The sequence below is a fragment of the Helianthus annuus genome, chromosome 4 (genome assembly GCF_002127325.2).
Source record: "Helianthus annuus cultivar XRQ/B chromosome 4, HanXRQr2.0-SUNRISE, whole genome shotgun sequence".
NCBI lineage: Eukaryota > Viridiplantae > Streptophyta > Magnoliopsida > Asterales > Asteraceae > Helianthus > Helianthus annuus.
The window spans coordinates 7,299,861-7,371,949 of record NC_035436.2 but is presented as its reverse complement, the minus strand read 5'-3'; the positions used below and the strand labels follow the sequence as shown (position 1 = coordinate 7,371,949).

The 72,089-nt window shown below is 39.6% G+C and overlaps 3 protein-coding genes across 3 annotated transcripts; 1 reads left to right on the top strand and 2 right to left on the bottom strand.

Annotated features, from left to right (window-relative positions):
- Positions 1-25,174: 25,174 nt before the first annotated feature.
- LOC110932833 (probable serine/threonine-protein kinase PBL15) lies at positions 25,175-28,295 on the bottom strand. The gene is made up of 6 exons (XM_035989188.1): positions 28,095-28,295; positions 26,863-26,998; positions 26,620-26,750; positions 26,407-26,516; positions 25,727-25,796; positions 25,175-25,195 (listed from the first exon to the last, which is right to left on the bottom strand). Exons 1-6 carry the CDS (start codon positions 28,293-28,295, stop codon positions 25,175-25,177), a joined length of 669 nt encoding a protein of 222 aa, XP_035845081.1.
- Positions 28,296-40,915: 12,620 nt separating this feature from the next.
- Positions 40,916-41,557, top strand: LOC110932834. The gene has a single exon (XM_022176090.1). It carries the CDS (start codon positions 40,916-40,918, stop codon positions 41,555-41,557), a length of 642 nt encoding a protein of 213 aa, XP_022031782.1.
- Positions 41,558-44,735: 3,178 nt separating this feature from the next.
- On the bottom strand, positions 44,736-46,030 carry LOC110935655 (receptor-like protein kinase FERONIA). The gene has a single exon (XM_022178032.2). It carries the CDS (start codon positions 45,883-45,885, stop codon positions 44,818-44,820), a length of 1,068 nt encoding a protein of 355 aa, XP_022033724.1. The 5' UTR covers positions 45,886-46,030; the 3' UTR covers positions 44,736-44,817.
- Between the last annotated feature and the right edge of the window lie 26,059 nt (positions 46,031-72,089).

The following is a 72,089-nucleotide window of genomic DNA, read 5'->3' as shown; positions in this document are numbered from 1 at the left end:
ATTCCCCGGCCCATTTCTTGTCACCTTTTCGAAAAAGTTTATGCTTTCTGATCTGCGATTCAGTCAAGGTTGCAGATAGCTCAATGGCCTGACGGAGTGTGGTAGGGTTGCTACCAGTGACAATGTCTTGTACCGAGTCAGGCAGGCCGTCGATGTACCTTTCGATAGCCTTGTCGAGTGGGGCGACCATAGTCGGGCAAAGTAGACTCAACTCCTCAAACCTATCAGTATATGCCCTGTGTTCGCCACTATCTTGTTTCAAATCATCAAACTCCTTCTCCAACGCTCGTTGTTCATGACGAGGACAAAACTCTCTCATCACAAGTGCTCTCAGTTCAGCCCATGTTTGTGCTAGAGCAACATCTGCACCACGGTCTCTCATTACCCCGTTCCACCATGTAAGAGCCCTCTTCTGAAACACACTCGAAGAAAACTCGACCTTGCGATTTTCCGGACACTGCACGTGGCGAAAGGTATTCTCGATGCTCTCGAACCATTGGAGAAGCCCAGTTGCTCCCTCAGAACCACTAAACTTGAGTGGTTTAGCTGAGTTAAAGTTCTTGAAATTGCATGTACCATTGTTGTTGTTGTTGGCTTGGTTCCATTGAGCAAAGAGATTTGGGAATTGAGCAGCCATCTGCTGCGCAATAATTTCTGCCAGCTCGGCAGTTGCTATCTGGTGTTCGCGTCGAGGAGGCATTCTAAAAGAGGAAAACATGAAAGGAAACAAATAAAATGGTATTGGGTAAGAATAGGATGTTACAATCACTGACCATAATCACGGTTGATGGTCACTTGTTTGAATCATGAAGCAAACAAACAACACCAGGGCTGAATCAAAGCAAATAGATCCTCATAGTGTATCGCGAAGACATGCTCGCCTATAAGTGGACACTCACCCCAAGAGTTCCCAGGTAAGAGTGACTGGTCTGATTATGCGGATTTGTACGAACACTCTAACCTTAGACAGAAAACCCAGGGTACAGGCATTCACCCTTCCAGTTCGCACGTGTTCACACTATTTAGGACCCAAAACTTTGACGGGAGTTTTGAAAATTCAAAGGGGTTCAAAACCTTATAACAAAGGGTTCAAAACCTTACAATAGAGGGTTCAAAACCTAGTAATCAATCATCCTAGAACAGATGATTAGCTTTCAAGGCGGTTTTGAAATTTATGTTCTTGTTGTGGTCGTCGCCTAAGGGTAGGTGACGGTATTGTTTTGTGACTAAACGCAAGTAAACTCGCGTTAGGTTCCTAGGAAGGTTATAGACTAGGTCAAAGCATTACTAATAACCTAATTCCCTATAACCATTGGCTCTGATACCATCTTTTCTGTCACACCCCGACCACGTAGAACATACAAAACGTGGCGGAAACGTCGGGGAGTGTTGTAACAGAATCAATTGTTTCAAATCCATGGCAAATGAAGTTTCGTTTTATAAATCAAACATGAAAGTTTACATTGTCTAAACAAGAATCAAAGTGTACATAACATAAATTAACTAGTTCTTGTCTCGTTTTAAGTCACTAAGGCACAGGTCCGCCTAAGTATGTCTTGATAAGTCCTATGCATCATCTCCTGAAAACACATGTGAAAATAGGTACGTCAGCATAAAAATGCCTGTGAGATACATTGGTTTTGTGAAAACGGAATTCATGACTTGAGTTTGAGAAAATGTTTAGTCATGAACCTCGTATTTTGCTTTGTCTTGTAAATCATTTGAAAAACGGTAAGATCAAATGATATGTATAAACAAGAGAACAATGCATGGTTAACTGAATAACCATGTAAAAAAAAGAGTTTGTATAAGATTTGTTGTTTGTAAATCAATGTCTTGTGAAAAGCGTGTTATTTGTATAAAATGTTCTATGTTTCAAATTGAAATGATTCAAATAACGCTACGATATGTAATACCATACAAACACTTATATATAGGAAGTACCAGTGGCGTATCCACCATGCTTGTATCATATTACACATGCCTCGTTACTTAAATCACTTACTCAAACCAAACCATCAAGATGAAATGTTTAACAACGGTAGAAATGTTCATGTATAGTCAAATGTCTATTGTCAAATGTAATCCATGTCAACGGATACAACTGGTTTACACGGTTCAATGGTTACAGACGGTTCATGAAATCAAAGGGGTAAGACGGTTCACATAGTCAAATGGTTACAACGGTTCAAAATGTAGTGTAATGTGTTCATATGCTGGATGAGCATATGCAACAGACATGCAATGTGAAACAATGTACTACGTATGCACACAATGGGCGTACGTAGCATGAAATGTATTGTAGAGTACAACGGTTCAAAATGTAGTATACTGTGTTCATATGCTGGATGAGTATATGCAACAGATATGCAATGTGAAACAATGTACTACGTATGCACACAATGGGCGTACGTAGCATGAAATGTATTGTAGAGTACAACGGTTCAAAATGTAGTATACTGTGTTCATATGCTGGATGAGCATATGCAACAGATATGCAATGTGAAACAATGTACTACGTATGCACACAATGGGCGTACGTAGCATGAAATGTATTGTAGAGTACAACGGTTCAAAATGTAGTGTAATGTGTTCATATGCTGGATGAGCATATGCAACAGTAATGCAATGTGAAACAATGTACTACGTATGCACACAATGGGCGTACGTAGCATGAAATGTAAAGCAAAGTACTAAGTACGCACACAATGGGCATGCATAGCATAAACACAATGAAATCATGTACTATATATGTACTATCGAACATAGTAGTATATGATGTGAAAACCGGAAAGCATAAAAGTAGCAAGTAGGCACATGTGTTTCACCCCAAAACAGTTTGGAAAACAGTAAAAGAGGGGTTCAATGTACTCACCTGAGATTGCTTTGAATTCCTTGTATAATAACCAGATAATGCTAGAGGTCACGGGATATCAAACGACACCTAATAGGTAGCTATATTAATATACCGGACCAAAATCGGAGGGTCGGATAGTATGCAGGTTCGTAAACCAAACGAGTATGGAGACTCGTGTAATATGGTTTAACAAAGCCTATATACTAAAATGAAACCTAACCTAAGTGCTTACGCCCCATCATGACCCGTTTAGGTAGCTTAGGCTACCCTAACGCGTCGTTCGCGTAGAACGCGTCTGGAACGCCTAACATCGTGACCACAAGGTATAACCTCGGAAGGTTATAGCTATGGTCACCTAATGTGTTTGGTCGGATCCTAAAGATCGACCAAATGGGTCGGGTTCGAAAGTATAAGCGATGGTTTAGATCGCTTACCTTACGACCCTGTATAAGCACTAAACTAAAAGTGACGAGCTAAGCATGTTAGAACATGCTTAACTAAGTTTAGAAAATAGGTTTGACATCAAAACAAATGGCTCTGATGCTCACGAGTAGTTTGGTTACAAAATATGCAAGAATGCACATTTTGGCCGAAACTACGACCCGTCACTGAGCCTAGTTAACGTGGTGATCAGTAGGTATAGTCACTACAGACTATAACCATCGTGATCACGCTCACGTTATGAATTTCCATGAACTTCGCATCGACCATAAGCTGGTCAATGCAGAAAGTCAACAAAATGTTGACTTTTGGACTCGAAAAGCGATAAAAGAGCGAAAGAAGACTTACGGAAGGTCCCCGAGTGCTAATCTAGATCAAATAGCTCAGGTATGGAACAATGGTTCCAACATAGAGCCTTAAGATCAGATTTTGTGGGTTTTTGGAACAAAAGGGGGGGGGTATTTATAGGAAAAGTGGAACCGTTAGGATCGTTTATCGAATATCGTGCCGCGATCTCGAGCGTACACTTGTCAAATTCTTGTGGTAAGTCAGAACTTGGCCCTTGGCTCCTGATTGGGTGAAAGGGCATTGCCCCTTGATCGAACGAAAGGCCAAACTGCATTAAATGCAAAGATTTTTCTGTCTGACAGTCTCACGCGCCCCGCGTAAGGATTTGGTAAATCCTTACGCGCCCCGCCTAAGGTTCCCAGATCAGAATTTACAATTTTGGTCCCTGCACTTCAGAAACACGTATTTTGGCCCATTTTTGGCACGTTTAAGCCCCGTTAACCTCATTTCAAGGCTCTAAGATGAAGTTAAAGTGTAGGGGACATGAAATATGCTCAAAAATAGTCCGGATGTCGGTTCGTTTGGCCGTACGATTGCGATGTTCGCTTAATTACGACGGAATGCGCATAAGCACGAAAGACGATCCAAATGAGGCGACGAATGGATTCTTCTCATGCCCAACACTAAGGCATAATATAAGGATGCTTACATAAATTTTTGGATGTTCGGATGTATTCAGAACGTAAGTTATGCGCGAAAGTGCAAACTTGTGCACTTTTTGACACTTTTAGTCCCTGAATGATCCAAAAGTTTGTTTTAGCATACCAAACACCTCAAAGCCTCTTTCTAAGCTATGTAGAGGATATTTAGGGTATGTTTAACTTATGAACATGTTCCGGAATGTTCGTTACAGTTCTAATTGGCATACTTTCGCAGTTTGTCAAGTTTAGTCCCTGTAAGCGAATTAACTTATTTTTGCTATACCCAAGCCTTCAAAACTTATTTCTAAGTTATGTAAAGGTTATTTAAGGTATGTTGAGTATATGTTGATGTTCCAGAGTATTTGTCGCATTAAACTGAGTACGTTTACGCACCAGTTTGCGTATAATGCTCTAGAAAGCAATGTAGAGTTTGAAATTGAACAATAATTGATATGTGCAAAACATACACATATTTATACAAGATCCCAAGTATGAAATACAATATTTCATCGGCTTGGTATTTGTTTGATGGTCGCGGTGACACAGGTGTCACAGATATCTTGAAGTTCCTTACTTTTAGTGTTAATGATTACAGAAATCATATACACCATTTCTTGTTTCCTTGAATAACTAGCCAATTTCATTACTGAAATGAATTTCAGTGGCTTTCGAGGTCTATCTCCTGTAATTAGAATTACTTCTCCTGTGGAGGTACGAATTTCTACGGAATTTTTATCACACAGGATTCGAGCATGGTTGGCTATTAACCAATCCATCCCTAACACTACATCGAATCCGGTTAAATTCATAGGTAACAGGTTTGCAGAAAACTTATGACCTAACAATTCTATCTTTACTTCTTGCAAAACCTTGTCTATGTTGACAGAATTTCCATCTGCCGTCTCAACAGTAAAGATCTGCCTAAGGGTATTTAAAGGTAAGTTAAGAGCTTGACAGAATGCAGTATTAATGAAACTTTGGTTTGCACCAGAATCAAATAATACTTTTGCATAGACGTTATGCACTAAGAACGTACCCGCTATCACGTCTGGAATAAGTTCGGCTTCTTGAGTGGTCAGCTGGAATGCTCGTGCATTTTTCTTAGTAGTTCCTTCAGTTGTTTTAGCTCTATTGTCTGCTGGTTTAGCTAACTTAGGACATTCAGATTGGAAATGTCCCGTTTCTCTGCAGTTATAACAGACTCTTGTTTTCCTTCTGCAGTCTTCTTCCCTATGTCCTTTCGCCTTGCAGAAGTTGCAAAATATATTGCACTGTCCATAGTGTTTCTTTTTGCAATTTCTGCAGAAAGGAGGTGATGAGTATTGCCCTGTTCCCCTCTTTTTGAACTTATTGCTATTATTACCCACGCGAAATCCTTGGGTAATCTTCTGAGCCATTTCCTTCTTGCGATCTTCTTCTCTGGTGCGGACTAGTTCATCAGTTAAAGTATTAGCTAGTTCCACAGCATCGTCAATCGTGCGTGGTCTCGCAGCTTTAACGATGTTACGGATTTCTCCAATTAATCCCCAAATATAACGGGAAATAAGTACCGGTTCTGGCGAAGCCAGGGAAGGTACCACTCTCGCATATTCGAAGAATATCGAAGTATATCCTCGACAGTCTACACCTAGCATACGATGACTTAGGAACTTGTTTGCCATTTGTTCCTTCTCGTATTCGGGACATAATTTTCTTTCGACCAGACTCTTAAATTCTTCCCAATTCATCGCATAGGCCACCCTTCTTCCTTTTGCTTGTAGCACCGTGTTCCACCATTCTAGCGCCCCTTCTTTGAACAAGTTTGATGCATACATCACTTGATCTTCTTCAGCACATTTACTTATTGCAATTACTGCCTCGGTTTTCTCTAACCAACGTAGTGTTGCAGTTGCCCCTTCTTTACCTGCAAATTCTGCGGGTTTACAGGCAAGAAATTCTTTGTAAGTGCAATCAGGCGTTGCAGCTTTCATTCTCTTAGGGAGTGGGGCCTGTTGCGGATCATGATCGTCATGATTGCCGCCTCCATTTATGATGTTACTGCCGTTATCTTCCGGAATACGTTTACTAGGAATTAATTGTGGTTTGGCAGGTTTCTGAACAGCAGCCACGATTTCTGGAATATCATTGGCTATCCCTTGAGCAATAAAGTTCTCAATATCTTGTCTAGTTATATATTGATCTTCCTGATTTTGCTCAGACTGATTTACTTCATTAACTGGTTCACTATTAGCGTTTTCCATCTGCTAATTTAGTATTAATAGAAATTATTAGTGTCTAATTATTAATACCAAAATCACAGATAAACACATAGATCAGTATAACATGCAAGCATAGCCAAAATTGTCGATGCCTCGACTTCTATTTTGTTTTATATTATACCTGCTTCAATACACACTTTTTATCTTACAGTGTTTTATTGCCCATTTTACAAAGTCAGTTTTACTATATTAGTTATAATACAAACAAACTTCTCCAAACTCCTCCTATCTTTTGGTTCACTGGCAGTTTTAGTAACGACGCTCCCTCTCGTCGTACTTCCAAGAAATTTGCTCCCCCATTTCCCAGATCCTATTCCCGGTGCCTATCAGTTCTTCACCAAACTGACGCAGTTCAGCTAAATTTTCATAGCTCATTGGCGGATTAGGGATAGGTTCTGGATCAAACTGTGGGAGAAAACTATAGGGACTATTAACTATATTTTGGAATTGCCAGTCATTGGTCCACCATTCCTCCATTTGGCCTAATGGTCGGGTGTGAACTAGTGGGTCTGGAATAGCTGGTCCTAGGTTTATTGGGAATTGGGCTGTTGCAGGATAAGAGAAGAGATTATCGTTGATAGGCTCTAAAACATCACAATTAGCCAGTAGGCGGTCTATTTCGTCCTGGAATGTGATTTCCTCAGATTGTTTAGAGCTTTCTCCGATCTCTATTCCCTTATCCTTTTGGGTCTATCCCTATTTCTGCTGGCTTGGAGCTTTCTCCGGTTTCTATTTCTTTTCCCTTGCTCACACTCACAGGGTTTTCTATTTTAGGGATTTTCCTAGGTTTCCTTCGGCGCACCTTTCGCCACCCTACATATCTTCTCTTCTTTTTAGGTTTTGCTTTTTCCAGCGGTGGAGCTTGGAATTCTAGCGGTTCCTCTATGTCAGCAATGTAACCAGTGAAGTTGTGGGAGACTTCAATTGGCACAGGATAGAGGTTGAGGTTCTGAAATGCTTCCGACATCTCATTCATGCTGTACGGCATATATGCAAAATACACAAAAATGTTAAGTTAAAACTTTGGAACAAAGCTTAACAAATAAACATTTTTATTGCACACCAGTTTGTACAACATGACAGCAAACAGAACACACTCAGATCTATTTATTTATTTACTAGGAAGTAAATATTTCTAGATTTAAAGCTTAAAGATTTGCATTTTCTGCTACAGTAGCGAGCAGATACAGATTTGCCCATTTTTCATCTAGGTTATTTTCCCTTGGTGGATTACTGTTAATTTCCTGAATTTCTGGGTTAAACCTCACTCTCTTGGTTCGGGGTTTCTTTTTCTCTTGACCTTTTATAAGGATTGAATTCCTTTTCTCCGGTGTAAGTGGGTTTTCATAATTTGCCTTACGGACAAAGATTCCTTCTTCTAAATTGGTGGGAGATTTGGAGGAAGAGGTTCCCTGTTCTTTAGGTGTACTATCTAATTTGCGGTAGATAGCAGAAATCTTTTGTTTACCCATACTGTAATTTTAACAATTAATCAGTTAATACACATATATTCACAGAATGACAAATAAACATTTTCCTATTTGTAATAGGCTTAAATCAATTATAACAGTGAGCTTAATCAGTAAGCTTAAAACAGTGGCTCTGATACCACCTTTTCCTGTCACGGCCCCCGACCCGGTTTGACCCGTTTCAGGAGCCGCGGGACAGGAATCCCGTGGTATTAATTTAGGCGACAGCGGAAGTCTTTTTAAAACAGGATCTCGTAATAATTTAAACTGCCCGTTTCATAACTTAGGGATAAATTCCCGAAATTTACAATAATGTGATTTCCCAAGGAAACCTTTATTTTCAAAACATGTTCATTTATTTATTTACATTGAGCCACTTTTCTAAGCTGGGAGTGATCCATGGCACTTTTCTTTGCTCATACCATATCACCTGAAACATGTTTGAAAAAGGTTTTGTCAGCGGGGAAATACTGAGTGAATCATTCAGTTTACTGAAAACGACACATTTGTTATAATCTACAGTATTAAGGGGAATTACAATGTTTCTGATATCAAACCAACTACCCACAGTATTTGTCACTCGGCCATCCATTGGCTAGCCCATTTGTCCAATGGTGTCTGTGACTGTGGTCAGATCACCCCTTGGCCACCCGTTTGTCCAAGTGTGACGGGAAATAAGTAATGTATACAAAACCCCACATACCGGCTGTAACTTGGTGATTACATAGACTTAATCCCTGTAATTATAACTTTGAAAATAACTTGGAGTTTTGTAAAACAGTTGACTCACAAACTGTGAGAAAAGAGTTTATAAAAGAGGAATGACTCACATTGCAAATTTACGAGCAGAGTATAAGCTTTACTGATTAGCCTTTTAACCTAATTTAAATAACAATGCACACACAAACGGGATTAGTAACTAATTCAGCAGTTACGTCAATTCACGAGATTAAATCCTCACAACTATTATCAAGCGCGATACTTAATAATTCAATGGATTCACAACGAATGACAGAGCATAGTCCGAATTCGAACAGCACTCAAACATTCAAGTTGAAATCACAATGAATAATAAAGTACAAGCTCAATTTGAGCAGCACTCGGACAATCGTTGGATAGTTATAATCGATCGGACGTTGAATCGTAATAGCGATCGAGTTATTACCCTGATTGCGGCAGCACCTCGTGATCGTGTGTGTTTAATTGTGATATAATGGCCTGAACTCGACGTACAGACGGAATTTCTACGTCGTTTTAACTTCAACAGTTAAGTGCCAAGGTCGGCTATTTATAGCAAGTTTTGGGACTCCCTTACGGACTGTAAGCCTAACCCTTTACGGTCCGTAAGCTAAGCAGTCTATTTATAGGCTGCCTAGGCTCGGGACTAGCTTGGGTGAATCAAAACAATTGACCAATCAGAAGTTTGCAACGTTTGAATTTAGATAATTATCAACTAGGGTTTGCCCCCCTCGAGTTTTAGGGGCCCTGATCCTGATTCTGATTGTTCTGAAAATTTTAGGGCTAGTGCAGAATCACTTGGTTGTCTCAATTAGGGTTTTCTTATTGACTAATTATTGTCCTAACTATTGATTTTAGTGGCAGTTGTTACAACAGCACCCTGCTGTGCTATAGAGGTTACAATGGCTCAATTTTCTAAAATTCCTCGATGAATCTGTGTTAATATCTAGCGAAACTGATAAATTATTATACCCCGAAGGAATCTTTGGTGTCGATCAGTTTCAACCAAAATGGGTCTTAGCGAGATCCACTTGTATTCCCACTTTGTTGATTATATGACCAAAAGGTACCTCTCGAACCCAATAATTACATCTAACAAGACTTTGCGCGGAGTGGCTCCTCCCTCAGGAGCCCTAAAATAAGATACAGATGCCGCCCATGATGTTCCTTTCTCCTGGAAATGATCCAAAACGTCATCAATGAACACGGTCGTTTTATGTGGTCCATAAAGCTGCTGGTGTGTTGATTAACTCAATGGTCATGGTGTACAAAGTCGTACTGGCCGTATTGCGTTCACTATGCCGCTCCAAGAACATTCTCCCCTTGGACTTCCATCTGATAATAACTCGTTTCGTTAATCAATTCTCGAATGGAAGCTTATCCCTCGCATTTGGTCAACATGGTGTTACTACATGGTCGAGGCGAACGGTTCTTGACTGTCACCTTGCTGAGTTCTCGATAATTAGTACACATACGAAAAGGCTTATCTTCACGGATATAACCGGGGCTCCCCAAAGCGAAAAGCTAGGTCAGACAAAACTCCTGTTCGACAGTTCCTGTAGTTGATTAGACAATTCTTGCAACCCTCCTGGTGCAAGACGGTAAGAGTACAAGTATTCAGAGCTGCCTCTGGCATGAGATCATCTGAGACTCCGACTAACAGTTGTGGAAGTAAACCTGGAAGTTCCTCGAATAGCACACTGAGAAGAGTCATGAACAATCGGTGGATCCCCGATCCTATTTTCCTTATCCTGACCATCAGAAACGGTTGCTAAGATAGCGGGGAAATCCCTCCGTAGACACTTCTGGACCTTCATAGCTAGAATGGCGCTAACCCTTGCACCACTTTGATGCTTTAGGACAGACAACGATCCTCCACTAGGGAGAAGGGTACGCAAAATCTTCTCCTCACAGGGTATATCTACGCGCTCTTTAGATAACCAATCCACACTAACTACTGCATCAAGACCATCAAGGATAGTAGAAGGAAGGTCGATGTCGAACACTAATCCCACAAGGTCGAGTTTGCATCCCTACGAACATACGAGGCTTCAATTGACTTGCCATCAGCCGATTCCAAAACAAGTTGGGTTTCGAGATGCATCAAGGCTAAACAGAACCGAGACGAAGTGATTTGCTACTCATACAAGCTACCATGCTGCTACTACCCTAGCGTCGCCCACGCCAATCCTAAATGCCCTTCCACGAGCATTATTTCCAGTGTTGTTATTATCGTCGTTCCCTTTGGCTGTTGTCATCTTGATTCTAACAACGGCCAATCCATGTCGTAGGCACCTTCATTTCCGTACTGTAGGTCATGGTTACAAATACCTTGATGTCACTGTGACTGTTGTCCCTAACGTTGTTGCTTGAAACGGAGCCCTTTTATCTTTCACCAACCAAGTCCTTCTTTTCACATTCTGTGCCATGTCCTATCGCGCTACTCACAATGCTGGTAGTCTCACATTCTACACTATAATCTGTTGTCATCGCTTATGTCCCGATTGATCCGTAAGAGTTGACTCCCATAAGTCGCTGACTAGGGTTAGAGATTCAGTTGAAGTCGATTTGCTGGAGTTCGTTGCCGGAAATTAGGGTCGTTATAATACTGAGGTTGGTAAGGTACTACGCTCATCCTCTTGTCCACCATCCTTGCAAGTTGGTTGAGTAATACACGGTATATTTCCAAGGTGTTGTAGAAGTGATCACACTTCGGGGTCTAAGTCGTCAGTACATTGAGTTCCAGCAAATGAAGAGAAGTGAGAAAGGTATCGACCATTCATTCGACGCTGCGACATCCAACTCAGGGACGTTCGCACTAGCACCTAACATTCTATACAGTTCGCTAGGCGTTCGGATGGGTGTTCAAGTAATACTCGGTAGTTTCAAGATTAGAAAGGTTTCAGAGGGAAATGAAAAGACCACATTCAAGTAGGAGACAATCACTGCTATGACTCCTATAGACTGTTGTGTTTCACATCACCCAAATAACGGAACGGAACCCCTTTTTCACTTGTTAAGCCTCATTGGGACTCACATGCACCCCACATTATTATTATGTGTGCACCCACAATAATATTGCGATTTGCATGCTCATCTCAGTTCCCCCTAACTCATGTCAAATAGTTCCCCAAGCTCGAGTGCCAAACAGAGGTTATCAAAACGATAAGATCACAGAAATCCCAAGACTATGACATACTACCAAAGCATCATAATGTAAGCAAGCAATTCATGTATCATACTATAGTGACGTGTGTGTCCGTATGCTATATCATAAACAAATGTGTACTAGCCATGTAATGTATACCACAAGTGAGAAAGACGAACCTTGCAATCTGGAGCTGAGTGTCATGGTCATATTCACGTATTCAGAACTGTTCGGTTATAGTCTGGTTTTATGAAAACATTTTAAAACCAAGTTCACTATAACCAGTGGCTCTGATACCAAACTGTCACACCCCCAAATACCACCTAGGGAAAGTCCCTGTTAGGCGTGTGACGTACCAACAACGAGCCACTAATTACATTGAACCCATCCATGTTCCAAAATAAAGTTCTCGATTATTAATAAAAATACCATCAACAAGTTTAAATGAAAACCAAAGTGTTCAGCGGAAGCAAAGTTAAACAAAGTTAAACAGTTTCAAACCAACAAATAGTATCAAGAAATCAATAACATGAATCCCTCCAGTCGACCCATGACCACTCCAGCTACTCCAGACAGCAAGTTCCAATGCAAGACATCTAACGACCTACAAGCATGCAAACAAGTGTGTCAGACTACGCTGGTGAGTTCAAAGTTTTGTTACCGAGTTTAGTTATCAGTTATATATATAAATCAGCTTAACAAATTGATTTGATGTTGTTATTAACTCGATTACCGAAATGGCTACAAGATGTATTTGCCCAACCCCAATGTCTCTATCAAAATATTGGTCATGCTTTAAGGAAATTAGTTCACGCCCGACCTCCCTGGGACGGTGTGAGGGTGCCAAACCTAATAGTGCTATCAACTAATAACCTCGTTGCCTTCCCGGCAACTGTCGGTAGATGTAAGGGGTCTTATATGATAGAAACTGAGTAATAACCAACATCCCAATAACCTGCATTCCTCCCTGGAACGTTACCCAATATCCCTTCCCGGGATGCATGCTTGGAAAAGAGCAGTGAACTCACCTTTAGTTTGCTCGGTAAGATTAAAGTATGTGTTCACAGTTTGATCAATTACGTCCTAAAAGGTGTTACCGACAACAATCAGTTTCACACAGACTTGAGTCACATAATTCTTACTTATAATACACAAGTTGCGCACACGTAGTTCACGTATTATCATACAAGTTACATTAGCTATTCATGTTACAAGACCGTCCTCTTACATCGTTTATTCACATGGTCAAGGATTCGGGTTTCATATTACATTTACGGCACAAGTCCATGTTACATCAAAGCACATGTTAAAATGGTTCAATTCACATTTAAGTACCCATGTAAGTCGTGACTAGAAAACATGCAACATAACAAGCCGTCTGACATTATGAAATCATCTAATAGGCACACAAGTTCACTTTACAATTTCAGGGCCCAAATAAACAGTTAATGGTCTAGTACGATATTCCCGTAGGTGTGCGGCCCATGTGGAATCAGATGAGTATGTCCCACTAGTGCATCCTAGTTACATATGAGGCCCAAGCCTTGTGCATGTTACCAGCTCACAAAATACATTAAGTGGGTGTGTGTGTGTGCGGTTGACCGAGGGGGTGTGGCCTATTGTTCTAAAACAGCCCAACCAATGATGTTGACCATTGCTGTTATGCAGTCCAAGAGTGTACTCTATTTTCATCTAAATATATAAATAATCACAACGTTTTCCTTACCCTTATGACTCCTAATTATCAACACCTCAACAATGTGATTCAACTACCCCCTTATCTTTAATTCAGGTTAAATAACATACACACACATGAAAGGGTTTCATCTTATCGTATACATTTAAGCAATAATTTGGACATTCAGGGTGATTTTAAACCATGCTCATACACAATCTCTTTCTTGTAATTACCTACTGTGAATCTATAATTACCGTACCAGCCCCACATTATATTTACGGCAGCCCCTAACCACTTATCACTCGATATGCATAACAATAATAATTTACCTCTTTTCACGCACATCGCTACGTTAGGCCCCTACTATCGTATCCGAGTTGTGTTGCCACGAGGCCTCGGTCCCTAGTTTGTCACTAAATATCCACCTAGTTTGGTCATACAGTTTGATATATATTCACAAAGATCAACTCAATTCATAAAGAATTCACAGTTTGCAAGACTCTTGATCGTGCATAACTAATCACACACACATATATCAACAAACATAATTCATGTAACCGGTTCAAGAATGAGGAGTATACATACCAATTTCTAAGGCAACTAGGATGATCTATCAAGACAAGGAAAACTTCAACAGGGTGGGGTCGCCATTGACCAGAGAGAGAAAAAATTAGAGCTAGGGTTTGTGTTAACGTATCATAAGGAACCGCATGCAACTTTGTATTTAATTCGTTTGGGCTAGCTTGTGCTTCGGATACTTGGGCAGCCCAACTCCATTACGAGACACAAGAGAGCTGTGGCCCAACTAAACAACCATTAATTAGAAATAGCTAATACTCCCCAACATGTGACTTAAACAAGTACAACAAGTAACGTATAAGCAAATGGTTTTTTTAATCATTTGTATTAATTGTTAAACTCATTAAACCATCAAGTAACCAATATCATTCACAATTAATATATATAACACAACGTACAACGAATTATAAAACACATTTGTAAAACGGGTGACGCGTACAGGAAAGGTCTTAAAATCTCGGTTAAAATCTTGGGTTGTCACAATGTCTACAAATAGTTACTTGTGAAGAGCATATATTCGTTCCAAACTCTGCAAAACTTCTTCACTTGAAGGCCTATCCTTGGGTTTGTTTGAAACGCATCTTAATGCAAGTGCAAAGCATTCGGAAGCACCTTTTATGGGGTAATTGTGTTCAAGACGTGGATCCATTATTTTATCTAGCTTTCTTGTAGATTTTATTCGAGAAGCCCACTCCACCAAGTTTTCTTGCCCTGTAGGCATATTGCGATCCATTGCCCTTCGCCCTGTTATACTTTCCACCAACACCACTCCCAGACTGTAGATGTCACACTTCATAGTCAAATGACCTGTAAACATTATATCTTTAACCAACAGGATTAATAATGGAGGCATATATAATGGACCTTTGCATTAGTGAAATTGGCTTTTCTATGAAAAACAAAAATTTGTTATTTCAAAATATAATTTTCAGAAAAAAGCGGCCACTACAAGAACAGGGCACCTTTAGCGGCGACAGGCGTCGCCGGTATTGACCTCTTTTGTCGCCGCTATTGACTTTTAGCGGCGACATGTCGCCGGTAAAACGTCGCTGGTATTGCTCGGACGCTATTGACCGGTTGTCGCCGGTAAAGACAACTGTCGCCGCTAAAAGTCTGTTTTTTTTTAAATACAGCAGCTGTATATACAGCTGCCCAGCCAGTTTTACGGCCGAAAAAACAAAACATGCCTATTTTCAAACAACGCAAGCATACGCCATGAACATAATCAACATATACTAAAGGTAATATACTTAAAAACTAAGTTTAAGTCGTACATTATATCCTACAACGTTTAATTAAATCCAAAGCATACATTAAAAACAAGTCACTCATCGTCATCATTATCGTTGGGTTCATCGTCGGATTCATTATCGAATAAGTTGTTAGAATCGTAGTCTTTTGACTTTCCTTTTCCTTTTCCTTGTGAAGCAAGATAGTTGTTAAGTTGGTTCAAAAATGACGGGGTTTGGAACAAGCTGTTAACAAAATCCTACAATAATGTAACACCCCGAAAACGGGTTTGGTAATCAAATCGCGTTAATACTAAAAGACGGATAAAGCACCGTTGGTAGTAAAATTTACCCGACGAATATTAGGATTTAAATAAATAAACTTGATGTTAATTAAATGAAGGGTAAATACTTTGAGGAAAACAAAGTATATAAAAGGCCCGAGTTGACGGGACTCGAAATATAAAGGATAGGGAAACACCCCAAATATATATAGGTTTCGTACATATATATTAAATATCGGTTATGAACAAGATAAAATAATTAGGAAGTAAATAACCTAGTTAAATTACAAGTCTTGTAGTAATAAAGAAATTGGTTAAAATACACTCAATGTAACTTGGGTGAATTAGAGGGGCCATAAGGGACAAACTAGAAACAAGTTTTAATTAAATAAAACTCTCTACACCAAAACACACACCTTGAGTGTGTGTTCTGGTCGATGTCTTCCACAGGGGCAAAGGAAGTTCCTTTGTTCAACCCTAACTTGCCTAAATCCAAGAAATTGAGAGGCCAAATCAGTCCCAAATCGAAATCCAAGCTCGTATTCATGAACACCAAGTTGAAAGGATCACAAGGTATGTAAAATTGTGACGTTTTGATCCATCTCAAAATTCTAGGTTATTTGCAAGAAACTGAAATTGAGCTTGATTATGTCATGCATGAGTGAATCTTGAAGTAATATGATGTCTAGGAGTAAACCCTAGTCAATAACATGTTAGATTGTTGGAAAAACTATGAGATTCATGATGATCCATTGATAAGCTAAGTGGGTTTTATGTTAATATGATGAACACTAGGAAATAGATTGTTGATCTAGTGTAAATTGACGATTTTGAAGTGAATTCAGAAATTATAGAAGTTAACCACTTTGTAAGATGGTTAAATTATGTGAAATTTGGGGTAAGAGATAAGCTAGAGACATGATAAATAAACATGTAAAATTCTGCCCTTAAGGTGTTCGTTGAAATGCCTCAAAGAAGGCTCGAAACTAGAATTTTGTAGTTAAAACACCTAGTTGTGATGTTTCGACTATTATGCAAAAAGTGATTAAAGAGAGTTCTAAATGTGTTAAACGCGATTAGAACTTTGGTTAAAACGGAGGTCTAAAGATAACGCCTACCGAGTAGTTAAAGAGTGCTAAAACTAGTTGATAACTCGAAAATGCAAATTAGTATACTAATGGGCATTTGACTATTAAAAAGGTCAAACTGACCTATAATACGATAAATAGCAATTTTGATATGAAATGCATAAGGTGGAATAATCGTATTAGAGTATGATTAAACTAACCACCTTGAAAACGATGATGATAGTTTGACGCGTAACAAGCTAGGTGGAAGCTTGGAGTGAAAGCGGGTCAAACAAGTCAAGCATGGAAGAAAAGCGTAGCACGGATGCAAGGTAAGTGAAACTTACATAATTTTGTAGATTACTTGTTCATTCTATACGTTATAGATGCAATAATGCTAATATTGAAAATATGGATTTCCGACGTGATTGATACGAGTCGGAACATATAAAGATGATAAAAACCATGGTTTATGGCAAAAAGGGGATTCGGTAATGAAATCCGGGACGGGATGGACGCATGAATTAGAAGTCAAAAACCATGTTTTTGATTTAATAGGCAACGTTGGGCATATAGGCCGAACGGGTCAAATGGTGGTGATAACACTATTTGACAATATCGACTAATGCGATTGTGAAGTCTTGTGTTAACAGGAGCGATTAGCGATTCAGTTAATTTCGCCCACACTAAGTGTGATGATAAAAGCAAGGTATAAATTGGGTCTATATGTTGACCCTAGCCAGGTACGTATGCATACGATTATAGTTAACATACAAACTTGGTCAAATATGTAGTGAAAGCCCCTCGTAGTAAATGAGGGGCTAATGTCGACTAAAATGCCCTTGAAGGGTAAATTGAGCAAACAACTTATAAAGGTTGTTTAGGAACTTATCTTACGATCTTGTAACCTTTAGACGCGCATGAAAGTTGTAGACATAAACTTTCAAGAGTTAAATGCTTAAATTGTGTGTTGCCGCAAAAATAACACATCCGTAGGATTAAACTCGAAATAAATAGTCCATTTCGTTAAATCCACCACATTCATAGTTGTGGTGGAAGACTAGTTAATAACAAATTGGTGGAACTATGAGGTACATGAGAAATGAGCACCGTTCGTGCTAAAATGGTCGTAGATACCCTTAACGGGTCAAAATATGATTTTAAACAAAAACGGGTAAATAATTGTGTAGAAACCCGTGTTCAGTACTTAATATGATTGAAAATATTAGAATTTAAGGGTTCATGATGAATGGTGGTCAAACAAACATGTTTGTTTGATAATCACATAGTCGGGTCGAAAATTGTTGAAAAGATAATAAGCCGAAGGCTTAAAAGTCTCAATTTTATTTAATCCGGATGTCAGATCTTAACTCCATATAATGGAGAATTAAATTACAAACATGTAGGAAGAAACGGTAGGTCAAACGGATAAGCGGTTTGAAAGATACGAAAGATTTCGTGTCAAATTACGGCAAAATGGAAAGGTGGGATGCAGGTGCCACCGTAAATTACGGTGCCACCGTAATTTACGGTGGACCTGAAATGGTTTACGGTGAAACACTCCTGATTTACGATGGAAACAAATCAAAACAAGGACTACCGTAAATTACGGTGTCCACCGTAATTTACGGTGGACCTTGTGCAAAAATGTATTTTTGATCAGTTTTGTTTTCCGGACTCGTTTAGATGCGTTTTAAATACCGTATGACTAAAGCATTTCATGTTTATGAAATGTAGGTGCTTTCTGGGATGCCGGAATACGATCAAGCTCAGCGAAGAACCGAACACGATAAAGATACACGCTTCCGCGCATTGCAACGTTGTAGATTTTAATCAACGAATTCGATCACGTTTTGTAGAATAACGGATGATTTGTAAAAGTTTCTAATAAACCCGTATTTATATAGCATGTGTAGTCTTAACTACACATCTAATTGTTGGTATTTACATATAAAATAACTAGGGTGTTACAAGTTGGTATCAGAGCCTTGGTTTAAGAGATTCGAGTATGGTGGGGAGGAACCATGCTTGGACTTAAACCTTATGCTCTTGACAAAGAATAGTGTTCGGTTCGAGGCTTGATCGCAAATCCGGTAAGTACAAGTACGTGAATAGTTAGTATGCTAAAGTGTTGTAAACAACACATAGGGCTATCGTGTGATACGCGTTACCCCAATTAAAATGATTGAAATAGTTGACGAAAATACGCGCGTTGACGCGTATAGTAGAAAAAGCCTTGTATTATAATACGGGCGATTATTGAGGTTGACGTTACTAACTTTTGTGAATGTTTTAATTGAAGGACACTCGCGTTTAAAGACGACGAGAGTCAAACGAATTGTGGATATGATGATGGAACGGTCCGAAGTATGACAAGAGGAGCATATTCACCGAGGACTAAATCGCGTAATGACCGCGAACAAGGTTAATGGCAAAGAACGCCCGTCGGGGAAAACATTACCAGGTGCACATTTTAAATAATAGCATAAATAGTAATATGCAACAATAAGTAGGAACTTAAAAGTTGCATATGTAAATTAAAAACTTGGAAAGACCTGAATAGAAAACCTATCCGGGATATTGTTTCCAAGAAAAACAGATAGAGGTATTACTTACATAGGGCGTGATGTGAAAACTGTAAAAAGGTCATGCGTGTCATGTGTTAATCGCTTACTCTGGCCAAGTAAGTAGCGGCATATGTTACCATGAACTTCTTATGGCGGACACGTTTACATCCGATGTAGTAAGGGCAGGGTGAATGGGACTAATTAAAAAGTGCCCAAATGAATCAGATAAGCAAAATATTTGATAATAATGTAAACGCACAACCAAGTGACGGGAGCGTATTACATTAGGATAATGAGCCCGAGTGAAGGGACAAACAAGCATGTAAAATGATTTAGACAAGTATTGGGAGGGAGTGTACTTACACTCGAACCCAGAAAACAACAAGCATGTAAAATGATTTAGACAAGTATTGGGAGGGAGTGTACTTACACTCGAACCCAGAAAACATCAAGCATGTAAAATGATTTAGACAAGTATTGGGAGGGAGTGTACTTACACTCGAACCCAGAAAACATCAAGCATGTAAAATGATTTAGACAAGTATTGGGAGGGAGTGTACTTACACTCGAACCTAGAAAACATCAAGCATGTAAAAACGATTTAGACAAATATTGGGAGGGAGTGATACTTACACTCGAACCCGGAGAATATAAACATGTAAGATGAGTTAGATATGCAATGGGAGGGGGTGTACTTGCACTCGAACCCGGAAAATGCAAATATGTCCCTTAACGGGTCATTTTTGTAAAACGTCGAACTTAAAGACAAGGTCAGAATATGAAAATGAAGCAAGGTCTTAATGCATACCGGGAGGATTGCAATAATAACGACTTTGGTAAAACACCCGGTTGATGGGTAAGAATTAAACACATACGTAAACCGAGAAACGAGAACATGAATTTAAAGTCAAAAGACTCGGATTATGAGTTATGACAAAAAAAAAACCATAAAAATTTCGTAAATAGAAATTCTGATAATTATATTCAGCCATTTTGAGATTGAATGGGTTGAATAAAGTATAATACTTGAAGGCGTAAGTAAGCGCAAGCCGGATAACGGTAAGCTTGAGACAAATGAAATTCAAACGTAAAAAGAGTGCTTTGACACCAAATATATATATTTTAATAAGACACTAGTAAAAAGAGTGATCTACGGGATCAACATAACCTTTAGGGTTATAAACAAATGAGAGATATACGGACTAAAACGACCCACGGGTCATGATTAGAAAGAAGTTATAAGGACTTCGCCTTAGAAAGGTGAATGTCTAATCAAAAATAGCCCGTAAGGCTAAGTGATAAACCTACGGGTTAGAAGGAATAAAGCGAGGAAATCAGTTAAGAATCCCCGCATAAAACTAATACTGTAAGGGATTAAATTACGGACTGTCAGTATCCCAGTATGGATGATTGACAAAAGTTAAAGAGAAGATCCTAAAACTAAAACTTTGGTTTTAGTAAGAAATAATGTTTTTACAAACATAAATTCTGATAGGAATTTAAATAGTAAGCATGAAAGATACAAGTCTTGACACTGATAGGCGCAAGACGATATACTCGAAAAGTGATATTTTCGAAAATGAAAGGTTGATATAAATTAAACATGATGTAACACAATCACGGTCAAGAAATGTAATGTGAAGTAGAATCACATTATAACCAAGCAAGCGGTAAAAAAGGAACTGGACAAATAAGTCTAGTTAGTGAAACCGGTTAAGGTCAGCAATTCAAGTTAAGAAATTTGGTTCGCTTGTAAACGGTAAATTCGGTATAACTAAACCGAATAAATAAATTTGAAAATAAAAGGAATTGTTGCTAGAGTGAAAGATTTCACTAGAGACCTTTAAACGGGTCAAAGTAATGGATTCATAAAGAATTCAATAATATATAAAAGCGATGGAAATCGCTAAGTTAACTAAACTAGTAGAAATAACGGAATTACGTTATTTCGAAGCTACACTATGTCGTATGAGATATGAAGACAATTAGTAACTAAAAGATGTTACCGTACTTTTCGGGTAATACTAACGATTGGTTAAGAAGTATAGGTAATGTTTAAAAGACCTCTCGGCTCAAATACATTGAGTTTAAACTCAATGAATTATGTAAGAACAGGTTTCGAGGACGAAACCTCTCTAAGGGGGGTAGACTTGTAACACCCCGAAAACGGGTTTGGTAATCAAATCGCGTTAATACTAAAAGACGGATAAAGCACCGTTGGTAGTAAAATTTACCCGACGAATATTAGGATTTAAATAAATAAACTTGATGTTAATTAAATGAAGGGTAAATACTTTGAGGAAAACAAAGTATATAAAAGGCCCGAGTTGACGGGACTCGAAATATAAAGGATAGGGAAACACCCCAAATATATATAGGTTTCGTACATATATATTAAATATCGGTTATGAACAAGATAAAATAATTAGGAAGTAAATAACCTAGTTAAATTACAAGTCTTGTAGTAATAAAGAAATTGGTTAAAATACACTCAATGTAACTTGGGTGAATTAGAGGGGCCATAAGGGACAAACTAGAAACAAGTTTTAATTAAATAAAACTCTCTACACCAAAACATACACCTTGAGTGTGTGTTCTGGTCGATGTCTTCCACAGGGGCAAAGGAAGTTCCTTTGTTCAACCCTAACTTGCCTAAATCCAAGAAATTGAGAGGCCAAATCAGTCCCAAATCGAAATCCAAGCTCGTATTCATGAACACCTAGTTGAAAGGATCACAAGGTATGTAAAATTGTAACGTTTTGATCCATCTCAAAATTCTAGGTTATTTGTAAGAAACTGAAATTGAGCTTGATTATGTCATGCATGAGTGAATCTTGAAGTAATATGATGTCTAGGAGTAAACCCTAGTCAATAACATGTTAGATTGTTGGAAAAACTATGAGATTCATGATGATCCATTGATAAGCTAAGTGGGTTTTATGTTAATATGATGAACACTAGGAAATAGATTGTTGATCTAGTGTAAATTGACGATTTTGAAGTGAATTCAGAAATTATAGAAGTTAACCACTTTGTAAGATGGTTAAATTATGTGAAATTTGGGGTAAGAGATAAGCTAGAGACATGATAAATAAACATGTAAAATTCTGCCCTTAAGGTGTTCGTTGAAATGCCTCAAAGAAGGCTCGAAACTAGAATTTTGTAGTTAAAACACCTAGTTGTGATGTTTCGATTATTATGCAAAAAGTGATTAAAGAGAGTTCTAAATGTGTTAAACGCGATTAGAACTTTGGTTAAAACGGAGGTCTAAAGATAACGCCTACCGAGTAGTTAAAGAGTGCTAAAACTAGTTGATAACTCGAAAATGCAAATTAGTATACTAATGGGCATTTGACTATTAAAAAGGTCAAACTGACCTATAATAGGATAAATAGCAATTTTGATATGAAATGCATAAGGTGGAATAATCGTATTAGAGTATGATTAAACTAACCACCTTGAAAACGATGATGATAGTTTGACGTGTAACAAGCTAGGTGGAAGCTTGGAGTGAAAGCGGGTCAAACCAGTCAAGCATGGAAGAAAAGCGTAGCTCGGATGCAAGGTAAGTGAAACTTACATAATTGTGTAGATTACTTGTTCATTCTATACGTTATAGATGCAATAATGCTAATATTGAAAATATGGATTTCTGACGTGATTGATACGAGTCGGAACATATAAAGATGATAAAAACCATGGTTTATGGCAAAAAGGGGATTCGGTAATGAAATCCGGGACGGGATGGACGCATGAATTAGAAGTCAAAAACCATGTTTTTGATTTAATAGGCAACGTTGGGCATATAGGCCGAACGGGTCAAATGGTGGTGATAACACTATTTGACAATATCGACTAATGCGATTGTCAAGTCTTGTGTTAACAGGAGCGATTAGCGATTCAGTTAATTTCGCCCACACTAAGTGTGATGATAAAAGCAAGGTATAAATTGGGTCTATATGTTGACCCTAGCCAGGTACGTATGCATACGATTATAGTTAACATACAAACTTGGTCAAATATGTAGTGAAAGCCCCTCGTAGTAAATGAGGGGCTAATGTCGACTAAAATGCCCTTGAAGGGTAAATTGAGCAAACAACTTATAAAGGTTGTTTAGGAACTTATCTTACGATCTTGTAACCTTTAGACGCGCATGAAAGTTGTAGACATAAACTTTCAAGAGTTAAATGCTTAAATTGTGTGTTGCCGCAAAAATAACACATCCGTAGGATTAAACTCGGAATAAATAGTCCATTTCGTTAAATCCACCACATTCATAGTTGTGGTGGAAGACTAGCTAATAACAAATTGGTGGAACTATGAGGTACATGAGAAATGAGCACCGTTCGTGCTAAAATGGTCGTAAATACCCTTAACGGGTCAAAATATGATTTTAAACAAAAACGGGTAAATAATTGTGTAGAAACCCGTGTTCAGTACTTAATATGATTGACAATATTAGAATTTAAGGGTTCATGATGAATGGTGGTCAAACAAACATGTTTGTTTGATAATCACATAGTCGGGTCGAAAATTGTTGAAAAGATAATAAGCCGAAGGCTTAAAAGTCTCAATTTTATTTAATCCGGATGTCAGATCTTAACTCCATATAATGGAGAATTAAATTACAAACATGTAGGAAGAAACGGTAGGTCAAACGGATAAGCGGTTTGAAAGATACGAAAGATTTCGTGTCAAATTACGGCAAAATGGAAAGGTGGGATGCAGGTGCCACCGTAAATTACGGTGCCACCGTAATTTACGGTGGACCTGAAATGGTTTACGGTGAAACACTCCTGATTTACGATGGAAACAAATCAAAACAAGGACTACTGTAAATTACGGTGTCCACCGTAATTTACGGTGGACCTTGTGCAAAAATGTATTTTTGATCAGTTTTGTTTTCCGGACTCGTTTAGATGCGTTTTAAATACCGTATGACTAAAGCATTTCATGTTTATGAAATGTAGGTGCTTTCTGGGATGCCGGAAGACGATCAAGCTCAGCGAAGAACCGAACACGATAAAGATACACGCTTCCGCGCATTGCAACGTTGTAGATTCTAATCAACGAATTCGATCACGTTTTGTAGAATAACGGATGATTTGTAAAAGTTTTTAATAAACCCGTATTTATATAGCATGTGTAGTCTTAACTACACATCTAATTGTTGATATTTACATATAAAATAACTAGGGTGTTACAAATAATAGATAGCAAAACGTATATTGGTATATTAATTAACGCTACCAACATGTATTTAACAAGGAAACATGCGTTCGTTTGTCATTTTATAAATTGCGTAGTTTACCTCGGAAAAGGGTTCTTGCGTCCGAGCTTGCGAAGACGACATGTTAGATGACGAGTGCGAGGACGTGTTGGAAGAAGGTTTAGGCCCCATCCCGCGGTACCGTCCTCGCCGCTCTCCCAACGCTTCTTGATACGGGGCAATTGGAGGACCATCGCCGCTCCATTCTTCTGTGGCCCGTTGTATGTTCCGCTGTATTTTACGAAGATGATTAAATATATATGTGTCAAATTTAAATATAAATGTTTTAAAACCTAAACACAAATATACAAATTATCAAACTTTAACATTTTTTTCAAACCTACACATTTGCATCCTTACACACACATTTGCATACTTTATATAAACATACATACTAACATACACATTTTTCACCAACATACTAACATACAACAATTATACAATTTACATACTAACATTATACAATTTACATACTAACAATTTACATACCAACAATTATACAATTTACATACTAACATTATACAATTTACATACTAACAATTATACAATTTACATACTAACATTTTTACAATTTACATACTAACATTATACAATTTACATACTAACATTTTTCACCAACATACTAACATACAACAATTATACAAACATACTAACAATTTACAATTTGCATACTAACATTATACAATTTACATACTAACAATTTACACACTAACAATTTACATACTAACAATTATACAAACATACATACATTCATTCATACACTTACATACCCACATACAACTTAAACTAAAAATTATACAATTTACATACTAACAATTATACAAATATACATACTAACATACACAATTTACATACCTAAACTAAAAATTATACAATTTCTAAACTTTTAAAAAAAAAAACTAACCATTATACAATTTACATACACATTTTTCAAATACACCTACATTATACAATTTACATACTAACAATTATACAAACATACATACATTCATTCATTCATACACTTACATACCCACATACAACTTAAACTAAAAATTATACAATTTACATACTAACAATTATACAAACATACATAATAACATACACAATTTACATACCTAAACTAAAAATTATACAATTTCTAAACTCAAAAAAAAAAAAAAAAAAAACTAACCGGTTTTTCAGGTGGTGACCGGAGAAGTGAAGGTGGTGACCGGAGAAAAGATGGTGGTGATCCGAATTTTCTTCCACAAACACAAAAATACACAAAAAAAGAGCAAAAATTAAAGCCTATAACATGTATGTAACAAATGTAGAGGAGAAATGTAACATAAAACAAGTTAAACTAACCGATTGGGCAAAATTCGGGTGTCTCCGGCGGTGGAAGCAAGAGTTTTGGGGGGAAAAGTGAAGAGGAGAGAGGGAAAGGCGCTGATAAAGGGGTTTTACGTTTTGACTTTTACTGGCGACAGCCTGTCGCCGGTATTGATTACCTGTCGCCGCTATTAGGTTAACCAGGATAAGATTTGTGTGGCTAGGATTTAATGTGGGACACAGACTTTTAGCGGAGACAGCTGTCGCCGCTAATGCCCTACTTTTCGTCGCCGGTATTGCCTTTTAAGTCCCCAACCGTTAGATCAGGATTTTGATCAACGGCTTGGGTTTGGTCTCAGGGTGTGTGACACGGATCGACCAATAGCGGCGACATTAGGCCTGTCGCCGGTATTGGTGTCACCGCTAATGGCCTCCCATTCTTGTAGTGGGCAAGCAACATGTTTACATTTATATTTGAAAATGCATATTCTTATTGATTAAATCACTTCATTATATAGTAACACACCAGTCGTGACATACTCTGGAGCTGCATAACCATATGTTCTCATAACCATTGTAGTAACATGTGTTTCCCCAGGTTCAGGGCCATATTTCACCAACCCAAAATCCCTTAGTTTTGCATTAAAATCCTGGAATGAGAAAATATAGAAATAAATGGTTAGCTGATTGCTTAAAGAAAAATAACAAAGTGGTTTCATCAAAAACCAATAGTCATAAAGAGCTTAAGAGTACTTCATCCAGTAATATGTCACCGGTTTTCAGACCACGGCACACGAGTTTCATTGAATGCAAATACGTCAGTCCACGGACAACTCCTATCATTATCAAAAGTCGCGTTTCCCATGAAAGTCCTTTACTAGTATCTGGTGCATATACAAAATTATTGATCTTACATTTCTACTATATTACAATAATTCAGCCATCGAGAATAGAAATAAACAAATATGGTTTCACAGAGATCTTGATATAGTTTACCTGTGAATAAACAGTGTTCAAAACTTTTGTTCGGCATGTATTCGTAAACAAGCAAGTGCTCATGTTCTTCGTTGCAGTATCCAAGGAGTCTAATGATATTCGGATGATCCATATGCCCTAAGAAGTTCACCTCTGTCTGAAGTCACAAATTTTTTAGTTACATTAGGAAATATTCAGAAAAACAAAAAGAATTAGAGTGGCATTCACAAAATAAAACAAAAATCCTGATAAAGGACATAAACATTCTCCTAAGTAAAATACGAGATGAAGTATAACTCTTTTTACATATGTTTGTCTCTCATTAATCTATTTATAGGTCTCCCTATCACACCACTAATTAGCTTTTCCATTTAGTATGAATCATGACATATATTAAGGAGAAAGTTTTCCAAGAAGTTTTATTAATACTTGTTTGATAGTAAATTTTAGCTTTAATTGGAAAATGTAGCCAAACAGGGCCGGCTCTGGGCCCGGCAAACCTGTTCCGACGCCCGAGGCCCAAAATTTCAAAGGGCCCGAAAAGTTTTTATAAGCTTGTATATATATTTATTAAATTATATATTTAGTATATTTATCCGTTTATTATGCAAAAAAGTATTGGTGGTGTAGTGGCAAAAACTTTCTCAAAATAATAATGCAAAGGTCTCAAGTTCGAGTCTTTGCTCCATTACTATGTTTTTATTTTTTGTAATTCATTTACCCTTAACCATAATTTTGGGCCCAATTCTTTTCGTCGCCCGAGACCTAAATTTTTTCAAGAGTTTTCGGGGACGGCTCTGTAGCCAAATAATTAATGAAACTTGTAATTGGGTGATTATGTAGGAAATGCATCACTTCAACACCAAATAACATTGGGCTTAAAACCAAAATAACAGAAAAAAGATTGGTTTTGTAGATCAAGTGCTTATGCGGTGGAAAACACACACGAATTTCCTAGTATAAGCCTGTCATATTATAATCTAAGGGAAGTAAGGTACTTACACGAGTCATATACATTCTTGAGGCACTCACTAGAATTTGAGTATTAATTAGAATATTATGTTTTTCTGCCAAACTTCAAATTTATAGCTTTCCTTACAGATATTATAAGTTGAGGTACATTTGGTGATGCTTACTAGCCATTGACGAAGCCCTTGTAAGCCTTCTTGGTAGAACCTTTTAACAACAACAGCAATTCCAACACCTTGTTTTGAAGGAGCTAATGTGTTCTGCTAAACCCAACCTAAGAACACCTTTCCAAATCCTCCCTCGCCCAAGAGCAAATCTAGACTAAACATTCTTGTAGCCTTTTCTAAATCAGCAAACTTAAACACATTCAGACTTGGGCTTGGACGTTCTAGACTAAACAGTCTTGTAGCCTTTTCTAAATCAGCAAACTTAAACACATTCAAACTTGGGCGTGGACTTTGGAAATCTGCTGGAACTGCTTTCATCTCTGAAAAACAATTATTGCCCTTGCTATTGCTTGATAATTTTGAATCACCTTGAGCTAAAATAGATGAATACACATAGATAATATAAATGTAAGTTGATCTTTTCAAAGCAAAGGTAACATCATAATGTTATAACAACTAATAATGCTTGTGAAGATTCATATGCTTCAATATGCAATTTGATGTTAAGAACTAATATCACACCCCCAAAATCCACCCGCGGAGTACTACCGCTTGGAGGCGTGACTGACCAGGATCCAGCCACCAATCATACTGAACAAGCATATAAACAGTTATAAAAGTTTAACCAATACGATTGGTGTTTCAAAACAACAAGTTTAAGTTGCAAGCGGAAGCATAAGTGTAAAGTTATAACATAAGTTTAAATGTTTTCAAATAGAACATGGCACGCAGCAATCCGTGTCCCACAACGACTCTCCTCCATGCAAGCTCCAGCTGAGTACCTATGGTCCTGCAAAGCATGTAGTAACGAGTCAACAACTAGTTGAGTGAGTTCACGGTTGGGTGTTCGTTTTAGTTGTTTCGAAAACAGTTTCCTTTATCTGGCATCCTGCCGTGGGGGTTACCCCATAGTTTAAAAACGTGACTTGTTCATTCCCGATTACTCCGGCACTCCAGCCGTGGGGGCTACCCCATGTTAGTTATCAGGCATTTCGGCCGTGGGGGCTACCCCATGCGTACACTAGACTCGTTACCGTATCGACTACTGACTGTAGTCATGTTTATGTGCCCTGAAAATCATCAATGTCTATCATCATTGACGTGCCCCAGATCCATTAGTTCACGCCCGCCCTCTGCGGCACGGTGTGAGGTTTGTCAGACCTAAATAGCGCTATCTAACTAATGACCCGCTCGCCATTGGCCCGGCGATTAAGTCGATACAAAAAGGAGGGACTTCGTGATAGAGTTTTAGTCTAGTACGTGTTAACCGTCCACCAGGACGAGGAATTACATTCCTGAACCATCACCGTCCTACCCAAGGAGGACGAGGAACCCACGTTCCTTAACCCCGTTCCCAACCCAGGGAATCCCATGCTTTGTAGAGGGTGTGAACTCACCTCGGTTTGCTCGGTAGTAACACAGAAGGGTCAATCAATTTGCAAGTAGTCAATCACGTCCTAACATGGATACCGCTTATAATCAGATTCAAATCAAGCAGTGCACATACAAGTAGCAATCACGGTGTAAAAGTTTAACATATTCAGTTAACAGTAACACATATACAGTCCATAAGTTCAACCCAACTACTCAAGCCCAAATCATGCATCAACGGTTAACACAGAAAGCCCATAAGCCCGGCCCATTAATCGTAGGCCCATAAATACGTAAGCCCATTAAGTGTGGTTGCGAGTCGCAACAAGACTCGCAACTGCGCGGTCTCGGGTTGTGCTGCTTTTGGTTGCGAGTCGTAACCGGACTCGCAATCACGGTTGCGGGTTATGCTGTTTGTGTTGATCAGGGATGGTTGCGAGTCGCAACCTGTGTCGCAACCACGGTTTCGGCTTGGCATGCCATGGTTGCGAGTCGTAACCTGATGTTCTCGACTCGCAACTGATGTCGCAACATGGAGATTTCTAGTCGCAATCAGGGTTTCGACTCCCCAACATCTGCTGATTTCTGCACAGTTTGTACTATCCAATAGCATTTGAATATCATGCAACACAAATATTGTACTATCCACTAAAACATATTTTGTTGTCTAACACTAACCAAAATCGGATCAAATAGGCAGAATTCAAACATTCAAAGCACATTCATATCATATTCAACAAGTTCTTCATGTATTCAAACTCATTCATCAAGTTTTTCATATATTCAAAGCACAATAACACTTATTCAACCAAGTTATGAACAAGCATCAAAACACTTAGCATAATACCACAAGCCCGGTTTTATACTAATCCGATTGTATGACAATTGCAAGCCGATTTCATAAACATCAACAACTAGTGGTTTAAACAAGATATCATAGTCCATCATGCAATATATCCGAAAACATGTTAATCGATTCATCATCATTTGGTAACTACTTTCTATCAATCAACATCTTTATCATAGATAAACTATCATTTCTCATGTTCAAACTTAGCAAGCAACATAATGTCATAATAATCAATCCAAGCACAAAACATAACAAGGATTACTAACCGGCTAAGAGATAGGAAAGGTGAACTCCAAGGTCGATTTCCAAGCTTGATCCGAATCCTAGTGTTGGCCGGCTACCAAGGTGTGTTTGTGTTTCTTAGGGTTTTTAGAGAGGGAAGGAGTGAGAGTATGAGTGTGTGTTGTTCAAGAGTAACAAGTGTGGTTAGGAGGGTAATGCACATATATATATATTAGCTTCAAGTGGTGCACCCTTAATGGGTTTCGGTTGATGGTTTGCGGCCCAAAGGCCCACCGGCCACTATTCACTCGAGACCTCATGGTCTCGAGTCGGGTTCTTTGTTTTCGGGTTGGGTTCTCGGCTTGCTTATAATACATACGTATATACATACAAACACACAAACAAGGCACATTTCACATAAAACTTCACATTTATTAACAAGTTAACCAGTCCCATAGCGTACAAGTATGTTACATCGAGACACAAGAAAGGTTCTAAATTTCGAGTTGTCACATCATCCCCAAGTTGAAAGAAATTTCGTCCCGAAATTTGATGGCACTCACTGAGGAAGCTAGTTAAGTTGCAAGGTTTTCCCGGTTATCCTGGGGTGTCACATCCACCCCCCGTTGATCTGGAATTTCGTCCCGAAATTCCGTAGCTTCAGCCTCAGTAGCGGTTGTACTGTTCTCAAACAGTTGGGGATACTTTTGTTTCATCCGATCTTCGCGCTCCCAGGTGAACTCTGGGCCGCGACGTGAGTTCCAACGAACTCGAACGAGAGGTATTCTAGTGCTTTTGAGGACCTTAACATCCCGGTCCGTGATTTCGACTGGTTCTTCGACGAATTTCAACTGTTCGTCGATCGTGAGTTCCTTCAGAGGAACTACGTGGGTCTCATCTGACAGACACTTCTTCAGATTCGACACATGGAAAACGTTGTGAACTGCACCGAGTTCTGCTGGTAAGTTCAGTCTGTAGGCCACCTTGCCTATTTTCTCAATGATCTCGAAAGGTCCAACGTATCGTGGGTTGAGTTTGCCTCGTTTACCAAAACGAACCACACCCTTCCAGGGTGAAACTTTGAGTAATACCCGCTCCCCAACCTGGAGCTCAAGTGGTTTCCTGCCCTTATCGGCGTAGGCCTTCTGACGGTCACGAGCGGCCGCCATGCGTTGTCGTATTTGAGCGATCCGCTCAGTAGTGTCTACCACATGTTCTGGACCAGTGATTTGACTATCCCCCACCTCTGCCCAACAAAGAGGTGACCGGCATTTACGTCCGTACAATGCCTCAAACGGAGCAGCTTTAATGCTGGTGTGGTAGCTGTTATTGTACGAGAATTCCACGAGTGGCAGATGCTTCTCCCAGCTGTTGCCAAAGTCGATTACACATGCGCGAAGCATGTCTTCTAGGGTCTGAATAGTGCGCTCGGACTGCCCGTCCGTCTGTGGGTGATACGCTGTGCTCATATCTAAACGTGAGCCAAAAGATTTGTGCATTGCTTGCCACAGTTCCGAAGTAAAACGTGCATCTCGATCGGAGATGATAGAGGTGGGCACCCCGTGCCTCGAAACAACTTCCTTGAGGTATATTTCCGCTGGGGTGGAGAATTTATCTGTCTCCTTAATTGCCAAGAAGTGTGCGGACTTTGTAAGTCGATCCACGATCACCCAGATAGTATCGTTTCCGCGCTGTGATCTAGGTAAGCCTGTAACGAAATCCATGGAAATTTGCTCCCATTTCCATTGTGGTATCTCTGGTTGTTGGAGTAGACCCGAGGGTTTCTGATATTCCGTCTTGACTCGCGCACAAGTCAAACACTTGCTGACGTAGGTTGCTATGTGGGCCTTCATGCTAGGCCACCAATACGTAGTTTTAATATCGTGGTACATCTTGTCCGAACCAGGGTGTACCGAGTAGCGAGATTTGTGCGCTTCATCCATCACAAGTTCTCGTAAGTCGCCATAGAGTGGGACCCAAATACGTCCCGTCACGTAGTAAGCACCGTCTTCCTTCTGTTCTAAGCGTTGTCTTGACCCGCGTAGGGCTTCGGCCCTTCGTTTTCTGGTTTCAGTGCTTCTATCTGAGCAGATCGTATTTGCGAAGGTAGACTAGAATGGATCGTGAGTTGTAGAGCTCTTACGCGCTTAGGCGCAGTGTCCTTCCGACTGAGGGCGTCAGCCACAACATTGGCCTTGCCCGGGTGATACCTGATAGAGCACTCGTAGTCATTCAGTAATTCGACCCATCGTCGTTGCCGCATATTCAGTTCCTTCTGCTTGAATATGTGCTCTAGGCTCCTGTGGTCAGTGTAGATTGCGCACTTGGTTCCGTACAGGTAATGCCGCCATAACTTAAGTGCGAAAACAACAGCTCCCAGCTCCAAATCATGTGTAGTGTAGTTCTTTTCATGAACCTTGAGTTGGCGTGAGGCGTAGGCTATGACTTTATCTCGTTGCATCAATACACAACCAAGACCTTGAATTGATGCATCACAGTAAACCACAAAATCGTCTGTTCCCTCTGGCAGTGAAAGGATAGGTGCACTACAAAGTCTATCCTTTAGATGCTGAAAAGCTAACTCTTGTGCATTTCCCCAATGATAAACAACGCCTTTCTGCGTTAGCAAGGTGAGAGGCTGCGCGATCTTAGAAAAATCCTTAATGAATCTCCTGTAGTAACCTGCCAATCCCAAGAATTGGCGAATCTCCTTTGGTGTACGAGGTGCAGGCCAGTTCTTAATAGAGTCCACTTTGGATGGATCAACGTGAATCCCATCCTTGTTCACCACATGCCCAAGGAAATGGACTTCACGAAGCCAGAAGTCGCATTTCGAGAATTTTGCGTAAAGCTGTTCCTTCCGAAGGAGTTCCAGAATAAGTCGTAGATGCTGTTCGTGCTCCTCCTGACTCTTAGAATAGATCAGGATGTCGTCGATGAAGACTATAACAAACTTGTCCAGGTAAGGCTTGCACACTCGATTCATCAAATCCATGAAGACTGCGGGTGCGTTCGTTAGCCCAAACGGCATGACCAAAAACTCATAGTGTCCATACCGAGTTCTAAAGGCGGTCTTAGAGACATCCTCTTCCCGAACTCTCAGCTGGTGGTATCCTGATCTCAGGTCGATCTTTGAGTAGTAGCTCGACCCCTGCAACTGGTCGAACAAGTCGTCAATGCGTGGTAGAGGATAACGATTCTTCACCGTCACCTTGTTGAGTTCACGATAGTCGATACACATTCGGAAGGTACCGTCCTTCTTCTTCAAGAATAGTACTGGAGCTCCCCAAGGCGATGAGCTAGGACGAATAAAACCCTTATCCAAGAGTTCTTGTAGTTGCGTAAAGATTTCTTCCAGTTCTGATGGCGCTAAACGATAAGGTGCACGTGCTATAGGCGCAGCTCCAGGAGCTAGTTCAATCTGAAACTCGACTTGGCGATGGGGCGGAAGACCAGGTAATTCCTCAGGGAATACCTCAGGATAGTCACGTACAACTGGAAAATCTTCTAGCTTCTTCTCTTTCTCTGTGGTGTCAGTAACTAGAGCCAAGACTGCAGTGTGGCCCTTTCGTAAGCATTTCTGGGCTTTAAGAAGAGAGATGATGTTCTCAACAGCACTTCTCTTGTCGCCACGAATCATGAGAGGTTCACTACCTAAACCAGGAATACGAACGATCTTCTCGTTGCAAAGAATCTCTGCTCGGTGTTGGGATAACCAATCCATCCCAATGACAACGTCGAAACTACCCAAAACGATAGGAATAAGGTCAATAGAGAAGGTCTGGTTAGCGAGAATAAGTTGGCAACCTTTGACTACGTGCGAGGCCTCCAAACTCTTACCATTAGCTAGCTCTACAGTGTGCTTGGTGTTCAGGGGTGTTGGAATACGCTTAAGCATTTGACTAACTTTTAGTGACACATAGCTAGTATCGGCACCCGAATCAAATAAGACTGTAACATAAAAGTCGTCGAGAAGGAACTTACCCGTCACCACGTTGGGATCATTCCTTGCTTCACCTTGACCAATCACGAACACTCGTCCCCTAGCACCATTGTTGTTGTTGTGGTTCCCATTGTTACCATTCCCCTGATTGTTGTTGTTGTTCTGGTTCAGTTGGGGACAATCTTTCTTGAAGTGGCCTTCAGCTCCACACTGAAAGCATCCTTTGTTGTTACCCTGTTGCTGCCGCTGGTTCTGTTGAGGTTGCTGACGATTCTGATTGGCGGGATATGCGCTCCTGCAATCCTTTGCAACATGACCAGGCTTGTTGCACCGATGACAGTTGCCCCTGGTGCATGGCCCACTGTGGTGTAGGTTGCAAGGATTGCATTTGGGGTGACTCCCCTTGTACCCACCATGACTTTGACCACCAGATGATTGCTGACTGGGGCTCTTGTGGTCGTCAGTCCTTCTTTGCTGAGACTGAGATTGCACAGAAGTTGAACCCTTGCTTGAAGTTCCATCCCATTTCCGTTTGTCCCCACTAGAGGTACCAGAAGTAGTTGCAGCACCTATGCGCTTTGGTAACTTGTTCTGCTCCACCGCTTGGTCAGTAAGGCGGTGAGCCAACTGAACAACTTGCTGAATAGTAGTCAAGTTTGCTGAAGTCACATGGCTTTGGATCTCTGGCACCAAGCCCTTGAGATAAAGTTCAATTCGCTTATACGGAGGGTCCACCATAGTAGGACACAACAAGGCAAGCTCATGCGATCTCTTAGTATACGCCTCAATCTCTGACCCCGTCATCTTGAGGTTGTAGAACTCATCTTCCAGCTTATGGATGTCATCGCGACTGCAGTATTCCTCCTTAACCATTTCCTTGAAAGTTTCCCATGGGGTGGCGTTGGCAGCAACCAACCCCAGCATTTGCACTTGAGCATTCCACCACGTGAGGGCCAAACCCTCGAGAGTACCAGTAGCATACTTTTCCCTGCGCGCTTCAGGGCATTCACACATTTCGAACACAGATTCCAGTTTCTCAAACCAGTGGAGGAGACCTACTGCTCCTTCAGTTCCGCTAAAAGTAGTGGGTCGACAGTCCATAAAGGTCTTAAATGTGCACACCGGTGCCTGAGCATATTGACCTAAGGTAGGTGAAAGAAAGACAGAGTTTAACACAAAGGTTGGTTCACGAGAGTAGGATCCAAATGATCCTAGAACAATTTCGGACTGCAGGATATACCTCCTGCGTTTGCAGCTGCAAGCGCTGCGGCAACTCGTTCGTTGATCAAAGCCGTCAACTGGGCTTGTGTCATGTTAACGCGTCCAGACATGATTCTTCATAACAAGAGTAATACGAGTGAGAGTGGTTCGCGAAAGTACGATAGTAGGATAAAGCGAGCACGCACGTGTTCAAGCAACAGTAGTTACACTAATCAAGCATACCATGAGCAATGTAATACGTAACTAACAAGTAGGCAATATACACATATCATATCACCTAGAATGTCGAGCCTTGCATGTGGAGTGGAGCGTCGTTGTGGACCGTTGAGCACTAAACCGGTTATAGTCTGGTTTTAACAAAAACGTTTCCCCTTTATTAAAACCAAGTTCACTATAACCAATGGCTCTGATACCAATCTATCACACCCCCAAAATCCACCCGCGGAGTACTACCGCTTGGAGGCATGACTGACCAGGATCCAGCCACCAATCATACTGAACAAGCATATAAACAGTTATAAAAGTTTAACCAATACGATTGGTGTTTCAAAACAACAAGTTTAAGTTGCAAGCGGAAGCATAAGTGTAAAGTTATAACATAAGTTTAAATGTTTTCAAATAGAACATGGCACGCAGCAATCCGTGTCCCACAACGACTCTCCTCCATGCAAGCTCCAGCTGAGTACCTATGGTCCTGCAAAGCATGTAGTAACGAGTCAACAACTAGTTGAGTGAGTTCACGGTTGGGTGTTCGTTTTAGTTGTTTCGAAAACAGTTTCCTTTATCTGGCATCCTGCCGTGGGGGTTACCCCATAGTTTAAAAACGTGACTTGTTCATTCCCGATTACTCCGGCACTCCAGCCGTGGGGGCTACCCCATGTTAGTTATCAGGCATTTCGGCCGTGGGGGCTACCCCATGCGTACACTAGACTCGTTACCGTATCGACTGCTGACTGTAGTCATGTTTATGTGCCCTGAAAATCATCAATGTCTATCATCATTGACGTGCCCCAGATCCATTAGTTCACGCCCGCCCTCTGCGGCACGGTGTGAGGTTTGTCAGACCTAAATAGCGCTATCTAGCTAATGACCCGCTCGCCATTGGCCCGGCGATTAAGTCGATACAAAAAGGAGGGACTTCGTGATAGAGTTTTAGTCTAGTACGTGTTAACCGTCCACCAGGACGAGGAATTACATTCCTGAACCATCACCGTCCTACCCAAGGAGGACGAGGAACCCACGTTCCTTAACCCCGTTCCCAACCCAGGGAATCCCATGCTTTGTAGAGGGTGTGAACTCACCTCGGTTTGCTCGGTAGTAACACAGAAGGGTCAATCAATTTGCAAGTAGTCAATCACGTCCTAACATGGATACCGCTTATAATCAGATTCAAATCAAGCAGTGCACATACAAGTAGCAATCACGGTGTAAAAGTTTAACATATTCAGTTAACAGTAACACATATACAGTCCATAAGTTCAACCCAACTACTCAAGCCCAAATCATGCATCAACGGTTAACACAGAAAGCCCATAAGCCCGGCCCATTAATCGTAGGCCCATAAATACGTAAGCCCATTAAGTGTGGTTGCGAGTCGCAACAAGACTCGCAACTGCGCGGTCTCGGGTTGTGCTGCTTTTGGTTGCGAGTCGTAATCGGACTCGCAATCACGGTTGCGGGTTATGCTGTTTGTGTTGATCAGGGATGGTTGCGAGTCGCAACCTGTGTCGCAACCACGGTTTCGGCTTGGCATGCCATGGTTGCGAGTCGTAACCTGATGTTCTCGACTCGCAACTGATGTCGCAACATGGAGATTTCTAGTCGCAATCAGGGTTTCGACTCCCCAACATCTGCTGATTTCTGCACAGTTTGTACTATCCAATAGCATTTGAATATCATGCAACACAAATATTGTACTATCCACTAAAACATGTTTTGTTGTCTAACACTAACCAAAATCGGATCAAATAGGCAGAATTCAAACATTCAAAGCACATTCATATCATATTCAACAAGTTCTTCATGTATTCAAACTCATTCATCAAGTTTTTCATATATTCAAAGCACAATAACACTTATTCAACCAAGTTATGAACAAGCATCAAAACACTTAGCATAATACCCCAAGCCCGGTTTTATACTAATCCGATTGTATGACAATTGCAAGCCGATTTCATAAACATCAACAACTAGTGGTTTAAACAAGATATCATAGTCCATCATGCAATATATCCGAAAACATGTTAATCGATTCATCATCATTTGGTAACTACTTTCTATCAATCAACATCTTTATCATAGATAAACTATCATTTCTCATGTTCAAACTTAGCAAGCAACATAATGTCATAATAATCAATCCAAGCACAAAACATAACAAGGATTACTAACCGGCTAAGAGATAGGAAAGGTGAACTCCAAGGTCGATTTCCAAGCTTGATCCGAATCCTAGTGTTGGCCGGCTACCAAGGTGTGTTTGTGTTTCTTAGGGTTTTTAGAGAGGGAAGGAGTGAGAGTATGAGTGTGTGTTGTTCAAGAGTAACAAGTGTGGTTAGGAGGGTAATGCATATATATATATATTAGCTTCAAGTGGTGCACCCTTAATGGGTTTCGGTTGATGGTTTGCGGCCCAAAGGCCCACCGGCCACTATTCACTCGAGACCTCATGGTCTCGAGTCGGGTTCTTTGTTTTCGGGTTGGGTTCTCGGCTTGCTTATAATACATACGTATATACATACAAACACACAAACAAGGCACATTTCACATAAAACTTCACATTTATTAACAAGTTAACCAGTCCCATAGCGTACAAGTATGTTACATCGAGACACAAGAAAGGTTCTAAATTTCGAGTTGTCACATCATCCCCAAGTTGAAAGAAATTTCGTCCCGAAATTTGATGGCACTCACTGAGGAAGCTAGTTAAGTTGCAAGGTTTTCCCGGTTATCCTGGGGTGTCACAACTAATTTCAAGGACTATTACGGAACAACATAATTCTATATAAATCTTTTAGGTAATATGGTGTCTCTGTTGTAGCATACAACATCCTACATGGGAATCCATATAACAAAGTATAAAAAAAAGTTATATCCTCTAATTAATAACAAGAAACCAAAGAGAATATGTTATCAAATCGCTGTGATGATAAACAAGCATGCATCTTGAAATCTTGCATCTAAAAGGTTCCTAGCGGAGTCTCTCGTTTGTAGAGGTAAACCTTTTACCATATAAGTTAATAATAAAAAAATTCCCTCTCTCTCTCTCTCTGAGCAACCAAAGGTCGCCGGAACTGCTCCTTCGCCGGATGTGCTCGACGATGGGATCAACCTGATATAGCGTGTGAGGTCTGTTCGGTTCCTCTGGGTAGTGAATCTTGAGTTTACCTCTATCTCTATTCTGAGTTGTATCTTCTTCCACTCGCCGTTTGGGTTGGTTTAGTCCGGCTGGTTGGCTCATGGAACCTGAGGATGAAGGAGGTCCATGGCTGGATCCGCACCACCGCAGTAAGAAAGGGGTTTCCAATGCTTCTTCAGGTAAAGTGTCCATTACAAAATATTTTGTGACGAATTTGCCTCAGGGTTGTACTCCGTGGGAGGTTTCGGAGTTTGTGAAGGTATTTGGGGAGGTTTACGGGGTTTATATCGCCAGGAAGAAGGATAAAGTCGGTAACAGGTTTGGATTTATAAGTTTTAAGGATGTTCGAGACGCAAAAGAATTGGAAAAGGTTCTAAATGGGACGAAGATGGGTAACTCTAAGCTTAGGGTGAACATTGCTAAGTTCGCGGCAGAGAATTCGGGCATGTGTGGTGGATCGGTCCAAGATAAGGGGAAGGGGGTCTCTAAAGAACATAATGGAATTGCCCAACAGGTTTCTGGATTGGGTCAGGCTTTTGGTAACCAAGGTGGTGGGCATTTGTTTTGTGACTTATTCAAAAAGGAGTCAGACTCTAAGGGATCTTCTTCGAGGATGGATGGCTGCTCTGGTTCGGCTTCGGGGAACAGGGTGTTAGTAGTACCTGATAGAACGTCGGCATTCAAAGATTCATTTGGGGTATCAGTTGTTGGAAGAACTGTGGATCTCGAGACGCTGGTAGACTTTGATAAGCTCCTTCGGATAGCTAAGGTTCCTTATAGTAGAATTCAATACCTGGGTGGGCTCTCGTTGCTCATATCGTTCGTGGACGAGGCGGCGGCTAAATGTTTTCTGGAAAACCGGGATGTTTGGGGTCCGTGGTTTACCAAGGTGGAAGTATGGAAGGGCCAGACTTTACCTATGGAGAGAGTGGCTTGGTTAAGGCTGGTTGGTATTCCTCTTCAGTTACTGGATATTGACGTATTTTCTCTTATCGGGGGTCTCTTCGGAAAAGTCTTACATTACCCTAAAAGTTTGGATGATGATCTGGATCTCTCGCTGGTCAGGGTGGGAGTTTTAGCTGGTGAAGCAAGTAGGATTAAGGAAGTGATTTCGCTGTCATGGAAGAACAAGAGCTTCAGAATTCTGGTAGAGGAGGAATTAGATGCTTGGGTTCTAGATTGCTTGGGGTATTCGGTGATTAACTTGCAAAGCCCAGGATCGGAATCTCCGATGATGTCCTCTCCGGTGGTCAGTAGACCGGAGGCCGTTATCTTGGAAGAAGATGGATCGGTGCGGCCTGGAAACATGGAGGGAGATGGATCGCCGCCTCGTTTTGATTATGGCGGTTCCCATGCGGACTTGGACCACATGCATGAGGTGAGAGAAAAATTCAATGATGACATTCCTCCTATCCTTGATAATAGGAACGGTTTGAAAGAGCACGTGCAAGGTGAGCCGCAAAGTGGATGTGAAGGAACGGGCAGTACTTTAGTCCCCCTGTAGAGCCTCATAGGCCCACCAAAAAGTCTTTTAAGCACAGGCCCAGGAGTGGTATTCGGACAAGGAACAAGAGCCCAAATTCTAATCAAAGGCCCAAGAAAAGGATGAGGGACGATGAGGAATTTATTTTTGACCTTAACATTAAGGCTTCTGAAGAAAATAAGAATGCTTCTGGAAATAGCTCTTCCTCAGCCGACAACCCAAGTTCAGATAAGGTGTCTTCGGGTTCAGATGCTTCTCTGGGGAGTCAAGTTAATTCCATCCCCGAAGACATTCCCTCTTTGGTGGTTGATTCCCCAGTTGTTAATGTGGCGGTGGATGATCCAGATCAAGTCAGGAATAATTCAGAAGCTCAAATTTGTAACGAGATTGAGGCCACTATTTAGCTCGGTAACGTTGTAGGAGCTAACCTTGGAAATCGCTGTAATATTATTAGGGAGGCTATCTATAACTCAGGTAACAATGTGGTACCCCGATGAATTTCTTGTCCTTTAACATCAGAGGTATTCACGGGGGTGCTAAAGCCTCGTGGATTAAAAGTCTTAGGATCTCGAACAAAATAAGTATTATCGCTTTGCAAGAAACAAAAGTGGAGTCTGTTTCTAGTGCTTGTTGTGCTAGTTTCTGGGGAAAGGGTAACTTCGAGTCTGCCTGTGCGGCCTCGGTTGGTTTATCTGGGGGGTTGGCTTGGATCTGGGATCCTGCTGTGATTAAGATTGAGACTGTTGTCCGTAACAGATATTATTTGATATTAAAAGGATTCATTGCTGGAGATGGGAACCCGATTAACCTGGTGAACATCTACGCCCCTCAGAGTACATCAGCGAAACTGCAATTGTGGAATGATATTTCTGCTATAATGGATCCGGATGTTGGGTTTTGGGTTCTTGCTGGCGACTTTAACGCAGTTCGATCTTCGGAGGAGAGAAAAAACTCCAGCTTCAAGCCGGTATGTGCAGAGAATTTCAATAATTTTATTTTCAGTAATGGCTTGTTAGAGTATCCGTTGCAGGGTCGGAAGTTCACATGTATCAGGGACAATGGTAAGAAGTTAAGTAAGCTGGACCGTTTCTTAGTTTCTCCGGATTTTTTAACAAATGGCCGTCGGCTTGTGTGAGGGCTTTGCCAAGTAGATACTCTGATCATTGTCCGATTATAATGGAACTGGTTGAGTTGAATTTCGGCCCTCGTCCGTTTAGGGTCTATAGCTCGTGGATTGGCAAACCGGGATTTGAAGATGCAGTTAAGAAAGCTGTGGAGGGTTTTGAGTTGTTTGACCCCCCTGACTCATGTCTCACAGCCAAGTTTGCTCGGATCAGAAATAATTTAAAGATATGGAGGGACGAGTATTATGCAAAGGAAAATGAAGCCGAAAGATCGGCTTTGGCTGAATTGGAGTTGTTAGAGATTGAAATGGAAAATAGGGACCTATCGGAAGAGGAGGAATGGATTTTGGCGGAGAATAGGAAAATCATCAAAGAAGCGGAAATTAGGAGGAACTCGGATCTCAAGCAGAGGGCTAGACTAAAATGGGCAATTGACGGGGATGAGAATTCGAAATTCTTTCATGTTGTGGTGAATAATAGGAAAGCGGTTAACGCTATTCATGGTTTATCCATAAGTGGGGATTGGTGCACGAAACCTTCTACAATCAAAAAACATATCCATGCTTTTTTCCGTGATAAGTTCAAAGAACTTCATCCGAATAGACCCGAGTTGCTATGCCAGAACATTAAAAGGATCTCGGAGGTGGATAGCAATATGCTGGAAGAAGATTTCTCTCCTCAAGAAATAAAGGAAGCTGTCTTCGAATGTGGAGACGATCGGGCTCCAGGTCCTGACGAGCTAAATTTCAGGTTTATTAAGCATTTTTGGGACTTGTTTAGAGATGATTTCTCTAGAATTTTAGCTTCCTTTCATGCCAGTGGAAAGATTAGTATGGGTAGTGCGGCTTCTTTTATTACCCTTGTCCCGAAGATTTTGGATCCTGTGTCACTCAATAATTATAGACCAATCAACTTGGTCGGAGCGATAAGCAAGGTGATTTCAAAAGTTTTAGCAAATCGCTTAAGGAAGGTGTTAAATGGTGTGATATCGGATTCTCAATCGGCGTTCTTGAAAGGAAGATTTATTTTGGATGGCCCCTTGATTGTCAACGAGCTCATTTCTTGGATCAAAAAGAAAAAATCAAAGGCTTTTCTGCTTAAAATTGACTTCGAAAAGGCGTATGATAATGTAAGTTGGGACTTCGTGATTGATGTCCTCCATCAAATGGGTTTCGGGAATAAATGGTGTAGTTGGATAAAGGGTTCTCTCAGGTCGGCTAGCTCCTCGGTTTTGGTTAACGGGGCTCCTACATTCACATTTAAATGCGAAAAAGGTATGAGACAGGGTGATCCCCTATCTCCGTTCCTTTTTTTGGTGGTGATGGAAGCGTTCTCGTGTATGGTTGATAGTGCTAGAGAAGCGGGGTTGTTAAAAGGTATTGCCGTGCCTAATAACGGCCCTACTATGACGCATCTTCTATATGCGGATGATGCCATTATGTTGGGGGATTGGTCCAAGGTGGAAGTTTCCAATGTTGTGAGAGTCCTTCGTGTTTTCCATGTTTGCTCAGGTTTGAAAATAAATTTAGAAAAATCAAACTTATTTGGTATTGGAGTAGGATGGAATGAGATAAAGGATATGGCTAAGGAGGTCGGTTGTAATCCGGATTCTACGCCCTTTAAATATCTTGGGCTGAAAGTGGGAGCTAATATGAACCGGATTGGTAACTGGGTCCCGGTTTATGACTTTTTTCGCGCTCGTCTTGCTAAATGGAAATCGAATCTCCTATCCATAGGGGGTAGGGTGGTCATCATAAAGTCGGTCTTGGAGAGTTTGCCCATTTACTACTTTTCCCTCTATAAAGCTCCCAAAAAGGTCATTTTAGACTTAGAGTCTATGATCAAAAAGTTCCTATGAGGTGGCTCAAATGAAGAAAAAAAGATGCATTGGGTGGGTTGGGATCGGGTGTCCTGCGGTAAGAAAGAAGGTGGGCTCGGGATTAAAAAGCTTTCGGATGTTAACACTTCTCTCTTAGTCAAATGGGGTTGGCGATATAAAACTGAAACAAATATCCTCTGGAAAAGAATCATCGATGCGTTACATTCTTCTAGAGTTGGGTGGGAATGTATTCCGTTTAAAAAATCTCTAAATGGAGTGTGGAGTAATATCGCTAAGTTGTTCATTAATATTAAGGTGGGGGGGGGGGTCTCCGCTTCGGAACTTCTTTAAGGGAGAAGTTGGTAATGGTCAGAATATTGCGTTTTGGCTTGACCCGTGGGTATGCAGCGAACCACTCAAGTGCAGGTTTCCTGATCTTTTTAAATTGGAATTTAATAAAAAATGTTTGGTGGCGGATCGTATTCTGAATTCGGGCAGCGGTGTCTCGTACCAGTGGAACTGGAAGTCAGCTCTATTGGATCCTGGGATCGTTAACGCTTTTCAGCAACTTCTGTCTTTACTGGATAACATTCAAATTTCAAATGCGGCTGATCGGTGGTCATGGGTGTCTGACTCGGCTGGGAATTTCACGGTTAAGGTTGTGAGACTCCTATTTCTTGAAGATATTAACTTAAGTGGCAGATTTATCTTGGAATGGTGTAAGTGGCTCCCCGCTAAGGTTAATATCCACCTTTGGAGAGCTGAGATGGAGAGAATTCCTACACGATCGGCTTTAAGGAAAAGGAACGTGCAGCTTGATGATTATACGTGTAAGTTGTGTGGTACTGGTGAAGAGTCAGAGGAGCATCTATTCACTGCATGTCATGTGGCGGCGGTCATTTGGAACGGCATAAGTACTTGGTGTAAGATTCCGGACATTTTCGCATTTTCTATGAGGGACCTTCTCGGAATTTATAAGGATCTCAGGGTGTCGGATAGAAAGAAAGAGGCTGTTCAAGGTATCATTATGGTAGCATGTTGGAGTATTTGGCGTGCAAGGAACAATTTTATCTTTAATAACAAAGCGGTGAGGATCGATGGTATTCTTAGTGAGGTTAAAGCGTTGAGTTATTTTTGGTTTTCTAATAGATCGAAGTATAAAGGAATTGAGTGGGATGAGTGGAACTCTTTTGTAAATATGTAATTTTGTGTTGTGTTTTTGGGTCGGCCCGGCCTGGGTTGGCTTGTTTGTGAATGAAATTTTACCTTTCAAAAAAAAAATCGCTGTGATGATAGCGACTAGTTTTTTTTTAAGAGAATTAATGCACAGTCTAAAACATTGAAAAACCAAAGGTCTCTAAAACTTCTCAATCAGGCATCTCATTGCGTAAAAAAGAGAATTTTAAAGTCTAAAAGTTATGTCCTACAGGCTTTTCTAAAACCATATTTTCACTAATACTCTAGCAAAGTCGGATATGTGAACACAAATGAAAAGGAGTTAGATATACCAGAGGAGAAAGGAAAAAAATTAGCCATTCTACCAAACATTGTTTTGCCTGTAGATTGCAATGTATTATTGAATTTCACTTGTAAAGCTAGTGCAGACTCAAGACCAAACAGGACCTCCGCCATGGTAGGTCGTTGTTTTGGACTGTTGTGCAAACATCTCTCTGTAATTTTAACAAATTCCTTCAAACATTTTGGGGATATTTCACCCTTTATATCCGAATCAATTATATGCTTTAAATTCCCTTCTTTGATAGAATCTTGAACCCATGTCACTAAACCCTCATCTAGACTTCTATCTGCGGGACACTTTCTACACAACACTTCTAACAAAACCACCCCAAAAGCATACACATCAGACTTTCTTGTCAACTTTCCAGTTGCGTAATAATTGGGATCCAAATATCCAAAAGTGCCTTTAACGTTTGTATTAACATAAGTAGATGGCTGATTCGTTGGGCCTATTTTTGACAACCCAAAGTCTGCTATCTTAGCAGCCCAACATTCATCTAATAAAATATTAGAACTTTTTACATCGCGATGTATAACTCCAGACTTGATTCCGGTACCTGTGTGCAGGTAGTGTAACCCACGACTAGCACCTATGCATATGTTGAGTCGCTGAAGCCAGGAAAGAGGGGATCTGAGTTTATGGAGATGATCATCAAGTGTTCCATTGGGCATGTATTCATAGAGGAGTATCATCTCTTTTTCATGATTACAATAGCCAATCAAAGACACAAGATTACAGTGGCGCAACATCGAAAGCATATGAATTTCTGCCCAGAACTCTGTCGCCCCTTGCTTGGACATGGAATCCAGACGTTTAATGGCAGCAACAACAATACGTGATCCATATATTACGTTACCTTTGTAAACTTTCCCGAAACCTCCACTCCCGATTACTAATGATTCGTCAAAGTTCTCAGTTGCTATCAGAATTTCAGAAAATTCGAAGCGACGGCATGGTTGTGACCGTTGTATGGAGGAGGTGGACTTCAAACTCCTTGACATCTCCAGCGAAGAACATAAACTATTGATGTAATAAAAGTGGAAATGAAATGGATGCACGGGAAGTGGGGAGATTATGACGATGTTAAAGAGTTATAGTCAATTTACAATAATCGTAGTACATCTTCCTAGAAAAAGAGGGGTGCCGTCCCAACATTGACTGAATACAATAATGATAGGACATCTTCCTAGAAACAAGGTGGGTCGTCCCAACATTAACGGAAACAAGTTTCTTCTAAATTTGTTTCCACAAGAAAAAAAGAAATCAAATATAAATAAATTCGTTCGTCCCCTTGTTGTTTTTCCTAACAGGATTACAAGGTTGACTATTCATATTTTGTAAGAAAATTATTTAATAATATTAGTGCATCCCTACTAGATGTTATTATAATTTAAGTCGTTTGGGTGTTGCATCTTAAAACTCTTAAATCGAGAGGTTTTCTTTTTTTTTTTTAAATTAGGCTGACTTGTAAAATCTTCCTCGCCAAATACTTTTGAACCCATTTTCATCATAAGTATTACTTTTAAAATCAACGACACGTTCTCTTTATATATAAACTCCCACAAAACTATGTTGAGGTTTTTTATGAAAAAAAAAAGCATCAACTATTAAGGAATGAAGATTCTTGTGATTCTCTTGAAGGACCAAAACATGTAGAGGTTGGTAAAAAAACCCCCAAAATTTTGACAAAAATTGATCTTATATGAACCAAAACGACCCAAAAGTTATGATGTAGGATTTGTTAAAAATCGAGTAAATTACAAGTTTTGTCCTTTATTTTTGTACCAAATTGCAGGCGCTGTCCTTTACCTTTAAAATTGATGACTTTTGTACTTTATGTTTGAAAATGTTGCACATTATGTCTTTTAGCCCTAACCCAGTTATTATTATTATTATTTTTTTGTTAAGGGGCTGTTTGGTAGCCTCTGAATGGTCATTAAGATGCTACCTCTTAATGGAACCATTAAAAATTTTACCAATGAGAAGGTAGAAGAATGTGACATCTGATGATTTACCATTCAGAGGTTACCTCTTAACCATTCAGACTTGAGGTTACCTCTTATTTATTCAGTGGTTTTAAACCATTAGGAGATAGCATCTGAATGGTCATTAAAAGGTTACCAAACAACCCCTAAATCTGATTATGTACATGACACATATGGGCATTTTTGTAATTTCATTTTTAGAGAAATTTGTTTAATTAACTTAAAATAAATATCCCACCTCATCACACCATTCAGACACATATCTCTCCCTCTTTCTACCCTTTCTCACTAAAAAACACAATCACCTCCACCTCCACAGTCGCTGTCACCACTCCCCACCACCGCCGCCATCCCCTTCCACCCCCTCACCTTGTCGCCTTCACCACCTCCATCACCAACCCCAACTGCACCACCGCCTTCCCCAACCCCATCGACCCCACCACAAAACCCTATTTAAGATTTCAACACAAAGCACAGATCTGTTAACCAAATCCTCCAAGATTTGATTTTTCTGATACCCTTTTAAGGGTTCTATAATGGGTCATCCTCCTCACAATCCCATAAACCTCATGCTACTCATCTAGGTCATCTTCACTTTACACTGCTATGAAAATTCAAGAACACAAACAAAACCCTAACAAATCCTTCCAAAAATTCAAAACTGAAAAACAGAATCACCGCACCAGACGATGTCGTAAGCGCTGAAGATTTTGTACTGGATGAACCTGCCGCCATGGATGAGAGTGGCCGGGATGTTGATGATTCTGGTGACCGGCTGTGGTGGCGGAGGAGGAGCCGCAACGTCGGAGGAGATTTTGGTGTCGGAAGGGGACGTTTGTTTCCGTTCGAATCAGTTGAGAAGATGTTAGCTTTGATGAGGTATGTTTTGGAGATCACTTCTAGATCAGGAATTAGTGTTCTTGGAATACGAGATTGTCGAATTCAGATAGGAAATCGTCATCATCTTTATTTTCTGTATATTTTGTGAATATACCATTCCAATAAATCTTGATTGAATTTGATAAGTGGATATTTACCGGTGGATCAGTGAGGGGTTGTATCTTTACTCTCTCTAAATGTAATGATCTGAACTTAAATGTTGATTGTGATGTGGAGTGTATGATTTAAAGAAATCATAAAAGCATTGAAAATTTTGTTTTTACGATGATGTTTTTGAAATTGGTGTTTAAATTTTGTAAAAGTTCGAAGGGTATTTCTTTTAAGTGGCGGTAGATGATGGTGTCGGGTGGATGGTGGTGGTGGTGGTGAATTGGGGGTGGGGGAGAGGTGAGAGAGCAGATTTTTGGTGGCTGATGTTAAGCCCTAATTATTGAGGTGTTATCAGGGTATTAAAAGGGAGAAACACAAATGGGGAGGTGAAATGACCGTTCTACCCTCATGTGGAAACATAAAATTATAACTGGGTTTGCCCTAAAGGACATAACGTGCAACATTTTCAAACATTAAGTACAAAAATAGTCAATTTTAAAGGTAAAGGACATCGCCTGAAATAGACAAACATAAAGGACAAAACTTGTAATTTACTCGTTAAAAATCCTAGGACTAGAAAGTAACATGAACAAATCATGGCATTAGACCAAGGAAGTTACATAGGCCCATACAAAGTGAGTGTTGTAGACCGAAATGAATTCGACAACAAAATTTATCATTTATATTAATGTACCATGTTGCACAATCAAAGACATATACATCAGATCCATCTGCAATATCTACAGGATATAATATATAACGTATGACACGACAAGATTACAAATTGTTACATGCCACACAAGGCGGATGAAAGAATTTTAAGTAGATTCTCAAAAATGTTTAAATAAACCCAAAATAAAAGAGTTTATTATCATATATCAATTAACTACTCTAATCAAATATTACCAATGAGTCTTTTATTTATAGACGATTATGAGACCATGTGTAGTGGTTTACCCTAATAATGCCCTCACCATGGGGCGTTTTGCTACACGTGGCAGTCTAGTCAGCATGGGGCATTATTGGAGGTTATTGCAAAAGTGTCGTAGTGGGAATAATGCCCAATAACGCCCCATGCAATCATTTCACGATTATTTTTTTTTAATTTAAAACATAAAAATCCTCATTAATTTAAAAAAAAATTACACTACTTGAAAAAAAAACCGAAAAAACAGAATATAAAAAAACCAAAAAAAAAGTTAAAAAAAAAAAGAAGATGATCTAGAGTCCATATTTTTCCCGAATTTTTTGGCGATGCATTTGCGCAAGGATCAACGCGTCGCTTTGGAGGTGGTCGATCGGTTTGGACAAAAACTCAATGTCCTTTTCCATTTGCCTCGCCTCTTGCATCTCGTTAAACTTTTTGGTTTTGGCCACTCGTTCTTTCATAATCTCATAACGTTAGTGGCCGAGGTCGCGAATGTCTTGGAGACGACGGTTCATCTCCTCGAAATCTTCCTTCAACTCGAGATCGGAAGACGACTCCACCGTTTTTTCCCGCTTCGCTTATCCTTTCTTCTACCTTGCGGTTGGGTCAACTCTTCTTCAAGTTGCTCTTCGTCAAGCTCCACAACATCATTTAGATCGACATTGCGGGCATCCGATGTCGGTGTTTCAGGGTCAACGGAGGATGATGTTTTTGACCGTTTAGTTCGATGTCTACTACTAGACGTCATGGTACCTACTAGCGCCCACTTTGGACTTTTTCGTAGTAGATCCCAACACTTATAGTGCGGAAAAGGGCTTTTCGTTTTGTCGTACTCTTCCAAAGTCCTCGTTAAAACCCCGACGTCACTTTCTCCGCTCGGGCGATTATCGTAGTTACGTTGGTACACTTCTTGGAAGGCGCGACACTTGTTGTTGATGTCGGTCCATTTGCTAGAAATGGAATCTTTGTCCCGATGCTCGCCTTGACCCCACGTACTATAAAAGAGTGCACGAACCCCATCCCAAAAAAGGGGTCCGTTCGAAAGTTTGCTACAAATTGAAAAAATAAAAATAAAATATAAGTTGTATGTTAAAAAAAATATAAAAGTTACCAATTTCGTGGTCCTCGGAAACTTCGAGCCACGCCCGAGCCAACGTGAATTCCTCCTCCTTCGTCCATTTAATGTGAGTATTTTTACGTCGAGGTTCGTCCTTTTCCTTCTTCTTATGCGACCTTCTGCCGCGTTTCGATTTCTCTGGCACCGGTTTGGGTTGCGTCTCCGGCACGACATCCACATCGGGTTCGGCTTGTTGTTGTGAAGGTTTCGACCCGCCGGCTTGACCAAAGCCGAAGGTGGGAGGCACGAACGGAGTGGCGCCACTCAAGTAAGCCGCGTACGTTAACATGCTCGGGTCCATGTCTTGAAGGTTAAACGGGTGTTGCGGTTGGGTTGTGTTCGGGTTCATGGGTTTTGCGGGGACACCAAAGGGATGCATGTTTGTATAAAATATAGAAGAAGTAGGAGAGAAAGATTGAGAATGTTTGTGTTTTTTTATAAAAAATATGGGAAAGTGGGTAAATATATATAGTAGGTTAATATTGGAATTAAAAAAAAATATTAAAGAATTGACCGTTTGGCAACGGTCATATCTCCCCCCAATACAAAATCGAGCGTTCTTTAAACCACGCGGACCGAATTATTTTTCAAAAAAAAACGCTAAAAAACGTCGGGTGTAATAATCCCGGGGCGTTATTTAGCGTTTTTTTTTTTTTTTGAATTTAAAAAAAAAACCGCCCCACTACGGGTATCTCATAACTAAGACATTAACTTCAGTTAAAATAACTTTGAATGAAATGGAAAACGCAACATTTAGGTGCTGTTTGTTTTTTCTGCAGGAAAACCTCTTCTGCTGCAGGCCACATCTGCAGACATCTGCAGGAGAAGAGGTGGACCAAATGTCTGCAGTCTGCAAGAAGAAGAGGGTTTGTTTTTTTTATATAAAACCTCTTCTAGGTTTAAAACACACACAACATCACATACTACACTACACTGATCTCTCTCTACTCTCTCTCTACAATCTACACCACCTCCGCCACCACTTCACCACCGCCACCACTTCACCACCGCCATCACCACCGTCACCACCGCCACCACTTCACCACCGCCACCACCGTCACCACTACACCACAGCCACCACCGTCACCACTACACCACAGCCACCACAGATCGATGATGATGATGATGATGCAGATCGATGATGATGATGATGTTGCAGATCGATTTGGGGGGTTTTGTTTCAGATCGATGATGATGTGAACGATTTGGGGGTTTGTTTCAGATCGATGATGTTGTGAACGATTTGGGGGTTTTGTTTCAGGGTGTCGGAGCAGGGGTGTCGGAGTGGATGGCTGTAACGCCCCAAAACCCGAACGTTTAACTCACTAATGAGATTTCATGGAATACGAGATAAAATGTGATAAATATGTTATTTAACTTGGTCACAATACAAGTTAGATAATAGTAGTAAAGTTTGTGACTAAGCAATTACCACATTAAACTCAAGGGACTAAAAGTGACAGGTTAAGAAAGCTAGATGAATAAAAAATGAAATAAGAATTAAAACACACACACATCAGGTGTGTGTGTGTGTTCGACGCCCAGAGCCAGAGAAGAAGGGGAAACCCTTCTAACCACAAAATCCAGCCAATTGAAGCCCCAATCGTGACTAAATCTCATGCATGTCAATGATTTCTTGATCATCTAGGCCTATTAAAGCTTAAGGTAAGAAGAATTTGATAGTTTGATGACCTTGAATATGTAGGGTTTCAAGAAATTCCATGTGTTTATATGAAATTAGTATGATATTGAACTAAGATCATCATCTAGAACATTATGAATGCTTGAAATCGATTAAATCAATGTTGGGAATGAAAACCCACTTAGAGTAGAATGAATATGAGTTGTAAAGTGTTAAAATTGGATGAGGGAATGTATGATAATTATTTATAATGATAAATTGTTAGTTAGAGCTGAATGAGAAGAGAAGTTATGTGAAATTCTATTGAATATTGATGTTCTTGATGATATTGATATGGATTGGTCATGTTATGCAAATGATACTTGTACACTATGCTTAATTAACGGTACGCCCACCAAGTGTATGATGAAATGCCTAAGTGACGATTTTAGATGAATTATGTATAATGATGGATGGAAAAAGTATAGAATGTAATAATGAAGTGATAAACGATAGGTTAGCATGAAATATGCGTTTTGATTGAAATACATATGTGTTTTTTTAATTGATAAAACAACTTTGATAAAAGGTATGCTTAGAAGTTGAACTTCGTACTTAAATGATGCGGTAAACGTCATGTGTTGGTCTAGTTGTTAACTTGAATATGGTTGACAATTACAAGATTATAAAGGTCATATGGAACGTAGTTAGATCAATGTATGAATGTGTAATGACATGATAAATTATATAAGCTTGAAAAGATATGATTTTGAGTATATGCTTTATGCTTGTTAGAAATTGACTAATAAAGGTCAAAGGTTGAGCATAGGATTAATGTGATTGATGTTATGTGTGGTCTTGTATGCTAACAAGGATATTAATGTATTGACATGTAAGGATGAATAACATATCTACGAACTCAAGCACGGAGGCTAACGGGTCGAAAGTAAACATGGAACCTATGCTTGAACTTGGTCGCTCGAGGTAAGTGATTTCCGTAATCACTTCTTAGTTCAAGTAAGTAATAAAGTGTTAAATTTAATTAAACATGATGTTTGAGGTTAAATATGTAGAAAAGTCTTTCGTCGTGAATGATGGGATTAAAGTTGACCAAAATGCCCTTGATGGGTATTTTGGGCAAACGATCTTAGTAGGTAGTTTAGAAACAAGTTATTGATTAGAGTAATGTCTTGGGCAAGTATGGAAGTGAAGAGTATAGTCTTGGTATGTCATAAACCATTTAACGCGCAAATACCCTTAACGGGTCAAAACTAAGTATATGAACAATAATGTGTCAAGAGGATGCAAAGTGTCTAAGAACTAATTATTTTATGATAGATGTCACTGATATTATTAAGTTCATAAGAGTTTATGGTAAAACAAACAAGTTACATTGATGAATGCATGAACGGGACGAATTGTCGGAAAGAAGGTAATAAGCCGATAGCGTGTAAGTAGAGATTTTCCTTAAGGCGGTTACGGGATTTTAAGTTCATTTGATAGATTGGGAATTTACCAGCATGTAGGAAGAAACGGGAGGTTAAACGGGTGAGCGGTTCAAAAGTTACGCGCGTTTTAGTGCGTACGAACGATGGAACGGAACTGCAGAAAAAATGGTGTTTCAAGAGGGCGTCGCCGACGGGCTCCCACCCCGTCGCCGACGGGCTCCCAAAACCACCACTTGGCCGACGGCCTATCTATCTGGCTACGGGAAAGTTTGGGCGACGGATGTTTTAAGAAGCCGTCGCCGACGGGTTCCCACCCCGTCGCCGACGGGCTGTCTAGCCCACTTCTCCGTTTTGCTTGATTTTGTATTTCTAAGTGATCCGTAACGCATCCCGATGATTCGTAAGTTTCTTATGAGCATATAGGGATGCACATATGTAGATAAGCAAGTTTGTGTGTTCGTATGCATTTTTATATGTATGTAGAAGTTATGTAAGTAGGTGTGTAGGTATATACATATGTTTGTTTATAACTCCAAGAGTACGCATGTGGTGGGACATGTAGTTATGCTTAATGATATGTATGAGCGTATGTACGTATGTCTAGTTGTAGGAAGGATATGTAAGTATGTAGTTGTGTATGTAGGTATGAATAAGGGTATGTACGAGTGCATGTACGTTTGTAGATGTATAGGCATGTGGGTATGTAAGTACATATATGTGCATGATTTAGACACATTGAAGATTAACGTTAATATTGGTGTACCTTGAGAATGATAAGTAATGCAGGTACATTTATGAAGCCTCGCCAGGAAATGGATACGCAGACGGAATGCTTGAAATTTGATAAAGAACGAGAAGTAAAGCGTATGTGAATGATCATGTTTATACATTGAGTGCTAATGTTTTGAATGTATGTGGTGAATGCAGGTGGTACGTGTCACGGAGGATCATCAAGGAATAAAGATCGAAGACCGAGTCACTTAAGGGATTGTACGGGGTTGTCTAAGGATGTAAATTTGTTGTACATAAGCTATGATTTATTCTATAATCGAGTCAGTTTGTTGTATTCGATATAAAAGAGTTATTTTAAAAGTGAACTTTCAAGTAAGACGTAAGGTTTATAATGAAAGAATTTTTATGGCATGAACTTCCGCTGCGACTTTCGTTAATTACGTGTTAGGGTGTAACAAGTTGGTATCAGAGCCCTGGTTTGAGAGAATCAAGTAACAGGAGGTAAATACTTGAACTCAAACCGGTGTGCTCTCGTGACCAAGAACCCGTACAATCTAAGACTCGATCGAGGCCTAAATGCAAAAGCGAATGTAAGTATGTATTAGATTATGTATTTGAAGGAAACTAATAGTATGTTATGTGCAAGGTAAGCTTAGGAGTTTGAAGAGGGTGATCCGTGAATGCAGGATAGGATGAACGCCAAGGCGGGCGAAGGTGCAACTAGGCAAATTAACCCCAGGTACACAATACTAATATGTATGAGTACCAATGTCAAAATAAAAAGGAAAGGGTCTCCTTGGGAGGGTAATTATTAAACGAAAGACCATGATGTGGTCTTGGGGAAGTATTAGAAATATGCACGAAACTGAAACCCATCTCCGGGGCATAAGGCGATGATTACACGAAGGCACGAAACTAGTGTGTGGATTGCGCACCTGGCCAGTACGCAAGAAGCATATGACGTTCGTGAGACCGTGGCAATTATTGCAGGTATGCCCGGTAGAACTGGGTAGCAGGTGGGCGCTATGTTGTAGCGAATGCGAAATAGCAAATCCATTGCGGATTTGGTTATGCTAACGAAGGTTATGAATAGTTATGCGAGTCGACCGGTTCTAGCGAACAAGTCGAATAAGAATGAGCTACCATCCGTTTTGAACGGGTGATTTTGAATGCTCTAATGAATGCTAGAAGCTTAATCCGTATTACGGATTGAAAGAAGAAGTTATGATTAAAAGCGAAAAACCCAATTATTTGGGTAGTGGAATATGTATGCTTAACTCTCGTTGAGAGTGTTTATGCCAAACCCAATTATTTGGGTAGTGGAATATGTATGCTTAACTCTCGTTGAGAGTGTTTATGCCAAACCCAATTATTTGGGTAGTGGAATATGTACGCTTAACTCTCGTTGAGAGTGTTTATGCCAAACCCAATTATTTGGGTAGTGGAATATGTATGCTTAACTCTCGTTGAGAGTGTTTATGCCAAACCCAATTATTTGGGTAGTGGAATATGTATGCTTAACTCTCGTTGAGAGTGTTTATGCCAAACCCAATTATTTGGGTAGTGGAATATGTATGCTTAACTCTCGTTGAGAGTGTTTATGCCAAACCCAATTATTTGGGTAGTGGAATATGTATGCTTAACTCTCGTTGAGAGTGTTTATGCCAAACCCAATTATTTGGGTAGTGGAATATGTATGCTTAACTCTCGTTGAGAGTGTTTATGCCAAACCCAATTATTTGGGTAGTGGAATATGTATGCTTAACTCTCGTTGAGAGTGTTTATGCCAAACCCAATTATTTGGGTAAGCGGAATGTGAATGCTTAACTCTCATTGAGAGTGTTTATGCCGAACCCCATTTACTTGGGTAGTTGAATGTGTAAGGAAGAAGAAAACTCATATATGGATAGAACTAAAATGAAGTAATTATGATTCGACAACTAAGATGACTAACCTTAAAACCTAGTTGCTGAAGGCAGGTGAAACTTTAAGTTTTTGTTAAAACACATGTAAGGAAGAAAAGGTACGAATGATATGTTTGAAGCCGCTAGATGGATTCAAACATAGAAGGAATGAAGGGTATGGATGTTACATTTAAATCCGTGGGACGGATTTAAAACATGTACCTCGATACGTATATATATAAATAACAAGAATGATATATTAAGAAATGGCCATGTATTGACCTTTTATGAATAGGTCTAACACACTAATGTCTTACGAAGAAATTGAGAAAGTATTAATATATAAATAAGGCGATGTGATAAACATCATGTCTGAATGAATCGAATGGAATGTGTAAACCCCTAATTTTATAATGAGATTGGCAGGAATCACGATGCGATGAAACTACCTAGGACGGTGAAAGAATGCTCATGAATGAAAGCTTATGACACCCGATGGACAAGATCAACCCTATTAAGTTATGGATTCACGAAGGAGCAAGTCAACTCGGATTGTTACACGTTGGTTTGATCCAAATTAGCGAGGTTAGTAAATGGTTTAACTTGTGAATGTTAAATAGAAAGTTACAAATTGAATAATATTTTTATGCGAATTGGTGGTAGTGAACTTGAATGCTCGTAACTGTGGAAATTCTGATAGAATTTATGAGAAGGGAAGTATCGTAAGAAATGCTAACTCTGATGCTCGGCTTGTTGGCCATGTTCATTTGAACAAAATGAAAGATGGCATATGATGAATGAGTAGTATAAAGTAAATCGATTTATTTTGATTAGCAAATATATGAATATGATATGCTTAAATAGGGAGTTAGAAACAAGCCGCATACTTAGGTTTGTACAATTAATAATTGTATACAATTGGAATAAATTCGATGAAAGAAACGTGGTAATGCTATGTGTTAAGAGCTAGTATTATAAAGTAAAAGACACTAATAAGAGCTCTGGAGAAGAGTCTGACATAAGTATAATTACGAAAGTAATTTACTTAATATAAGGGCATGGGAACGAGGTGTACAATTATGTTCATGCACAAATAAAACATTTGCCAAGATCCCGAATGCGTTTAGGTTGTAGTAAGTATAGTGAATGAACAACCTGAAAGGGGTAAGAGTATAATTGGTCTAGTTTGAATGAGAAAGGTTTCGGGGACGAAACCTCATTTAAGGGGGGTAGACTTGTAACGCCCCAAAACCCGAACGTTTAACTCACTAATGAGATTTCATGGAATACGAGATAAAATGTGACAAATATGTTATTTAACTTGGTCACAATACAAGTTAGATAATAGTAGTAAAGTTTGTGACTAAGCAATTACCACATTAAACTCAAGGGACTAAAAGTGACAGGTTAAGAAAGCTAGATGAATAAAAAATGAAATAAGAATTAAAACACACACACATCAGGTGTGTGTGTGTGTGTTCGACGCCCAGAGCCAGAGAAGAAGGGGAAACCCTTCTAACCACAAAATCCAGCCAATTGAAGCCCCAATCGTGACTAAATCTCATGCATGTCAATGATTTCTTGATCATCTAGGCCTATTAAAGCTTAAGGTAAGAATAATTTGATAGTTTGATGACCTTGAATATGTAGGGTTTCAAGAAATTCCATGTGTTTATATGAAATTAGTATGATATTGAACTAAGATCATCATCTAGAACATTATGAATGCTTGAAATCGATTAAATCAATGTTGGGAATGAAAACCCACTTAGAGTAGAATGAATATGAGTTGTAAAGTGTTAAAATTGGATGAGGGAATGTATGATAATTGTTTATAATGATAAATTGTTAGTTAGAGCTGAATGAGAAGAGAAGTTATGTGAAATTCTATTGAATATTGATGTTCTTGATGATATTGATATGGATTGGTCATGTTATGCAAATGATACTTGTACACTATGCTTAATTAACGGTACGCCCACCAAGTGTATGATGAAATGCCTAAGTGACGATTTTAGATGAATTATGTATAATGATGGATGGAAAAAGTATAGAATGTAATAATGAAGTGATAAACGATAGGTTAGCATGAAATATGCGTTTTGATTGAAATACATATGTGTTTTTTTAATTGATAAAACAACTTTGATAAAAGGTATGCTTAGAAGTTGAACTTCGTACTTAAATGATGCGGTAAACGTCATGTGTTGGTCTAGTTGTTAACTTGAATATGGTTGACAATTACAAGATTATAAAGGTCATATGGAACGTAGTTAGATCAATGTATGAATGTGTAATGACATGATAAATTATATAAGCTTGAAAAGATATGATTTTGAGTATATGCTTTATGCTTGTTAGAAATTGACTAATAAAGGTCAAAGGTTGAGCATAGGATTAATGTGATTGATGTTATGTGTGGTCTTGTATGCTAACAAGGATATTAATGTATTGACATGTAAGGATGAATAACATATCTACGAACTCAAGCACGGAGGCTAACGGGTCGAAAGTAAACATGGAACCTATGCTTGAACTTGGTCGCTCGAGGTAAGTGATTTCCGTAATCACTTCTTAGTTCAAGTAAGTAATAAAGTGTTAAATTTAATTAAACATGATGTTTGAGGTTAAATATGTAGAAAAGTCTTTCGTCGTGAATGATGGGATTAAAGTTGACCAAAATGCCCTTGATGGGTATTTTGGGCAAACGATCTTAGTAGGTAGTTTAGAAACAAGTTATTGATTAGAGTAATGTCTTGGGCAAGTATGGAAGTGAAGAGTATAGTCTTGGTATGTCATAAACCATTTAACGCGCAAATACCCTTAACGGGTCAAAACTAAGTATATGAACAATAATGTGTCAAGAGGATGCAAAGTGTCTAAGAACTAATTATTTTATGATAGATGTCACTGATATTATTAAGTTCATAAGAGTTTATGGTAAAACAAACAAGTTACATTGATGAATGCATGAACGGGACGAATTGTCGGAAAGAAGGTAATAAGCCGATAGCGTGTAAGTAGAGATTTTCCTTAAGGCGGTTACGGGATTTTAAGTTCATTTGATAGATTGGGAATTTACCAGCATGTAGGAAGAAACGGGAGGTTAAACGGGTGAGCGGTTCAAAAGTTACGCGCGTTTTAGTGCGTACGAACGATGGAACGGAACTGCAGAAAAAATGGTGTTTCAAGAGGGCGTCGCCGACGGGCTCCCACCCCGTCGCCGACGGGCTCCCAAAACCACCACTTGGCCGACGGCCTATCTATCTGGCTACGGGAAAGTTTGGGCGACGGATGTTTTAAGAAGCCGTCGCCGACGGGTTCCCACCCCGTCGCCGACGGGCTGTCTAGCCCACTTCTCCGTTTTGCTTGATTTTGTATTTCTAAGTGATCCGTAACGCATCCCGATGATTCGTAAGTTTCTTATGAGCATATAGGGATGCACATATGTAGATAAGCAAGTTTGTGTGTTCGTATGCATTTATATATGTATGTAGAAGTTATGTAAGTAGGTGTGTAGGTATATACATATGTTTGTTTATAACTCCAAGAGTACGCATGTGGTGGGACATGTAGTTATGCTTAATGATATGTATGAGCGTATGTACGTATGTCTAGTTGTAGGAAGGATATGTAAGTATGTAGTTGTGTATGTAGGTATGAATAAGGGTATGTACGAGTGCATGTACGTTTGTAGATGTATAGGCATGTGGGTATGTAAGTACATATATGTGCATGATTTAGACACATTGAAGATTAACGTTAATATTGGTGTACCTTGAGAATGATAAGTAATGCAGGTACATTTATGAAGCCTCGCCAGGAAATGGATACGCAGACGGAATGCTTGAAATTTGATAAAGAACGAGAAGTAAAGCGTATGTGAATGATCATGTTTATACATTGAGTGCTAATGTTTTGAATGTATGTGGTGAATGCAGGTGGTACGTGTCACGGAGGATCATCAAGGAATAAAGATCGAAGACCGAGTCACTTAAGGGATTGTACGGGGTTGTCTAAGGATGTAAATTTGTTGTACATAAGCTATGATTTATTCTATAATCGAGTCAGTTTGTTGTATTCGATATAAAAGAGTTATTTTAAAAGTGAACTTTCAAGTAAGACGTAAGGTTTATAATGAAAGAATTTTTATGGCATGAACTTCCGCTGCGACTTTCGTTAATTACGTGTTAGGGTGTAACAATGGCGGAGGTGGAGGTGGTGGAGCAGGTGGTTTGTTTCAGGGTGTCGGAGCAGGGGTGTCGGAGTGGATGGCGGAGGTGGAGGTGGTGGCGGAGCAGGTGGTTTGTTTCAGGGTGTCGGAGGTGGAGGTGGTGGCGGAGTGGAGGTGGTGGCGGAGCAGGGGTGTCGGAGGTGGAGGTGGTGTCGGAGGTGAAGGTGGTGGCAGATGAGGTGGTGCCAAGAAGAGGTAAACGTCTGCTCCAAGAAGCTTATGGTTTATCTCTTCCTCAGAAAGAGGCTGGGGAGAGGTAAAAAGCACTTCTCAAAAAAAAAAAAAACAAACACTCTTTTGAGGCTAAACCTCTTCCCGCGTCTGCACGATGCAGACAGAAAAGACCAGGAAGCTCTTCTTGAAAAAAACAAACACCACCTTAGTGCTACATGCATGCACTTTATTGGACCCACTAACACATGCTAGACTTATTGACCAAGTAAAACAAACGTGCAAATTTAAAATACTGAAAATAACTCAAATGCTAATGGACTTCTTTTTTAGACTTCTCGATAACAAATGGGCTTTAATGCATTTCTTTTGGGCCGGCTCATTTCTTCAGCTATGGTCTGAATTGGGCCCCTATAAACTGCCCTTCCGTTGACATTAAATTCATCCTCGAGTAATCAGCAGAGCCATCCCCAAGAATAATAAAAAACTTTTGGACCTCGTGCAAGATAAAAACATTGGGCCCTTTCTATAATATAAACTTATCATTTTATATATCCAAAAACCACGATGCAACGATAATTGATTAATTGTTATAAAATAAACAAAACAATACTAGTGTAGCTAAATGATCGAACTAACTTACTTAAGCAAATCGTGAGGCTCTCCTAGCATTTTTGGAAGCAAAGCTCTCGATCAAGTCTTTATATTCCATACCTTCTAATATTTCATTTTCAAGAGATATCATTGCCAATCCATTAAGTCTTTCTTGGGACATTGACGATCGCAAATAAGACTTCAACAACTTCAATTTAGAAAAGCTTCTCTCTGCCGATGCCACCGTTACCGGAAGTGTCAAAAGCACATGATATGCATTTATAGCATTAGGACAATGACCGAGCCGCATGATATCGATAGTCAAATCTCTTTTTGGACCTTTCATAACCAATTCATTAATCAAGTTAGGATTAAGCTTATCCCAATTTCTAGGGTTAAAAATATCAATACTAGGATTAATACTAGCATCATGTTCACCCACATTAGCTTCATCTACATTAACATTAACATCATCTTCACCCGCATTATCTTCACCCACGTTAACATTAACATCATCTTCACCCAAATTAGTTTCATCCACATTAACGCCCACATTATCTTCACCCACATTAACATCCACATTATCTTCTTCAACATTAGAACTAGAACCTTGAGGTAGTTTTGAGAAAAACTTGAGTATACGCCCTTTGTCGGCCTTTGCTTTTTCTTCCTCTACCTTTTTCTTTTTACGTTTTTGACTACCGGATATGTATTTGTATTTAGGAATGGGTGGCATAATTTCTAGATTAAAAAAAAGGAAAAGAAAATCAAAGTTTAAAACTAGTAGTTTTCATCTAACTCTAAACCTAAACAATAAACAATTATACATCAAAAATTCATAGTTTCATCTAGTTCTAAATCAATACATCTAAACAACAAAGATTCAAGGTTTCATCTCTCATGTAATTTACTAATTATATAAATCTAAACATAACAATAAAAAATAAATTCTATTAATCAAGAATTGAAAATTACACACCTAGGATAAAATCTTGAATATTATAGATGATTGGATGATAATGCAAAAAAGTCAAAAAACTGAAAATCCGTACACGAACTACGATCGCAGCTGGAGGGTTTATTATTTTTTTGAGCGCATAAGCCCCACAACACGTACATAATGTTCAGTGTTTGGGCTGCATTTGGAATTTGGGCCCTTTTTCTTCAGCTTTGGGGTTTAATGTTCAGTGTTTGGGCTTGTCATGTATACATAACATAATAAAGTTACAAAACTGTTGGGCCCCTAACATATTTGGGCCTTGGGCGCCTGCCCAGTTTGGCCAGCCCAAGAGCCGCATCTGGTAATCAGGATTGGGTATGGTGTGGTGTCGCCTATTTGGGTCACAAGTTCGTTTTATGGTGGTTCTACAATTTTAGCGCATAATAATGGTGACACAACTTTACAACTATCATAATATCGAGCCCAATACAAGAAAAAAAAGTATTTGATAAACCACATGCCAAAATCTCTGTTGACTTTAATAAAAAATAAAGCCATTTGGTATATGCGGAGAACGTTAATTACCCATCTACCTTCTCCCCCAACGTCGCGAGTTGCCCTCCAGCCAACACCCTGCGCCCTCGCCTACGCTGACGTATCATGGTATTCAACAGTCGCGATGTCTTGCGTGTCCCTGTTCTGCGCGCAATGGCGCTATGGTAACTGATGTGCGTGAAGTGTGTTATATTTTAGGTGTATATTTTAAGTCATTTTTACACTTTTAGCCAAGTTTTAAATTTATAAAACACGATATTTACTAACACTAAACACACATATGGGCAAGTGCACCCATCGTGGACGTAGTATAGTGTTGGTAAGATACCAAGGTCGTCCAAGGACACAAGAGCTTTTAGTACCGGTTTATCCTCAATGTCTAATCAAATCAAAATGTTACAAAAAGATTTTAAACTAAGAAAATAAAACTAACTAAAATGCTGAAAATAAAAATAAAAATAAAAATAAAAACAGATAGACAAGATGAATCACTTGGATCCGACTCGTGTGTTAGTGTAACCTTTGATTATTTTCGCACTTTTGCACTTATTTAAGAGATTATCTTAGTTATTGTAGTAGGCCCCTCTTTTGAAGGTGACGTTACCCTCAACCCAGTAGTTTGAGTCAGCAAGGATACAATCCTAAAGGGTCGGATTATTGAAAGATAATTAATTAAGTTATTAATGCATAATGTGGTAGGCCCCTCTTTTGAAGGCGACGTTACCCTCAGCTAAGTAGTCTGAGTCAGCAGGGATACAGTCCTAAGTAGCTGGGTTAAAGTTTTAATAGTAGTTTAACTTATGAGGGGATCAAAGAGTTTGGACCCCCGCCATCCAATACCTTTGGGTATTGAAGGAGGTCCTACTAAATTTGACCCAGGTCCCTTGCAGGATCTCTAAACACTGAACAATGGCAAGACTCTTACCAAACCGTTCTCTTAACCCCCGACCAGGTAGCCAACATACCTCCATATAGACCGTGGAGATATGAATGGTGAAAATCTTTTATTTTATATAGACAGTAAAATAATGCCAAGACACCACGGAGAAACGATAAGGAAGAATCACCTTCAACATAAGAAACTAGTAATTAAAGTCATTAATACAAAACCAATTAAAAAGTGCAAAAGATTAAAAATAAAAAGTATTACACTAAACACTTGTCTTCACCAAGTGATGTAAGAGACTTAGGCAAACATGGCCTTTGATTGTCAAGAACTCTTACGATCAATCTTGGATCCCGAGACGACTCACACACTCTATGATGGACAATGGATGATGGTGGTGGATGATGGTGTTATGGTGGTGGTGGGTGGTGGGTGAAGTGTGAGAGAGGTGGTGTGCCAAGGGATGAGTTGAAATGGCTCCAAGCACTCCTATTTATAGGCTGAACAGAAGCCTGGGCACGGCCCCGTGCCCGCTGGGCACGACCCCATGTCCATCTGACACTCTCTCTCTTCATTAATTGTAATTCGCAATTACAATAAATGCGCCTGCAGCAATCTGACCACGCCCCCGTGTCCGCTGGGCACGGCCCCGTGGTGGGCAATAGAAGCTTCTATAGGTTTGTCTTTTCTGCTGCTTCTTGGGCACGGCCCCGTGCTCGCTGAGCACGGGGCATGTTCAGTCTTCTGGCTTCTCTGTTTTGCTTGGGGAGATGCTGTTGAGGGGTCGGGCATATCACTTTTCTTCCTTTTCTTGTATTTATGTTAGATTTTGCTGTCTTTTTGCTTCTTTTGTTATTTTGATCCCATTTAATCCTGAAAATACAAAAGGAAGACAAAAGCATACTTTTTCCAACATTAGTACTAAAAAAAGGGTTAGTTTTAAGCCACAATTGATGTAATTTATATGTTGCATTTTTTGCACATCAAATACCCCCACACTTGAATCTTTGCTTGTCCTCAAGCAAAACTCTTTATAATGTGGCTTTGTTCACTCCCAAATGGAATGGGTAGAAGAGAAGGTTTTTGGGCTTGTCATAGAGTGTCGGGAATTCCAAGATTATTTAGGTTTTATTTTTATTTATTTCCAGTCCTATTCGTCATGATTTATTAGAAACTTTTCATAAGATAAATTATTTATTAGGGCATAACATACCTTTTTTAAAATTCCATTTATATACAAGTTTACATACCTCACGGGAGAATCACTCAACACTCGGCCGAAGGTGTATTTTTAGTGAATCACTCGAGAGCGGCATGGAACTTACTCCTACCATAAGCTTGCCAAGCAATCAATCCTCCTCCTTTTTAACTATATACCTTTGTAAGTATCAAGAGGACTTTTTTGGGTGAAGGGTTAGGCTTGGGCTAAAGGTGGGTGGTTGGGTTAGTGGTTAGTAAAAAGGGCGAAAAGCGTAACAAACGTTGGTTTTTCAAAAGTCTTTTTATTTTTTACATTTTATTTTATTTTGATGAACCATTTGTTTCAAACAAGGTTATTTTTGATGAACTTGTTTGTTTGTTTGGTTTCATCAAAATATATAGCTCTTTTTTTTTTGAATAGAGTCATTAGAAAACCGAACGTTGTTACTAAAATAAAGGGTTAAAAATAAAAAGGTTTAGGTGGGTAAAAAGGGTGATGGTTTTTGGGTTAAGAAATGAAAAGGTTTAGGCTCAAAGGGGTTAACTAGGGGGAATTTGGGTAGGTGGTAAAAAAAAATGAAAAATAATGGTGTAGAAAGAAAAAGGGTTAGTCCTAATGCCTCCATCATTTACTTACTTGGGTTTAAGTTGGTAAGGACCGGGAATGTATTGTTGTGGCAAGTTCTAGAGTCGTACGAACCAAGCGGCTATTCACACAAGAAACGAAAAATGAGCATTTAGTGTAAAGATATATATTTGTATGCTCGTTAAAGGCTCAAAACTCACTTTTGTGGGAAAGAGTTATTATGTGATCAAGTATATATAATCAAATTTTAACTAAGTTTGTCATGCCTTTTCATAATTTTCTTATGTTGGTTCTTTTTATCATGACGCTATCAGTTGTAAACTTGTAAAAATATAATCTTGTTAAGACTTGAATTCCCAACTTAAACTTAGACAAGTAAAAAAAATGAAATTTTTTTGGAAAAAAATTGGGGTGATTAGCGGTTCCAATAGAGTTTTGTGTAAGGCTTGTTATTAGGACTTGCAAAATTCAAGGTTTTAGCATCCCCCCACACTTAAATTACACATTGTCCTCAATGTATCCCAAAAATAAGTTTTTAGGTTGATTGAATGTGTAAAATGGTGTTAAAAGCAAAATTTTATGCTACTGGCAGTCTGGACACGGCCCCGTGGGGACCGGGCACGGCCCCGTGTTCAGGTGCCAGTGACAAAAATTAAAGAAAAGAAACAGAAGCCTGGGCACGGGGGCGTGTTCAGCGAACACGGCCCGTATCCAGTGTCACACCCCAATATTCCACGTATTACCGGTGGGCCCGGCGGGGAGTATCGTGACGTAGTTGATATCATCATTGTCAACACACACAATAATATAGCACAGCGGAAGGCTGGGTAAATAAACTATTACAAACCATACTGTCTGTCGATGTTCGAGTACAAGAAAAATACAGACTGGAATGTAATAAGATCCACAGGCGGATCATAAAGTACAAAGAAACAAAAAATACAGACTCCGGGTATCTATGGGATTTGCAAGATCCTCTACAACACCCTATAGCTCCAGCCTATTTCGATAAGTACCTGTCAATTCAATCTTTAGGAAAAGACGTCAGTATACACTGGTAAATACAATTTAACTGACTCGTTTTGAAAACATTTAAGAAAATTGGTTTAGATGCACTAGGCACAAATCTTTTATAACTTGGGACAATCTTATTAAAATCTTGTATACAGTTTTACATGCTTGTCATACATGTGGGGCCGGTTTGTAAGCCGGACATGATTGACTGACTCACCACTTATAGAACCCACAAAGGAGTTATCCCCAACTTGTGGGTAAATTAATATTTAGCATTTGCATCTGTCGGGTGCATGCCTGCACCCCGTGCATAGGTCGTGGCCATTAATAACTTAAATGAGCCAAGGATATCCAGGACACGGTCGTTAACCCCCAAATGTTTATGTTATCAAACAATACAGATTAAAACGGGTTATGCGGATTTATTAAATCACAATCCGACATAATAATCCCATACCCGACCAAGCGGTATTAATATATCGTATCCCAAGCCCGTATAAGGGAAAATAAGTTAAAAGTATTTACCTAATGTAGCAGTAAATCCCTAAAGTTCCTGAAAGGCACTTTTTACCGGAAGCTATAAATCTGTATAGAAGGTTTAATTATCTATTAGGATGCTAACGGGTCTTTACTTAAGTCAAAGACTTAGACCGACTAGCTAGAAAGAAACCTTACGGACCTAACCGGTAGATTAAACGGAAACCAGGATAGAATGTGATTTAGACCCGACAAGCTTGGATACTTGTATAATATGGGTAAACTAAACACATTCTGGAAAATGAGGTTTTAATGACAAAGTTAAGCCCGTTTCGGCTATTTTACGTAAACTAGTCACGTAAGCCGTTTCGAATGCGTAAATGCGTAACGGGTAACCGGACAAGCTATAAACAGGTCTTAATCATTATTATTCTCAAAATATGTTAATATATCAGTAGCATATCAACATTTATGCCCAAAAAGCAATTTAAACCAAAATAAGTCCCATAAGGGCATTTTGGTAATTTTGATGCTCTTAATAGAGTTTATTTATAAAACTGAGTTCCAGGTCTGATTAGGTTAGTAAAAACATGCATTTTATTAAGTTATTTCAGTAAGATACTTAATATATGAAAAATACACCTTTTATGACCAGTTATGCACCGTAGGGGCATTTTGGTAATTTTACATAGACTTTTAAAAGCTAAAAATTGGTTTCTGAGTTAAAACTTTAATTTAGTGTAATATTATGTAAATTAACTCAAAACATCAGTAGGTTATGAGTTTTATATGGTAAATATAGTTTTAACCCATACTAGGCGTTAAAAACGCTTAATATGTGATTTAAAGGGCTAATTTGGTAAAAATAAGAAATCTGATATTTTGGTCAGTTTATATGGTTCAAAATATTATATTTATCATTTGGAATCGGTAGCAAAAAGTTTGACTTCAAAATGTTATGTAAAACCCAATTTATGCATGAAAAGGGTAAAACCGGTAATTACCGAAATTAGGCTGTAATCCTATGTTAAGCTCAGCCTAAAAATAAATAAAAATCTTCAAAAATCCCAAAATATTATTTAACATCAGTAGGTAAAAAGTTTGGTGTCAAAAATCGGGTTTAGATAGGCCTTATACTAATTACGCCTTTTATTTATTAAAAAGTCCTTTAATTACGCTATTTAGCATAACTCCCATTCTAGACCTCAAACTGATGTCAAATTTTCGGGGCATGTCTAAATATCAGTAGCAAAGGTTTTAGTTCATTCACATTGCTAAAAATCTCGGTTTTATGCAAAAAGGGCGTTTTAGGCATTAATGAGCATAATTACGATCAAGAGCATAAATTACAAACGATTAGGCACCATGCAATATAACTTCAGAGAGTTATACTACAATGTATTATGGTCCTAATGGAAGCTTAAAACATGGAAGAAATAAGCTTGAATGGGTCAGAACTGAAAGTCATAGCAAAAGTCAAGCTTTTGCGACTTTCGGTTATAATCTGCCCTTAGACGATTAATTGTCGGATTAGGACTGATAAAACATGTTTAAATAGCCATTACCGAGTCATTAGAATATTATAATATAATTTAGAACCTCTGGTTTATTATAATATAATTCAGTGGTTAAGCCACATATAATTAAAACGAAAGTCAAACTAATTATACACTAAGTTTGACTTTTAAGTAATTAAGCTAAATTAAACAATTAAATAAGTAATTAGAAGCTTACTAATGGTCCTAGCAATCTTTTCTACACTTGTAATCCTCTTGTTACTGATGAGAGCTCCAGAGCAAGTCCCACACTTGAATTGTTGTAAATGTGAGTCAAGAACACAAGAGGAGGTGCACTTATATAGGGATTTCCATGGATCTTGATTGCTTCCAGGTGTTTTAGGAGGCCCTGGGATCATCCCAGGTGTCCTAGCTACTCAAATGAACCGACTTACAGCTCCCGAGGTCGTTATAAACGAAGTAAGGCGATGTAAGAGGCCAAACCCACACCTGGCAACATTTTTCTGCATCTGGCATGCTGAGGCGGGCCGCGTAAGACTTAAGGGGGGTCTTACGCGGGCCGCGTGGACCGGGAAAACTGGTAAACCAAGTTTGAAACTTGGCTGTTTCAGTCCCTGAACGTTTTAAACCCTTTTTAACTTCATTTTTGGCAATCAAGGCCCTTGTAGTTAATTTCTTGGAGCCCAAGGAGGTACAAACAAACTTCGTTAGGCTCGGGTTCGTTAAATTCCTTTGTAAATGCAAGTTTCATCAAGTTGACGCTTTTAGTCCAAAGTTTAGAAAACATGCTTAACGATCTCGGAATCTCGTGAAATTTTTATCATATATTCTTGGGAGTATATTTGAATATTACGAAGCTTCGGTTTCGTTAAAAGGCCACTCAGAGGTCAGAAATGACATATTGACACTTTTAACCCTTGTAATTTATAATCTTCTGATTATTTTCACAAACGGCTTCGCATACCCAATCAATCACCCATTTAAGAATATTTTCTTCACCTGTGGTCATTCAGAGGCCCAAGTTTGGCATGTTGACACTTTTAGTCCTTTCGTTTGCATATTTTCACTTATTGTCAACTTTAGTCCCTTAAACTCAATCTTTCGCATAACCGGAGTTTAGGACACGTGTCTATGTATAATTGGACACGTTTTTACGTGGTGTTACATCCTCACCCCCTTAAAAGAAATCTCGACCCTGAGATTTACTGGAACAAGTGAGGGTACTTCTGTTTCATAGTGGACTCAACTTCCCACGTATATTCGGGACCTCTACGAGCGTCCCATTTAACCTTTACTATAGGTACATACTTTCTTCGGAGCTTTTTGACTTGCCGATCCTCGATCGATATGGGTTTCTCGATGAACCTCAAGCTTTTATCAACTTGAACGTCTTTATGAGACATTGCTAGAGATTCATCGGCTAAACATTTCTTGAGATTACAAACGTGGAACACATCATGAATTCCACTCAGCTCCTCTGGTAACTTTAGCTTATAAGCTACACTGCCGACACATTCGATAATCTCGAATGGTCCTATTTATCTAGGGCTCAGCTTGCCCTTTTTACCAAAGCGCATCACACCTTTCCAAGGTGACACTTTTAACAAAACTTTATCGCCTACTTCAAACTTGAGAGGCTTTCGCCTCTTATCAGCATAACTTTTCTGCCTATCCCTGGCAGCTTTTAGGCGATCACGAATCTGGACAATCTTGTCCGTCGTTTCAAGGACTATATCAGGTCCTGATATCTGGGCTTCTCCTACTTCTGCCCAACAAACAGGCGTTCTGCATTTCCTACCATATAAAGCCTCAAAAGACGCAGCCTGAATGCTGGTATGATAACTATTGTTATAGGAGAACTCAATCAATGGCAGGTGGTCATCCCAGCTACCACCCAAATCAATAACACATGCACGAAGCATGTCTTCCAAAGTTTCAATAGTACGCTCACTCTGACCATCAGTCTGGGGATGGTAAGCAGTACTAAAATTCAAACGAGTGCCCAAAGATTGTTGGAAACTTTTCCAAAAATGCGAGGTGTATCTAGTATCTCTATCCGAGATAATAGCCACCGGTACTCCATGAAGAGCTACAATCTTATCGACATATAACTGGGCTAACTTATCAGAGCTATGAGTCTCCTTGATGGGCAGGAAATGAGCTGACTTTGTCAGTCTGTCAACAATAACCCATATAGTGTCATTTCCGTGCCTTGTCTTGGGTAACTTGGTTATAAAATCCAGGGTTACCATTTCCCATTTCCAAGTGGGGAGTTCCGGCTGTTGTAGAAGACCTGACGGCTTTTGATGTTCAGCTTTTATCTGAGCACATGTCAGGCACTTAGCTACATGGGTAGCAATAGATTTCTTCAAACCTATCCACCAGTAATTTGCCTTTAGATCTTGGTACATCTTGTCACCTCCCGGGTGGACCGAATACTTGGAATTATGGGCTTCTTGAAGGATTACATCCCGAAGTCCTCCTTGAATAGGAACCCAAATTTTACCATTCATTCTCAGAATTCCATCCTTACCAGGTGTCAACTGTTCAACAGTTACACCTAACTTTTCGTTTGGAAGATTATCTTCCAATATGGCATCTTTTTGTGCAGCCAACAGTCTTTCATTCAAATTATTCTTCAACTCAATGCTCTTTGCATTGATCCTAATCGGCTTAACTCTTTCTTTCCGGCTTAGAGCATCTGCGACCACATTCGCCTTACCTGGATGGTAGCGAATCTCGCAATCATAATCATTTAATGTTTCCATCCAACGACGTTGTCTCATATTGAGCTCTTTTTGACTAAACAAATGTTGGAGACTTTTGTGATCCGAGTAGATTACACATTTTGTTCCATACAAATAGTGTCTCCACAACTTTAGTGCGAATACCACAGCACCCAATTCCAAATCATGAGTGGTGTAGTTCTTTTCATGCACCTTTAGCTGTCGCGATGCATAGGCAATTACATTGCCCCGCTGCATAAGTACACACCCCATGCCAGTGTGTGAAGCATCGCAATAAACAACAAAGTCTTCAACTCCTTCCGGTAACGACAAAACCGGAGCATTGCTCAATTTTTGCTTTAAAGTGTTGAAAGATTCCTGCTGCTTGGGACCCAGATAAATTTCACATTCTTACGGGTCAAGGAAGTCAATGGTGCAGCTATTCTTGAGAAGTTCTCAATGAATCTCCTATAATATCCTGCTAAACCCAGAAAGCTGCGAATTTCTGTAGGTGTCTTAGGTGCTTCCCAATTCATTACAGCCTCTACCTTGGCAGGATCTACTTGAATACCGTGTTCACTGACCACATGTCCAAGGAACTGGACTTTGTGAAGCCAAAATTCACACTTAGAGAATTTGGCATATAACTTCTCCTGTCGAAGCAGTTCTAAAATACATCGAAGGTGCTTTTCATGCTCCACTTGGCTATGCGAGTAGATAAGTATGTCGTCTATAAAAACAATGACAAACTTATCTAAATATGGTTTGCAGACTCTATTCATGAGGTCAATGAATGCTGCAGGCGCATTAGTGAGCCCAAAAGGCATCACTAAGAACTCGAAGTGTCCATATCTTGTTCTGAATGCCGTCTTCGGAACATCTTCGGTTCGAACTTTAAGTTGATGATACCCAGATCTCAAATCTATCTTTGAGAAGTAACTCGCTCCTTGGAGTTGATCGAACAAGTCATCGATCCTGGGTAAAGGATAACGATTCTTGATCGTTACCTTATTCAGTTCACGTTAATCAATGCATAAGCGCATTGATCCATCCTTCTTTTTCACAAACAGTATTGGAGCTCCCCAAGGCGAAGAGCTGGGCTGAATGAAACCTTTTTCCAATAACTCATCCAGTTGAGTTCTGAGTTCTTTCATCTCGGTAGGCGCGAGACGATACGGAGCTCGTGCAATAGGCGCAGATCCGGGGAGAATGTCGATCCTGAATTCTACCTGCCTCTCAGGAGGTAATCCAGGTAACTCGTCAGGAAAGACATCAGGATACTCTGAAATAATTGGAATGTCCTCAATCTTCGGCTTTAGATCATTCACCGTCACTTGTGCCATGTAAATGACACATCCACCCTTCAAACACTGGGATACTTTAAGAATGGACACGTTGCTTGGCAACCCATATTGTGTGTCTCCTTGGATAGTGACTGATTCACTGGAGGGGGTTTTGATAATGATAAGCTTTTTGTCACAGGCAATTTGGGCTTGGTTATGCGACAACCAATCCATGCCTAAAACTATATCAAAACCAGCCAATTTCATTGGCAGGAGGGACAGCGGGATAGAATGGTT

Coding starts and splice junctions, on each gene's coding strand:
- LOC110932833 (XM_035989188.1), bottom strand. CDS start 28,295: ATGAAAGCAGTTCCAGCAGATTTCCAAAGTCCACGCCCAAGTTTGAAT. Junction 26,517..26,619: donor GTGACATATTACTGGATGAA/GTACTCTTAAGC, acceptor TTCTCATTCCAG/GATTTTAATGCAAAACTAAG. Junction 25,196..25,726: donor GGTCACCACCTGAAAAACCG/GTTAGTTTTTTT, acceptor GTTGTATGTTAG/TATGTTGGTGAAAAATGTTA.
- LOC110932834 (XM_022176090.1), top strand. CDS start 40,916: ATGAATTTCTTGTCCTTTAACATCAGAGGTATTCACGGGGGTGCTAAA.
- LOC110935655 (XM_022178032.2), bottom strand. CDS start 45,885: ATGTCAAGGAGTTTGAAGTCCACCTCCTCCATACAACGGTCACAACCA.